The 72089-nt window shown below is 44.1% G+C and overlaps 1 protein-coding gene and 1 long non-coding RNA gene across 3 annotated transcripts; one reads left to right on the forward strand and one right to left on the reverse strand.

The window, feature by feature from the left end:
- Positions 1 to 45784: 45784 nt before the first annotated feature.
- Positions 45785 to 46902, forward strand: LOC138671988 (uncharacterized). The gene is made up of 3 exons (XR_011319516.1): positions 45785 to 46143; positions 46249 to 46399; positions 46480 to 46902. It is a non-coding gene; the product is annotated as an uncharacterized lncRNA (long non-coding RNA).
- A 372-nt stretch (positions 46903 to 47274) lies between these two features.
- LOC138673085 (uncharacterized) lies at positions 47275 to 50007 on the reverse strand. 2 transcript variants are annotated; one of them, XM_069761680.1, is made up of 3 exons: positions 49844 to 50007; positions 49038 to 49381; positions 47275 to 48566 (listed from the first exon to the last, which is right to left on the reverse strand). In XM_069761680.1, the coding sequence occupies exons 2-3, from the start codon at positions 49256 to 49258 to the stop codon at positions 47645 to 47647; spliced, it is 1143 nt and encodes a 380-aa protein (XP_069617781.1). In that variant the 5' UTR covers positions 49259 to 49381; positions 49844 to 50007; the 3' UTR covers positions 47275 to 47644. The 2 variants fall into 2 exon arrangements, with proteins under 2 accessions (XP_069617781.1, XP_069617783.1); XM_069761682.1 differs by lacking the exon at positions 49844 to 50007 and having other exon boundaries at positions 49038 to 49759.
- Between the last annotated feature and the right edge of the window lie 22082 nt (positions 50008 to 72089).

The raw sequence follows: 72089 nt of genomic DNA on the forward strand, positions 1-72089 counted from the left end.
GCACTGGCGCTCCGGGGGATCACGTGACATTATGTCATGTGATCCCTGTTGCCAATCAGTGCTGGCTTCAGTTTCCATTACAGGACGTAGTGCACATATTACAACGCCATGTGGCCCTTATCTCAAAAATGTTTTAAAAGAACAAAAAACTCCTTCCATAGTTCTTTTATCTGGGCCCTTTTTCCTCTTCAAATTAAGTCTGCATATGCTTGCCTGCCTGAATACCAAGCACACATCGCCATGATATCCTTTTGTACTTACCGTCTGGCCACATAAAATACTCTTAGGGCTCTTTCAGACAGAAGTGATATATATATCTATGTGATCTAAGCGCACTCCCCCATTATAGCTTATATGCCAGTGTATTTGGACATATTTCCACACGGATCTCTATAGGTTTGCGGATGCTGCAGCATGCATCCTTTGGTCCGATATACGGACCAGACTAGTGCATGTACATAGATGCAGCTCCCTCCACAGTTTGACTGGCCTTACTTTTAATACGACCATCTGACCCAGGCCTTAGGGTATGTGTCCACGTTCAGGATTGCATCAGGATTTGGTCAGGATTTTTCATCAGTATTTGGAAGCCAAAACCAGGAGTGGAACAATTAGAGGAAAAGTATAATAGAAACATATGCTCCACTTTTGCATTTATCACCCACTCCTGGTTTTGGCTTACAAATACTGATGTAAAATCCTGACCAAATCCTGATGCAATCCTGAACGTGGACACATACCCTTAGACCTCATTCAGACCTCAATTTTTCATGTATGTGTTTTCACAGAATGAACATATACACATTATAGTCCACAAGTCTGTGTTTTTTTGTGGACTCAGTGTCCACAATGTAAATATCACAGACTGACATGTTTGTTTTTGTATCACAATCACGGATGAATATCACCCTGTATCAGTAACACTGGAACTTCGAAAAATATCCCCTCATCCCTACCCCTTCTGTACATCTTGTGACATCTTGTGATTTTTCAAAGTAATTCATGCCAGAATTCTGGCTAATTGCTTTGATGAATCGGGGTCTATGGCTTTTTGGTGAGTGAAGGGGTTAAAATGCTGTATGTGTGGCTGCAAACCATACCGCCTCCTCTGGAATGCTACTAGAAAAAAAAAGGTAAGACAAATCTTTTTAAATGCGCAATCCTGTTTCTGAAAAAGATCGTATGTAAAGTAAATTTATATAATTTATCATGAAATCCAGATTCTTCATAATCTGCTGGACTGCAATGTTTCAAAATGTGCACTAGGTGGCAGGTGAAGGACAGGTTATTGATAGGAAAGCAGCCATAATAGCAATGCATAGAAAAAGATTTACAGGTCCTGAGATAATAAAAACAAATGATAGAACAGGCAAATAAATGATAAGAGATAAACGGAATAAAGAACCAGACGGCTAAGATAACGGGAACGAAAGAAAATGAAATGAATATAAAGTGTAAGCTGAAACTTCTGTTGTAAATAATGCATACACGATATTGCTTATCCCATTATACTTTGTGGATGAGTTCTGATAAGTCTTTAATGATTAAGTGGAGAAAGGTTTTCATGTATAAAATATCCAGTTCTGTGCAGTCTATGTACAATACATTTTTACTTCTTTCAGAACTAAGTCACAAGGTGAAAACAGTTGAGAGACAATAGGGGCTGAAGAGGTTAGGGTCGCCCATAACTGGCACTTTGGGGGCTCATCACCATTTCTCTGCCACATCAGGTGATGGTCAGTGTCAAAGTAAGGGTGCACAGAGAGCAGATTTGAGATGTTTAAAGCAGAGTCTAGATATACACTGCTCAAAAAAAATAAAGGGAACACTAAAATCCCACATCCTAGATATCACTGAATGAAATATTTCAGTTGCAAATCTTTATTCATTACATAGTGGAATGTGTTGAGAACAATAAAACAAAAAAATGATCAATGTAAATCAAAATGAATATCCCACGGAGGTCTGGATTTGGAATGATACTCAAAATCAAAGTGGAAAATCAAATTACAGGCTGATCCAGCTTCAGTGGAAATGGCTCAAGACAAGGAAATGATGTTCAGTTGTGTGTGTGTTGCCTCCATGTGCCTGTATGACCTCCCTACAATGCCTGGGCATGCTCCTGATGAGGCGGCGGATGGTCTCCTGAGGGATCTCCTCCCAGACCTGGACTAAAGCATCTGCCAACTCCTGGACAGTCTGTGGTGTAACGTTGGTGGATGGTGCGAGACATGATGTCCCAGATGTGTTCAATCGGATTCAGGTCTGGGAAATGGGCGGGCTAGTCCATAGCTTAAATGCTTTCATCTTGCAGGAACTACTCTGTTATGATCCGGAGACCTTGGAGCAGCATGAAAACTTACACTGGAGTAGGTGGTAACTATACTGACCGCAAATCCTGATCTTAACACCGCAACTAGAAGTAGCCGTGGGGTGTACCTAACAAACCCTAGACACCTCGTCACAGCCGGAGGACTAAATACCCCTATAGATGGAAATAGGAATACTACCTTGCCTCAGAGCAGAACCCCAAAGGATAGGCAGCCCCCCACAAATATTGGCTGTGAGTAGGAGAGGAAAGACAAACACAGGCAGAAAACAGGATTTAGCACAAGAGGCCACTCTAGCTAAAATAGGAAAGGATAGGACAGAGTTCTGTGCGGTCAGTATTAAAACCCTTCCAAAAAAATCCACAGCAGATTATACAAAAAATTCCTCCATTTAACTAAAGACGTGGAACGTATATCTGCAACTCCAGAGACTCCTAAACTCAGAGCAGGAATACGATCAAAAAACAAGCACACAGCTTGTGTGCCATAGAAAAAGAAACAGACACTTATCTTTGCTGAATTGGCAGCTAAGCAGGAGAAGCCAGACAGAGATCCAACACTTCCCAAGAAACATTGACAACTGGAAAGGACTAATGAGTCCTGCAAACCTAAATACCCCGGTCAGAATTGCAATCAGCAGATACACCTGTCCAGGACTGCAGCCCAGAGACAACTGCATTACCACCTACAACCACCGGAGGGAGCCCAAAAGCAGAATTCACAACAGTACCCTCCCCCCTTGAGGAGGGGTCACCGAACCCTCACCAGAGCCCCCAGGCCGATCAGGATGAGCCAGATGAAAGGCACGAACCAAATCAGCGGCATGGACATCAGAGGCAAAAACCCAAGAATTATCCTCCTGGCCATAACGCTTCCATTTGACAAGGTACTGAAGATTCCGCCTCGAAAAACGGGAATCCAAAATCTTCTCAACAACATATTCCAACTCCCCATCAACCAACACAGGGGCCGGAGGATCAACAGAGGGAACAACGGGCTCCACATATTTCCGCAATAAAGATCTATGGAAGACATTATGGATAGCAAAAGAGGCCGGAAGCGCCAGTCGAAAAGACACCGGATTAATAATCTCAGAAATCCTATAAGGACCAATAAACCGAGGCTTAAACTTAGGAGAAGAAACCTTCATAGGAACATGACGGGAAGACAACCAGACCAGATCCCCAACCCGAAGCCGGGAACCAACACACCGACGACGGTTAGCAAAACGTTGAGCCTCCTCCTGAGAAAACATCAAATTATCCACCACATGAGCCCAAATCTGCTGCAACCTGTCAACCACAGAATCCACACCAGGACAGTCAGAAGGCTCAACCTGCCCAGAAGAAAAACGAAGATGAAAACCAAAATTACAAAAGAAAGGCGAAACCAAAGTAGCCGAACTAGCCCGATTATTAAGGGCAAACTCGGCCAATGGCAAGAAAGCCACCCAATCATCCTGATCAGCAGACACAAAGCATCTCAAATAAGTCTCCAAAGTCTGATTAGTTCGCTCGGTCTGACCATTTGTCTGAGGATGAAACGCAGAAGAAAAAGACAAATCAATGCCCAGCCTAGCACAAAAGGCCCGCCAAAACCTAGAAACAAACTGGGAACCTCTGTCGGACACAATATTCTCCGGAATACCATGCAAATGGACCACATGCTGAAAAAAACAACGGAACCAAATCCGAAGAGGAAGGCAATTTAGGCAAAGGCACCAAATGAACCATCTTAGAAAACCGGTCACAAACAACCCAGATAACCGACATCCTCTGGGACACCGGAAGATCGGAAATAAAATCCATAGAAATATGCGTCCAGGGCCTCTCAGGGACCGGCAATGGCAAAAGCAACCCAGTAGCACGGGAACAACAAGGCTTGGCCCGCGCACAAGTCCCACAGGACTGCACAAAAGAACGCACATCACGCGACAAAGAAGGCCACCAAAAGGACCTACCAACCAAGTCTCTGGTACCAAAAATGCCAGGATGACCAGCCAACACGGAACAGTGAACCTCAGAAATCACTCTACTAGTCCATCTGTCAGGAGCAAACAGTTTCCCCACAGGACAGCGGTCAGGTTTGTCAGCCTGAAATTCCTGAAGAACCCATCGTAAATCAGGGGAAATGGCAGAAAGGACCACCCCTTCTTTCAGAATACCGACCGGTTCTAAGACCTCAGGAGAATCAGGCGAAAAACTCCTAGAGAGGGCATCAGCCTTAATGTTCTTAGAACCCGGAAGGTACGAGACCACAAAATCAAAACGGGAAAAAAACAAGGACCATCGAGCCTGTCTAGGATTCAGCCGTTTGGCAGACTCGAGGTAAATCAAATTCTTATGATCGGTCAAGATCACAATACGGTGCTTAGCTCCCTCAAGCCAATGTCGCCATTCCTCAAACGCCCACTTCATAGCCAACAACTCCCGATTGCCGACATCATAATTGCGTTCAGCAGGCGAAAACTTACAGGAAAAGAAGGCACACGGTTTCATTAAGGAACCAACAGGATCCCTCTGAGACAAAACGGCCCCTGCCCCAATCTCAGAAGCATCAACCTCAACCTGAAATGGAAGAGAAACATCCGGTTGGCGCAACATTGGAGCAGAAGTAAATCGACGTTTAAGCTCCTGAAAGGCAGAGACAGCCGCAGAGGACCAATTCGCCACATCAGCGCCTTTCTTCGTCAAATCGGTTAAGGGTTTAACCACGCTGGAAAAATTAGCAATGAAACGGCGATAAAAATTTGCAAAACCCAAAAATTTCTGAAGGCTCTTCACGGATGTGGGCTGAATCCAATCATGAATGGCCTGAACCTTAACCGGATCCATCTCTATAGACGAGGGAGAAAAAATAAAGCCCAAAAAAGAAACCTTCTGCACCCCAAAGAGACACTTAGACCCTTTCACAAACATGGCATTGTCACGAAGGATCTGAAATACCATCCTGACCTGTTCCACATGAGACTCCCAATCATCGGAAAAAATCAAAATATCGTCCAAATATACAATCAAGAACTTATCAATATAAGTCCGGAAAATATCATGCATGAAGGACTGAAAAACAGATGGAGCATTAGTGAGCCCGAACGGCATCACAAGGTATTCAAAATGGCCTTTGGGCGTGTTAAACGCAGTTTTCCATTCATCACCCTGCTTAATACGAACAAGATTATATGCCCCCCGAAGGTCAATCTTCGTAAACCAACTAGCTCCCTTAATCCTAGCAAACAAATCGGTAAGCAAAGGTAAAGGGTATTGAAACTTGACCGTGATTTTATTTAAGAGGCGATAATCAATACAGGGTCTCAAGGAACCATCTTTTTTAGCAACAAAAAAGAACCCCGCTCCCAACGGTGAAGAAGATGGCCGAATATGCCCTTTCTCCAAAGACTCCTTACTATAGCTCCGCAGGGCTGTATGTTCAGGCACAGACAGGTTGAAAAGTCGACCCTTAGGAAACTTACAGCCTGGAATCAAGTCAATAGCACAATCGCAGTCCCTGTGCGGTGGAAGGAAACTGGACTTGGGCTCATCGAATACATCCTGAAAATCAGACAAAAACTCTGGAATTTCAGAAGAGGAAGAAGAGGAGATTGCCATCAAAGGAACATTATTATGAACCCCCTGACAACCCCAACTAGTTACAGACATGGACTTCCAATCCAACACAGGATTATGTACCTGCAACCACGGAAAACCCAACACGATAGCATCATGCAAATTATGCAACACCAGAAATCGACAATCTTCCTGATGGGCTGGCGCCATGCGCATGGTCACCAGTGTCCAAAACTTGGGCTTATTTTTAGCCAAGGGTGTAGCATCAATGCCCCTTAAAGGAATAAGGTTCTGCAAAGGCTGCAAGAGAAAACCACAACGCCTGGCAAACTCAAAGTCCATTAAGTTCAAGGCGGCGCCTGAATCCACAAACGCCATGACAGAAAATGATGACAATGAGCAGATCAAGGACACAGATAACAGAAATTTAGGTTGTACAGTACTGATGGTAAATGAACTAGCGATCCTCTTTGTCCGCTTAGGGCAGACTGAAATGACATGAGAAGTGTCGCCACAATAATAACACAACCTATTCTGACGTCTGAATCCTTGTCGTTCCGTTTTAGACAGAATCCTATCACACTGCATTGACTCAGGAGTCTGCTCTGAGAACAACGCCACAGCGTGCACAGTTCTGCGCTCCTGTAAGCGCCAGTCAATCTGAATGGCCAGAGACATAGAATCACTCAGACCGGAACGCATGGGAAACCCCACCATAACATCTTTAACGGATTCAGAAAGACCCTTTCTGAAAATTGCCACCAAAGCATCATTATTCCATTTAGTCAACACAGACCATTTTCTGAATTTCTGACAATACAATTCTGCCGCCTCTTGACCCTGAGACAGGGCCAACAAGGTCTTCTCAGCTTGATCCACAGAATTAGGTTCATCATATAATAATCCTAAAGCCTGGAAAAAAGGAGTCTACATTAAGCAAAGCCGGATTCCCGGGAAAACACCCAATCCTGCGGGTCGCCACGCAGCAGGGAGATGACGATTTTGACCTGCTGAATGGAATCACTGGAGGATCGAGGTTTCAAAGCAAAAAACAGTTTACAGTTGTTTTTAAAATCAAAAATTTGGACCTGTCACCAAAAAACAAATCAGGAGTAGGAATCTTCGGTTCTAAAACAGGAGTCTGAACAATATAATCAGAAATCCCCTGTACCCTAGCAGCAAGCTGGTCTACACGAGAAGCTAATTCCTGAACATTCATGCTAGCACAAGGCTCCTCAGCCACCCAGAGATAAAGAGGGAAGAGAAGATAAAGCAGACTGAAGGAAAAAAATGGCTCAACACCTTTCTTCCCTTTTTCTGAGATGCATTTAACTCATTATGGGCCAGTTGTACTATTATTATCCGGTGACCTTGGAGCAGCATGAAAACTTACACTGGAGTAGGTGGTAACTATACTGACCGCAAATCCTGATCTTAACACCGCAACTAGAAGTAGCCATGGGGTGTACCTAACAAACCCTAGACACCTCGTCACAGCTGGAGGACTAAATACCCCTATAGATGGAAATAGGAATACTACCTTGCCTCAGAGCAGAACCCCAAAGGATAGGCAGCCCCCCACAAATATTGGCTGTGAGTAGGAGAGGAAAGACAAACACAGGCAGAAAACAGGATTTAGCACAAGAGGCCACTCTAGCTAAAATAGGAAAGGATAGGACAGAGTTCTGTGCGGTCAGTATTAAAACCCTTCCAAAAATATCCACAGCAGATTATACAAAAAATTCCTCCATCTAACTAAAGACGTGAAACGTATATCTGCAACTCCAGAGACTCCTAAACTCAGAGCAGGAATACAATCAAAAAACAAGCACACAACTTGTGTGCCATAGAAAAAGAAACAGACACTTATCTTTGCTGAATTGGCAGCTAAGCAGGAGAAGCCAGACAGAGATCCAATACTTCCCAAGAAACATTGACAACTGGCAAGGACTAATGAGTCCTGCAAACCTAAATACCCCGGTCAGAATTGCAATCAGCAGATACACCTGTCCAGGACTGCAGCCCAGAGACAACTGCATTACCACCTACAACCACCGGAGGGAGCCCAAAAGCAGAATTCACAACACTACTCACACATGCCAGCCACATGAGGTCTGGCATTGTCCTGCATTAGCAGGAACCCAGAGCCAACCACACCATCATATGGTCTCACAAGGGGTCTGAGGATCTCATCTCGGTACCTAAGGGCAGTCAGGCTACCTCTGGGGAGCACATGGAGGGCTGTGCGGCCCTCCAAAGAAATGCCAGCCCACACCATTACTGACCCACTGCCAAACTGGTCATGCTGAAGGATGTTGCAGGCAACAGATCGCTCTCCATGGCATCTCCAGACTCTGTCACATCTGTCACATGTGCTCAGTGTGAACCTGCTTTGTTTGTTTATGAAGAGCACAGGGTGCCAGTGGCGAATTTGCCAATTCTGGTGTTCTGTGGCAAATGCCAATCGTCCTGCACGGTGTTGGGCTGTGAGCACTACTCCCATCTGTGGACATTGGGCACTCAGACCGTCCACATGGAGTCTGTTTCTAACCATTTGTGCAGACACATGTATATTTGTGGCCCCAATCCACGTCTCCTGGTGTACTGGCCTGTCTCCTGGTACAGCGCCTCCAGCCTCTGGACACTACGCTGACAGACACAGCAAACCTTCTTGCCACAGCTCGCACTGATGTGCCATCCTGAATGAGCTGCACTACCTGAGCCACTTGTGTGGGTTGTAGAGTCCGTCTCATGCTATCACGAGTGTGAAAGCACAACCACCATTCAAAAATGACCAAAACATCAGCCAAAAAGCATTGGTACTGAGATGTGGTCTGTGGTCCCCACCTGCAGAACCACTCCTTTATTGAGTGTGTCTTGATAATTGCTAATCATTTCCATCTGTTGTCTATTCCATTTGCACAACAGCATGTGAAATTGATTGTCAAACAGTGTTGCTTCCTAAGTGCACAGTTTGATTTCACAGAAGTTTGACTGACTTGGAGTTATATTCTGTTGTTTAAGTGTTCCCTTTATTTTTTTAAGCAGTGTATATGTAGGTTTTCAATGTGGGGGGATGCAATATTTTTAACCCCTTAGTGACAGAGCCATTTTTAAAAATCGGACCAGTGTCACTTTATATGCTAATAACTCTAGAACGCTTTGACAAATTCCAGTGATCTTGAGATTATTTTTTCGTAACACATTACACTTTATGATAATGGTAAATTTAGGTTGCTATGTTTTGGGTTTATAAAAAAATATCAGAAATTTGACAAAAATAGTCATACCATAGAAAAACATTAATAAACAACATTTCTCTCACATCTGGTTTACATCAGCACCATTTTGTTAGCATTTTAGGAGGTTTAAAAATGTAGCAGTAATTTTTCATTTTTTCATCGAAACTTACAATATTATTTTTTTAGGGACATATCCAGGTTTGAAGTGACTTTAGGAGTTCTATATATATTGGAAAAATCCCAAAAGTGATACCAATGAAACCCCTTAGTGATGGAGCCAATTTGCAGCTTAATGACCAGGCCAATTTTTACAATTCTGACAACTGTCAATTTATGAGGTTATAACTCAGGAACGCTTTAACGGATCCTGTTTTTTTGTGACATATTGTACTTCATGGTAGGCTAGTTTCACACTAACGTTTTGCCGTGCTGCAGAGGGCTGCGGACTTCCTCCGTGAAGCTCCGCCCATGGCTGCACCTCCGCCGCTCAGCTGGGCTTACGTCCGCATGCTGCCTGCGTGCCTATCTTTAACATTAGGTATGCAGGTCGTGCGGATGTATGTGGATGCCTCCGCATGCATCATTTTGACGATGCGGCAACCTGCGTCGAACGCAGCTGGTTGGAATTTCTTTTTTTGTCTGCATCGTCAAAACGATGCATGCAGAGGCATCCGTATACATCCGCACGACCTGCATACCTAATGTTAAAGATAGGCACGCAGGCCACACGCGGACGTAGGTGTGGCAGGGGCTTCACGGAAGAAGTCTCTAGCCCTCCGCAACTCAGCAAAACTCTACTGTGAAACTAGCCTTAGTTGTAAAATTGATTCGATATTACTTGCGTTAATCTAATATACTGTATAAAGCTGAATGTGTGTGTGTGTTTATGTGTGTATGTCCGGGATTGGCATCTGTACCGTCGCAGCTACAGCCACAAAATTTTGCACAGTCACACGTCTAGACCCCGAGAGCATCATAGGCTATGTTGTGAGGCGAAATTTTAACACCGCGCGTTCCAATTCACCAAACAATTTTGCCCCTATCTACATAATGGGGAAAAAGTGAAAGGAAAACTGTTGGAGGCAAATTGACAGCTGCCAGATGTGAACAAGGGGGTTAAAGAACGAGAGCGATGGCGCCAAAGAGTATATACCGTACAGTTGCTAAGGTGGAGTCCAGACATGGGATACTCACCACATACGGGTATATGAACACACACACAAAATGCGCCACAAACTACCACGTGCTTGAACACATATACCACCCTCAGCACACATTTCACCACACATACACCAACCTCGCTACATAAAAGTCGAAACACAAAAGTCGCCAATCAAAACTCGTGACGTGCAAAATTCACCACATGAAAAACTAGGCTCATGCAAAACTCGCCACACGTGCAAAACTCACCTCATGGAAAACTCGCCACACGCAAAAATTGCACACGCGGAAAAATTGCCACGTGCACAAAAGTTGCAACACATGCAAAAGTTGCCTCACACAAAACTAGCGCATACTCAAAACGCACCACACATAAAACTCGCCACGCCCAAAACTCACCATGCGCAAAACTTGCTGCACACAACTTGCTACACTAACCTGTCACATGCAACTCGACACACAAAAAGTTGCTACACGGATGTCGCCACACAAAACTCATCTCACAAAAGTCGCTACATGCATATCGCCACACGCAACTCACACACAACTTGACACATGAAACTCACCCTAAAACACACACAAGTCTGGTATTATCCTTCAAAAATAAAAATCTGATTAATAAGCAGACAAACTACAAGAGCAATAAATGTACCATATAGGAAATACGGCAGCTGTCAGTCACATGACCTGTCTATTATGTGTATGTGTGAGCTAATATATACTGCCAGGGGGAGGACTTCCTGTTGGCTAGGGATTTATCAGGCTGCCAATTTGGCTTACAAATACTGAGGTAAAAATACTGACCAAATAACGTGTGAACGAGGTCTAATACAGGAGGAGATGACACACAGGTATATACTATATACAGGAGGAGATGACATACAGGTACATACTATATACAGGAGGAGATGACACACAGGTATATACTATATACAGGAGGAGATGACATACAGGTACATACTATATACAGGGGAGATGACACACAGGTATATAGTATATACAGGAGCAGATGACACAAAGGTATATACTATACACAGGAGGAGATGACATACAGGTACATACTATATACAGGGGAGATGACACACAAGTATATACTATATACAGGAGCAGATGACACACAGGTATATACAGGAGGAGATGACTTACAGGTATATACAGGAGGAGATGACATACAGGTATATACTATATACAAGAGGAGATGACATACAGGTATACACTATATACAGGAGGAGATGACTTACAGGTATATACTATATACAGGAGGAGATGACACACAGGTATATATTATATACAGGAGGAGATGACATACAGGTATATACTATATAAAAGATATGACACATAGGTATATACAAGAGGAGATGACATACAGCAGTTATATACTATATACAGGGGAGATGACATACAGGTATATACTATGTACAGGAGATGACAGAGGTATATACTATATATAGGAGGAGATGACATACAAATGAAGACAGAAAGAGAAATGATCCAGCTGGAGGTGGAGGCAGTTCAGACTTTGTGAGACTTTATTAGACAACTAAAGCGATAAAAAGTTCTTCAACAAGAAAAATCTTTACATAGCAAACACCTGGCACACCAGTGAGGAGGATCAACGCGTTTCAACTATGAAGTCTTACTCATGATCTACCTAATAGTGCAATAAGAGCATATATATATAGTGTGCACAAGGCATTGATTGGACAAACAATTAAAAATGCAAAAAAAAAAAAAAAAGAAGAGGAAGAAAGGGGAATCACCAGTTAAAATAATCATAGAAATAACAGATTGATATATGAAACACCCTTAAGAGACATTGCTAGAACATTACTTGAACATTAATCAATATTGCTTGATTAAATCATGTCTAGCATTAAGGCCATAGGGAATACGTGTGTCTAACATAAACATCCAATACGTTTCCCGATTAAAAAGTTTCTGCTGTAAATTCCCTCCTCTCGGAGGTTTGTAAACCTTTTCTATTCCACAGAATCTGAGACTAGTTAAGTTACCTTTGTGCATGTTGTAAAAGTGTCTGGACACAGCTGAGGCAGAGAGGGCTTTAGAATTCACTGCATCTGATAGATGCCGTCTCACTCGTACTTTAAGTGGACATGTGGTGCAGCCAATGTACTGAACTTTACATGTAATACATTCTACTAAATACACTACATTTTCGGTGTTACAATTAATGTAGTCATGTATATCAAATTGTTTATGGTTGTGAAAAGATGAGAATTTGTTAGTTTTATGCACATAGTTACATGTTTTGCAACGAGTGGCTCCACATCTAAAAAACCCTGTGGCGTTGAGCCATGTAACTTTGAATTTTTATGCCCTTAAATCAGAGAGATATGTCACACAAAATAGTTAATAAATAACAGTTCCCACATGTCTACAGTACTTTACATCAGCACAATTTTGGAAACAAATTTTATTTTTGTTAGGAAGTTAAAAGGGTTAAAACTTGACCAGCGATTTCTCATTTTTACAACAAAATTTACAAAACTATTTTTTTTAGGGACTATCTCACATTTAAAGTCATTTGAGAGGTGTACATGACAGAAAATACCCAAAAGTAACACCATTCTAAAAACTGCACCCCGCAAGGTGCTCAAAACCACATTCAAGAAGTTTATTAACTTTTTATATGCTTCACAGGAACTGAAGCAATGTGGAAGGAAAAAATTAACATTTAACTTTTTTTACAAACATTTTATTTCAGAACCAAGTTTCTTATTTTAACAAGTATAAAAAGAGAAAATTAAACACAAAATTTGTTGTGCCATTTCACCTGAATACGCTGATACCTCATATGTGGGGGTAATCCACTGTTTGGGCGCACGACAGAGCTTGGAAGAGAAGGAGCACCGTTTGACTTTTTCAATGCAGAATTGGCTGGAATTGAGATCGGACACCATGTTGCGTTTGGAGAGCCCCTGATGTGCCTAAACAGTGGAAATCCCCCACAAGTGACACCATTTTGGAAACTAGACCCCTTAAGGAACTTATTTAGGTGTATGGTGAGCGCTTTCAACCCCCAAGTGCTTCACAGAAGTTTATAACGTAAAGTCATAAAAATAAAAAAAAATTATTTTTTCCACAAAAATGATCTTTTCTCCCCCAAATTATTATTTTCACAAGGGTAACAGGAGAAATTAGACAACCAAAGTTTTTGTGCAATTTATCCTAAGTACGCCGATACCAAATATGTGGGTGTAAACCACTGTTTGGGTGCACGGCAGAGCTCGGAAGGGAAGGAGCACCGTTTGACTTTTTCAATGCAGAATTGGCTGGAATTGAGATCGGATGCCATGTCGCGTTTGGAGAGCCCCTGATGTGCCTAAACAGTGGAAACCCCCCACAAGTGACACCATTGTGTGCTAATAATTCTGGAGTGTTTCAACATATCCCACTGATTCTGAGATTCTTTTTTGTAACATATTGTTCTGGAAAAACAAAATCCAGCTCACCATACCGACATTCCCAGGAGCTCGGAGCACGGAACCGCTGTGTCAGGGCGTGGACGAACAGGAAAGAGAAGGAGATCCAGCTCAACGAAATAGTGAAAAATCCATAATTTATTTCACTCAAAATACAATGAAAGGACAAAACATCAGCATACAGAAAAAATTATAAAAACAAGGTCAACGCGTTTCCGGTGACTAAGCACCCTTAATCATGATTAAGGGTGCTTAGTCACCGGAAACGCGTTGACCTTGTTTTTATAATTTTTTCTGTATGCTGATGTTTTGTCCTTTCATTGTATTTTGAGTGAAATAAATTATGGATTTTTCACTATTTCGTTGAGCTGGATCTCCTTCTCTTAACATATTGTTCTACATGATAGTAGCAAAATTTCTTCAATATGACTTTTTATTTATGGAAAAAAACAGAAATTTGTCAAAAATTTAGAAATTTTCAAACTTTTCATTTTTGTGCCTTTAAAACAGAGAGGTACACTTGTGGTCAAAATTGTTGGTACCCCTCGTTTAATGACAGAAATACCCACAATGGTCACAGAAATAACTTGAATCTGACAAAAGTAATAATAAATAAAAAATCTATGAATATAAACAAATGAAAGTCAGACATTGTTTTTCAACCATGCTTCCACATGTCACATTGACAGATCCCCTGAGGTGCCAGGAAAACAGACGCCAACATAAGTGACCCCACTTTACAAACTACACCCACCTAGGAATGCAGTCAGCATATTGACACCAAATGTGCCTCACAGAATTTTATACCATTGGGTGGTGAAGAAAGAATAATTGCATTTTTATCACTAAAATGTTTTTAGCCCAAGTTTTTAAATTTTATAAGCGCCAATAAGATCTCAGTTTGTTGTGCAATTGTTTGTGCGCCAATACCCTACATGTAATCGGGAAATACTTTTCAGTCACAGTGGAAAGCTCCACAATTTAGTGCATATTTTGTTGAAATGGTTTGAGGGTGCCATGCCACATTGGCAGAGCCCCTGAGGTGCAAGAACAGCATCACCCCTATAAATGACTCCATTTTACAATCTACATGTCCCAATGAACTCATCTGGGGGTGCAGTGGTCATATTGACACTATAGGTGTGTCACAGAATTTTATACCATTAGGTAGTGAAAAAAAATAATTAAATTTTTACCAAAATTTGTCAAACAATTTCTGCTGAATGTGGAAATACCCCATATGTGGCTGTACAGTACTGCTAAACCACATGGCCAGACTCAGAAGTCTACCAGATTTATATAGTTTTTTATCTTTGGCTGCTTTCACACACTAAAAGACGCTTTTTTTTTTTTACAAATTATTCTGAGAGTCATAATTTTCCTATATTTCTGCTGATATCATGTGAGGGCTTGTTTTTTGTGGGACAAGGTGAAGTTTTTATTGGTACCATGCTTGAGCACACAAAATTTTTTGATCACTTTCTATTTCAATTTTTGGGAGGCAGAATGGACAAAAAACAGCTACTCAGGAACTTTTTGGGGGGGTTTTAATGCTGATCACGTGGTAAAATTGGTAAGGCAGCTTTATTCTTCCAATCATTACGATTACGGCAATACCACATTTTTTTATGTTTTGGCATTTTTACATAATAAAAATAATTTTTTCGAAAAAAGAATTGATTTTGCATTGCTATATTCTGAGAGCTATAACTTTTTTATTTCTCCGTTGATGGAGCTGCATGGTGGCTTGTTTTTTGCAGGACAATATTACGTTTTCAGGTATGTTATTTTTATTTACACTCAACTTTCTATTTATTCAACTTTTTGTTCAGCAATATGATGAAAAGCATGTTTTTTTCATTTATTTTTTTACTGTGATCACCAAAGGGACCAACTAATGTGACAGTTTCATAGCTCGGTTCATTACGGACACAACAATACCAATTACCTGTTTTTTTTTATTTTTACATAAATATATGTATTTATTGGTATTTTTTTTATTTTGTGATTTAAAATTTTTTTTTTGCAATTTTTGAAAACTTTCTTTTTACTTTTTTCTTAGTCTCTCTATGGGACTTTAAATTATATTACTTTGATCACTGGTACAGTTATATAAAAACGTTTGGGCACCCCTATTAATCTTAAGCTTAATGTTTTATAAAAAATTTTTTTTTTGCAACAGCTATTTCAGTTTCATATATCTAATAACTGTTGGACACCGTTATGTTTCTGCCTTGAAATGAGGTTTAGTGTACTAACAGAAAATGTGCAATCTGCATTCAAACAAATTTTGACAGGTGCATAAGTATGGGCACCCCACCAGAAAAGTGACATTAATATTTAGTAGATCCTCCTTTTGCAAAAATAACAGCCTCTAGTCACTTCCTGTAGCTTTTAACCCCTTTACCCCCAAGGGTGGTTTGCACGTCAATGACGAGGCCAATTTTTACAATTCTGACCACTGTCCCTTTATGAGGTTATAACTTCGAAACGCTTCAACGGATCCTGGTGATTCTGACATTGTTTTCTCGTGACATATTGTACTTCATGATAGTGGTAAAATTTCTTTGATAGTACCTGCGTTTATTTGTGAAAAAAACGGAAATTTGGCGAAAATTTTGAAAATTTCGCAATTTTCAAACTTTGAATTTTTATGCAATTAAATCACAGAGATATGTCACACAAAATACTTAATAAGTAACATTTCCCACATGTCTCCTTTACATCAGCATAATTTTGGAACCAATTTTTTTTTTTGTTAGGGAGTTATAAGGGTTAAAAGTTGACTAGCAATTTCTCATTTTTACAACACCATTTTTTTAGGGACCACGTCTCATTTGAAGTCATTTTGAGGGGTCTATATGATAGAAAATGCCCAAGTGTGACACCATTCTAAAAACTGCACCCCTCAAGGTGCTCAAAACCACATTCAAGAAGTTTATTAACCCTTCAGGTGTTTAATAGGAATTTTTGGAATGTTTAAATAAAAATGAACATTTAACTTTTTTACACAAAAAATTTACTTCAGCTCCAATTTGTTTTATTTTACCAAGGGTAACAGGAGAAATTGGACCCAAAAAGTTGTTGTCCAATTTGTCCTGAGTACGCTGATACCCCATATGTGGCAGTAAACCACTGTTTGGGCGCATGGGAGAGCTCGGAAGGGAAGGAGCGCTATTTGACTTTTCAATGCAAAATTGACAGGAATTGAGATGGGACGCCATGTTGCGTTTGGAGAGCCACTGATGTGCCTAAACATTGAAACCCCCCACAAGTGACACCATTTTGGAAAGTAGACCCCCTAAGGAACTTATCTGGATGTGTGGTGAGCACTTTGACCCACCAAGTGCTTCACAGAAGTTTATAATGCAGAACCGTAAAAATAAAAAATAATATTTTTTCACAAAAATTATATTTTTGCCCCCAATTTTTTATTTTTCCAAGGGTAAGAGAAGAAATTGGACCTCAAAAGTTGTTGTCCAATTTGTCCTGAGTACGCTGATACCCCATATGTGGCAGTAAACCACTGTTTGGGCGCATGGGAGAGCTCGGAAGGGAAGGAGCGCAGTTTGACTTTTCAATGCAAAATTGACAGAAATTGAGATGGGACGCCATGTTGCGTTTGGAGAGCCACTGATGTGCCTAAACATTGAAACCCCCCACAAGTGACACCATTTTGGAAAGTAGACCCCCTAAGGAACTTATCTAGAGGTGTGGTGAGCACTTTGACCCACCAAGTGCTTCACAGAAGTTTATAATGCAGAACCGTAAAAATAAAAAATCATATTTTTTCACAAAAATTATATTTTTGCCCCCAATTTTTTATTTTTCCAAGGGTAAGAGAAGAAATTGGACCTCAAAAGTTGTTGTCCAATTTGTCCTGAGTACGCTGATACCCCATATGTGGCAGTAAACAACTGTTTGGGCGCATGGGAGAGCTCGGAAGGGAAGGAGCGCAGTTTGACTTTTCAATGCAAAATTGACAGGAATTGAGATGGGACGCCATGTTGCGTTTGGAGAGCCACTGATGTGCCTAAACATTGAAACCCCCCACAAGTGACACCATTTTGGAAAGTAGACCCCCTAAGGAACTTATCTGGATGTGTGGTGAGCACTTTGACCCACCAAGGGCTTCACAGAAGTTTATAATGCAGAGCCATAAAAATAAAACAAAATTTTTTTCCCACAAAAATTATTTTTTAGCCCCCAGTTTTGTATTTTCCCTAGGGTAACAGGAGAAATTGGACCCCAAAAGTTGTTGTCCAATTTGTCCTGAGTACGCTGATACCCCATATGTGGGGGGGAACCACCGTTTGGGCGCATGGGAGGGCTCGGAAGGGAAGGAGCGCCATTTGGAATGCAGACTTAGATGGAATGGTCTGCAGGCGTCACATTGCGTTTGCAGAGCCCCTAATGTACCTAAACAGTAGAAACCCCCCACAAGTGACACCATTTTGGAAAGTAGACCCCCTAAGGAACTCATCTTGATGTGTTGTGAGAGCTTTGAACCCCCAAGTATTTCACTACAGTTTATAACGCAGAGCCATGCAAATAAAAAATATTTTTTTTTCCACAAAAATTATATTTTAGCCCCCAGTTTTGTATTTTTCCAAGGTTAGCAGGAGAAATTGGACCCTAAATGTTGTTGTCCAATTTGTCCTGAGTACGCTGATACCCGATATGTGGGGGGGAACCACCGTTTGGGCGCATGGGAGGGCTCGGAAGGGAAGGAGCATCATTTGGAATGCAGACTTAGATGGATTGGTCTGCAGGCGTCACATTGCGTTTGCAGAGCCCCTAATGTACCTAAACAGTAGAAACCCCCCACAAGTGACCCCATATTGGAAACTAGACCTCTCAATGAACTTATCTAGATGTGTTGTGAGAACTTTGAACCCCCAAGTGTTTCACTACAGTTTATAACGCAGAGCCGTGAAAATAAAAAATCTTTTTGTTTTCCCACAAAAATTATTTTTTAGCCCCCAGTTTTGTATTTTCCCAAGGGTAACAGGAGAAATTGGTCCACAAAAGTTGTTGTCCAATTTGTCCTGAGTACGCTGATACCCCATATGTTGGGGTAAACCCCTGTTTGGGCACACAGGAGAGCTCGGAAGGGAAGGAGCACTGTTTTACTTTTTCAACGCAGAATTGGCTGGAATTGAGATCGGACGCCATGTCGTGTTTGGAGAGCCCCTGATGTGCCTAAACAGTGGAAACCCCCCAATTATAACTGAAACCCTAATCTAAACACACCCCTAACCCTAATTCCAACGGTAACCCTAACTACACCTCTAACCCTGACACACCCCTAACCCTAATCCCAACCCTATTCCCAACTGTAAATGTAATCTAAACCCTAACCCTAACTTTAGCCCCAACCCTAACTGTAGCCCCAACCCTAACCCTAACCCTAACCCTAGCCCTAACCCTAGCCCTAACCCTAACCCTAGCCCTAACCCTAGCCCTAACCCTAGCCCTAACCCTAGCCCTAACCCTAGCCCTAGCCCTAACCCTAGCCCTAACCCTAGCCCTAACCCTAACCCTAGCCCTAGCCCTAACCCTAGCCCTAACCCTAGCCCTAGCCCTAACCCTAGCCCTAACCCTAGCCCTAACCCTAGCCCTAGCCCTGACCCTAGCCCTAACCCTAGCCCTAATGGGAAAATGGAAATAAATACATTTTTTTTTATTTTTCCCTAACTAAGGGGGTGATGAAGGGGGGTTTGATTTACTTTTATAGCGAGTTTTTTAGCGGATTTTTATGATTGGCAGCCGTCACACACTGAAAGACCCTTTTTATTGCAAAAAATATTTTTTGCAATACCACATTTTGAGAGCTATAATTTTTCCATATTTAGGTCCACAGAGTCATGTGAGGTCTTGTTTTTTGCGGGACGAGTTGACGTTTTTATTGAAAACATTTTTGGGCACGTGACATTTTTTGATCGCTTTTTATTCCGATTTTTGTGAGGCAGAATGACCAAAAGCCAGCTATTCATGAATTTCTATTGGGGGAGGCGTTTATACCGTTCCGCGTTTGGTAAAATTGATAAATTAGTTTTATTCTTCGGGTCAGTACGATTACAGCGATACCTCATTTATATCATTTTTTTATGGTTTGGCGCATTTATACGATAAAAACTATTTTACAGAAAAAATAATTATTTTTGCATCGCTTTATTCTCAGGACTATAACTTTTTTATTTTTTTGCTGATGATGCTGTATGGCGGCTCTTTTTTTGCGGGACAATATGACGCTTTCAGCGGTACCATGGTTATTTATATCTGTCCTTTTGATCGCGTGTTATTCCACTTTTTGTTCGGCGGTATGATAATAAAGCGTTGTTTTTTGCCTCGTTTTTTTTTTTTTTTTCTTACGGTGTTTACTGAAGGGGTTAACTAGTGGGACAGTTTTATAGGTCGGGTCGTTACGGACGCGGCGATACTAAATATGTGTACTTTTATTGGTTTTTTTTTTTATTTAGATGAAGAAATGTATTTATGGGAATAATATTTTTTTTTTTTTTTCATTATTTTGGAATATTTTTTTTTATTTTTTTTACACATTTGGAAAAATTTTTTTTTACTTTTTTACTTTGTCCCAGGGGGGGACATCACAGATCAGTGATCTGACAGTTTGCACAGCACTCTGTCAGATCACTGATCTGACATGCAGCGCTGCAGGCTTCACAGTGCCTGCTCTGAGCAGGCTCTGTGAAGCCACCTCCCTCCCTGCAGGACCCGGATCCGCGGCCATCTTGGATCCGGGGCTGGAGGGAGCAGGGAGGGAGGTGAGACCCTCGCAGCAACGCGATCACATCGCGTTGCTCCGGGGGTCTCAGGGAAGCCCGCAGGGAGCCCCCTCCCTGCGCGGTGCTTCCCTGCACCGCCGGCACATCGCGATCATCTTTGATCGCGGTGTGCCAGGGGTTAATGTGCCAGGGGCGGTCCGTGACCGCTCCTGGCACATAGTGCCGGATGTCAGCTGCGATAAGCAGCTGACACCCGGCCGCGATCGGCCGCGCTCCCCCCGTGAGCGCGGCCGATCGGCTATGACGTACTATCCCGTCCAGGGTCAGATAAGCCCAGGGCACCTCGACGGGATAGTACGTCTAAGGTCACAGAGGGGTTAATGAGTTCCTGAATCCTGGATGAAGGTATTTTTGACCATTCCTCTTTACAAAACAATTCCAGTTCAGTTAAGTTTGATGGTCGCCGAGCATGGACAGCCCTCTTCAAATGATCCCACAGATGTTCAATGATATTCAGGTCTGGGGACTGGGATGGCCATTCCAGAACAGTGCAAATGTTCCTCTGCATGAATGCCTGAGTAGATTTGGAGCGGTGTTTTGGATCATTGTCTTGCTAAAAGATCCATCCCCTGCGTAACTTCAACTTTGTCACTGATTCATGAACATTATTGTCAAGAATCTGCTGATACTGAGAGGAATCCATGCGTCCCTCAACTTTAACAAGATTCCCGGTGCCGGCATTGGCCACACAGCCCCAAAGCATGATGGAACCTCCACCAAATTTTACTGTGGGTAGCAAGTGTTTTTCTTGGAATGCTGTGTTTTTTGGCCGCCATGCATAACGCCTTTTTGTATGACCAAACAACTCAATCTTGCTTTCATCAGTCCACAGGATCTTCTTCCAAAAAGAAATTGGCTTCTCCAAATGTGCTTTTGCATACCTCAGCCAACTTTGTTTGTGGCGTGCTTGCAGAAACGGCTTCTTTCGCATCACTCTCCCATACAGCTTCTCCTTGTGCAAAGTGCGTTGTATAGTTGACCGATGCACAGTGACACCATCTGCAGCAAGTTGATGCTGCAGCTCTCTGGAGGTGGTCTGAGGATTGTCCTTGACTGATCTCACCATTCTTCTTCTCTGCCTTTCTGATGTTTTTCTTGGCCTGCCACTTCTGGCCTTAACAAGAACTGTACCTGTGTTCTTCCATTTCCTTACTATGTTCCTCACTGTGGAAATTGACAGGTTAAATCTCTGAGACAGCTTTTTGTATCCTTCCCCTGAACAACTATGTTGAATAATCTTTGTTTTCAGATCATTAGACAGTTGTTTTGAGGAGCCCATGATGCCACTCTTCAGAGGAGATTCAAACAGGAGAACAACTTACAAGTGGCCACTTTAAGTAGCTTTTCTCATGATTGCATACACCTGGCTATGAAGTTCAAAGCTCAATGAGGTTAGAAAACCAAAAAAAGTGCTTTAGTAAGTCAGTAAAAAGTAGGTAGGAGTATTTAAAACAAGAAAATGATAAGGGTGCCCATACTTATGCAGCTGTCAAATTTTGTTTGAATGCAGATTGCACGTTTTCTGTTAGTACAATAAACCTCATTTCAAGGCAGAAACATTACTGTGTCCAACAGTTATTAGATATATGAAACTGAAATAGCTGTTGCAAAAAAAAACAACAATTTTTATAAAACATTAAGCTTAAGATTAATAGGGGTGCTCAAACTTTTTTATATAACTGTATAATGCACCAACATTGCAATGCATTATACCTATCAGTGCTGCACTAACAGAAGCTTCTTAGACCATGTCCTGAGCATCCTATGGCATGGTCTAACAACGCTACCTTAGCTGGCAGACCCAGCATGATGACTTCGGGTTGCCATGGCAAAGATTGGGCCCTCGTCGGGGTGCCAATCGGAAGGGAGAGGGAGCCCCGTCCTTTTCCCAGGCTCCTAAATGTTGCAATAGATATTGATCTCTGTAATTAAAGGGTTAAATGGCCAAAGGTGATGAAGGCATCACTCCCAGCAGTTTGAGCTATTAATTATGCCAAGTTACCAGTGGCGATTGCACAGGCACTGCTCTTGTGCCTACACTATTCATATACTTACATCAAAGGTTGTGAAGGGGTTAAGTCAAGAAGGCTGTCACTGATGTGTCAGGTTACACCTCTCATTATACTGTATGGAGAGAGAAGGAGAAGTGAGGACAGAGGAAGCCGCAGAAAGATCATGGTGAGCTTTCTAACAAGTCTTTTACCTCACTCCAGGATTGTAATCATATCTACACTACTCAGTACTCTAGCATAATTTCCTCCATGCTACTTTTGCCTGTGTTTTATATAAGTAATAAAGGAATCTCTATCTCTGTGATGTGAGTTATATACGGTATATGTACTTTATGTACGGATAAAGGACAGCTTATTTTGAAAAATTACTTCATAGCATAGTTAGTTACCCTTTTAAAGCCCCCTTCATTTGTCCACTTAAAAAAAACATACATGTGAGACGGTCTGTTTTGCCCATCCGTGTGACACATATCAGAATAAAATGCATTCTAGAAATTACTGATTTTTCTGTGTTAAAGATGTGCAAAGGCAATAGATAGATATCTGTCAGATATAATTTCACAACCCCAAAACATATTACAAAATTGCACCCTTTAGTGGCTTGGATGTGGAGTTTATTGTTCAACATTGTAGTAACCGAATGAATGAATGAATGAATGAATGAATGAATGAATGAATGAATAAAAGGATGTGGGGTCCCCCCATTTTTTTGTAATCAGCAAAGGTAAAGCAGAGAGGAAATATGATCAGGCTGGGAAAAATGCAAACTACACTTCTAACCAAATAATGGGTTGAATACCAAAGAGATCCACAATAAAAAAAAATGGCTTTATTTATAATCAATTAAAACATGATAATAAAATAAGCAGAGATGTCACACTAGGGGATGCTTAGAGGTGGCTTCATGATGCCATGAGAAGCCAAGGATAGCTAGAATGAATAAGGTGATATGCACTTACATACACCGTACCACTCACTAAGCAAACAATAGATTACTATTAAGGTGCAATAATTTCGACCACGAAAATACAGCTATACAAATGCTAAGAAAAAGGTATGTAAATTTGGTGCTGTCCTCATGAATTACTATTTGCCACTGTGTGTATACATTGGCTGAGACTGCAGCTCCTAACGCTACGTGAAATTACCACTGACACCAAAGAAGCTGGCGGTGAAACGCGCGTCGGGGTGAGGGGACGCCGAGGTGACCTCACCTTTGCACATCTTTAACACATAAATATCAGTAATTTCTTGGATGCATTTTTATTCTGCTACATGTCAGTCGGACGGCACACGGAAGTCATGTGTGTGCTGTATGTGTGTATACGGACCCATATACTTTCCTTGGCTTTTGTCATCCATAGCTGCTGGATAAAAGGGATATTCCTATCTAAGCTAAGATGTGTACATTTGTAAAGTACGATCCTTTAAATGTAAAAACAACTATGTAAATTGTATATTATTAAATTTGCCTCCATTCTACCAAAATCTTTCATTTTTTATTTTATTCTTTACTGCTGTCAGCCAAAGGAACTGGCCACCACTGAAGTCTATCATGGTTTGACTATGACTAAGACCTAGCTGTCGAAACGTGTCGGTTTTGCCTCCAGGGTATCCATGGTATGCCATTGTCCTTGCTTTTATAATGACAATACAATAAATGTTAAGATTTATAAATAAAGTCCATCCCTGGAGATAACTTCCTTTTTCTGTTATAGTATATAGGTCTTTTTTATAGGACATTTTCATCCAATTTGAAGTTCAAACTCATGCATTCAAGTAAATAAGTCAACAACAAAAATGGACAGTACATTTATGCCATCTGTACTTCTTCCGTGTGCTGTCCGTTTTTCACATATTAATACTAAGAGAAGATTAGGAAACCTCCATCAGTTTGTTTTTGTCATATGAGAAAAACAAATGACTCAGGGATGGTAAAATGGACAGATGGAGTAAAAAATCAGATCCAGTATACTGATGAAAATCGCTTCTTTTTATAGAAGGGAGGGGAAAGTGTACAAGAAAAAAAAACATATTTTTATAAATTTGGCCTACGAGAATCCAGCAGAAAGAAGGAAAACAACACAATAAGTCAGTGTGACCCAACATTTACCGTGATTTATAGCTGTACTCAAGCGCAATCCAAGTGATGGTCAGTTTCCAGATTTTAATGTCATTTTTACTGCTTGTCATGTTCTGCGGTGGGTGGGTTTGCAGTAAAATCCATGATCTGTTCTAACAATTATTAGGCAGATGCAGACAGGACTGGGATTGCCAGTAATCGTGTTATAAAAACAGGCACTTCTGTTGCTCATCAAATGTTTAATTTATTGACATGAATTGTTACGACGCTGTTTACTAAGCTTTCATTAGAATGGGACCTACTAGGTGAGACAAGCCTCGTCTTGTTGTGCCAGCTCAGTAGAATACTTGCGTTATCTCTTGGTGGACAATCCTTGTATACATTTGTATTAGTAATAGACAGTTCATACGGATATTTATGATACAGCAAGGATTTCAACATCCATTAAACATAGTCGTGTTTTCAGATTTGCTGTCACAGTGCTTGAATGATTTGTGTTGCCATTGTCTGAATGTTTGCCGAAACTATAGACTTACTAAGGAAACCATATTAGTAAAATTTAAATTTACAGACTGAATTTTGATACGTGCGCTTGTCCCGACTTCAAGGGGCAATGTTAAAAGCTGCAAAAGGCAATATACACCCCTGGTGGTGCAATTAGTCCATATAGAGCACAGCTTGATAGATAATATGCCTCTGCGCTAATTGGATATACACTTAGGCCGGTGTCACACTCAGCGTATGAAAATACGGTCCGTTTATTATGGCTGTAATACGCAGAAATGTTCCCAAAATAGTGATCCGTATGTCACCCGTAGGCAAGGTGTGTCAGCGTATTTTGCGCATGTCATCCTCCGTATGTAATCCATATGGCATCCGTACTGCGAGATTTTCTCGCAGGTTTGCAAAACGGACATACAATGGATCCATGGTCTCACATATTCGTTAAAACATATATACTGTCTATATATATATATATATATATGTGAGTGAGACACATACAGTGGGGCAAAAAAGTATTTAGTCAGTCAGCAATAGTGCAAGTTCCACCACTTAAAAAGATGAGAGGCGTCTGTAATTTACATCATAGGTAGACCTCAACTATGGGAGACAAACTGAGAAAAAAAAATCCAGAAAATCACATTGTCTGTTTTTTTAACAATGTATTTGCATATTATGGTGGAAAATAAGTATTTGGTCAGAAACAAAATTTCATCTCAATACTTTGTAATATATCCTTTATTGGCAATGACAGAGGTCAAACGTTTTCTGTAAGTCTTCACAAGGTTGCCACACACTGTTGTTGGTATGTTGGCCCATTCCTCCATGCAGATCTCCTCTAGAGCAGTGATGTTTTTGGCTTTTCGCTTGGCAACACGGACTTTCAACTCCCTCCAAAGGTTTTCTATAGGGTTGAGATCTGGAGACTGGCTAGGCCACTCCAGGACCTTGAAATGCTTCTTACGAAGCCACTCCTTCGTTGCCCTGGCAGTGTGCTTTGGATCATTGTCATGTTGAAAGACCCAGCCACGTTTCATCTTCAATGCCCTTGCTGATGGAAGGAGGTTTGCACTCAAAATCTCACGATACATGGCCCCATTCATTCTTTCATGTACCCGGATCAGTCGTCCTGGCCCCTTTGCAGAGAAACAGCCCCAAAGCATGATGTTTCCACCACCATGCTTTACAGTAGGTATGGTGTTTGATGGATGCAACTCAGTATTCTTTTTCCTCCAAACACGACAAGTTGTGTTTCTACCAAACAGTTCCAGTTTGGTTTCATCAGACCATAGGACATTCTCCCAAAACTCCTCTGGATCATCCAAATGCTCTCTAGCAAACTTCAGACGGGCCCGGACATGTACTGGCTTAAGCAGTGGGACACGTCTGGCACTGCAGGATCTGAGTCCATGGTGGCGTAGTGTGTTACTTATGGTAGGCCTTGTTACATTGGTCCCAGATCTCTGCAGTTCATTCACTAGGTCCCCCCGCGTGGTTCTGGGATTTTTGCTCACCGTTCTTGTGATCATTCTGACCCCACGGGGTGGGCTTTTGCGTGGAGCCCCAGATCGAGGGAAATTATCAGTGGTCTTGTATGTCTTCCATTTTCTAATTATTGCTCCCACTGTTGATTTCTTCACTCCAAGCTGGTTGGCTATTGCAGATTCAGTCTTCCCAGCCTGGTGCAGGGCTACAATTTTGTTTCTGGTGTCCTTTGACAGCTCTTTGGTCTTCACCATAGTGGAGTTTGGAGTCACACTGTTTGAGGGTGTGCACAGGTGTCTTTTTATACTGATAACAAGTTTAAACAGGTGCCATTACTACAGGTAATGAGTGGAGGAAAGAGGAGACTCTTAAAGAAGAAGTTACAGGTCTGTGAGAGCCAGAGATCTTGATTGTTTGTTTCTGACCAAATACTTATTTTCCACCATAATATGCAAATAAATTGTTAAAAAAACAGACAATGTGATTTTCTGGATTTTTTTTTCTCAGTTTGTCTCCCATAGTTGAGGTCTACCTATGATGTAAATTACAGACGCCTCTCATCTTTTTAAGTGGTGGAACTTGCACTATTGCTGACTGACTAAATACTTTTTTGCCCCACTGTATATGTATATATATTAATATTTCATACAGCGCTAGATAGCATAAAAGTAGGTAATTCAATTGCCGGCTTTTCCTATCTCCTTCTCAAACCCGACATGATATGAGACATGGTTTACATACAGTAAACCATCTCATATCCCTTCTTTTATTACATATTCCTCTTTAGTAATGTAAGAAGTGTCTTGGTGTAAAATTTGGGGGCTCTAGCTATTAAATTAAAGGGTTAAATCCCAGAAAACATTGGCGTGGGCTCCCGCGCTATTTTCTCCGCCAGAGTGGGAAAGCCAGTGACTGAGGGCAGATAATAATAGCCTGCAGAGGGTCCATGGTTATTGCCCCCCCCCCCCGACTAAAAACATCTGCCCCCAGCCACCCCAGAAAAGGCACATCTGGAAGATGCGCCTATTCTGGCACTTGGCCACTCTCTTCCCATTCCCGTGTAGTGGTGGGATATGGGTTAATGTCACCTTGCTATTGTAAGGTGACATTAAGCCATGTTAATAATGGAGAGGCGTCAATTATGACACCTATCCATTATTAATCCAATAGTAGGAAATCATTAATAAAACCACACACATTATTACAAAGCAGAGCTCCTGGGTGTAAAATGATTTAACCCCTTCAGATGGATTTACAGCGTGGGACAAGGCTGTAACGACGGAAGGTATGGAATATTGTTGTTTGTTTTTTTACCTTTGTTTCAGGTGACAAGGGTCTTCAGGTGGATTAAGAGTATAATAAAATATTAAAACACCCTGTGTCTTTATTTCATTAAAATACTTTGTAATAATGTGTGTTTGTGTTATTAACCATTTCATACTATTGGATTAATAATGGATAGGTGTCATAATTGACGCCTCTCCATTATTAATCTGGCTTAATGTCACCTTACAATAGCAAGGTGACATTAACCCTTCATCACCCCATATCCCACAGCTACAAGGGAGTGGGAAGAGAGAGGCTAAGTGCCAGAATAGGCGCATCTTCCAGATGTGCCTTTTCTGGGGTGGCTGGGGGCAGATGTTTTTAGCCGGGGGGGGGGGCAATAACCATGGACCCTCTCCAGGCTATTAATATCTGCCCTAAGTCACTGGCTTTCCCACTCTGGCGGAGAAACATTGGGTATGCAGGCCATGTGAATGTATGCGAATTCCTCCACATGCGCCATTTTGATGCTGCGCCAAACGCAACATGTTGCATTTTATTGCGGTCGGCGCAGCGTCAAAATGGCGCATGCAGAGGCATCCACATACATTTGCATGGCCTGCGTAGGCAGAGCTGAATGTAAGAGGTGCAGCAGTGGGTGGGGCTTAACGGAGGAACTACGCAGCCCTCCGCAGCTGCCCTATGCAAATGTGAAACCAGCCTTACTCAGCTACGTAACTAAGCTGTCTATCCCAGATAGCTGCCAATTGTAGCTTTCAGCTCTGTGTGGCTTATCCTCTGTGACTTGTCCTCTAAATTCTGACTTTCTGATATTTTGTTGCCAAAAACCTGGATTTTCCTATTTACTACCCATTTGTATTACCTCTTTTGTCTTGACATACTCTAACCTTGTAATTCTCACTCTGGACTGTGACCTGACTACCCCTTTTGCCTTACTACTTTGCATATGACACGCCCTCTTGGTATGTAACCCCGAACCGCTTGACTACCCAAGCCACACGGCTTGTCCATGAGTAGTAACTAGTGTTACAATTACCTTATTTTGTTTCCTTCTCTCCCAAATACAATGCTGAGTGATACCTGAATGTCCAGATCTTGCTCCTTTAAGAGTTCCTTTTAACCACTGCTGAATAAGCTTCATACAGTATGTTGAAACCATCAAAGTATGGGAATTCACCTGTCTGAACAGTTGGGTAGGGAGTGGAGAGGCACAGAACGGTGAATTCCTCTACTTTGTCTGAACATAGTATACAAATCTTTGGTGAGTAGCAGTTAAAACAAGCTTCTAAAGGAGTACGAACTGGGAATTGAAATATCCCTGCAGCATAGTGTTGGGAAGAGATGGAAGCAAAATAAGGTAATAAAGTACCATATATACTCGAGTATAAGCTGACCCGAGTATAAGCCGAGGCACCTACTTTTGCCATGGAAAACTGGGTAAGCTTATTGACTCAAGTATAAGCCAGGTATGCATTGTCCCTTCATCCCTGTCCTGCTGTGCGTGGCTCCCCTGTCCTGGTATGTGGCTCCCCCTGCCATGTCCTGCTATGCGTGGCTCCCCCTGTCCTGTCCTGGTATGTGGCTCCCCCGTCCTGTCCTGGTATGTGTGGCTTCCCCTGTTCTGTCCTGGCATGTGTGACTCCCACTGTTGTATGCATGGCTCCCCCAGTCCCGCATTTCTCAGCTCCCCCGTTCCTGCATTGCTCAGCTCCCCCGGTCCCACATTGCTCAGCTCCTCCGGTCCCGCATTGCTCAGCTCCTCCGGTCCCGCATTGCTCAGCTCCTCCAGTCCCGCATTGCTCAGCTCCCCTAGTCCCGCATTCCTCAGCTCCCCCGATCCCGCATTGCTCAGCTCCTCCGGTCCCGCATTGCTCCGCTCCCCCGGTCCCGCATTGCTCTGCTCCCCCGCTCCCGCATTGCTCAGCTCCCCCGGTCCCGCATTGCTCAGCTCCCCGGTCCCGCATTGCTCAGCTCCCCCGGTCCCGCATTGCTTAGTTCCCCCGGTCCCGCATTGCTCAGCTCCCCCGGTCCCGCATTGCTCAGCTCCCCCGGTCCCGCATTGCTCAGCTCCCCCGGTCCCGCTTTGCTCAGCTCCCCCAGTCCCGCATTGCTCAGCTCCCTCAGTCCCGCATTGCTCAGATCCCCCCGATCCCCCATTGCTCAGCTCCCCCAGTCCCGCATTGCTCAGCTCCCCCAGTCCCGCATTGCTCAGCTCCCCCAGTCCCGCATTGCTTAGCTCCCCCAGTCCCGCATTGCTCAGCTCCCCCAGTCCCGCATTGCTCAGCTCCCCCAGTCCCGCATTGCTCAGCTCCCCCATTCCCGCATTCCTCAGCTCCCCGGTCCCGCATTGCTCAGCTCCCCCGGTCCTGCATTGCTCAGCTCCCCCAGTCCCGCATTGCTCAGCTCCCCCTGTCCCGCATTGCTCAGCTCCTCCGGTCTTCATGGCTCAGCTTCCCCCCTTCCCCTGGTTGTATGCATGGCTCACATTGCCCCCCTCCCCATCATACTCACCCTCCTCACGCCTGCATCTCCGTCCCTGCATCTCCATTGTCTGGCGCCGGTGGCTCTCCTCTCCTGTGCTGAGCGGTCACGTGGTACTGCTCATTAAGGTAATAAATATGTGCTCCACGCCTATGGGAGTGGAGACACGTCCATATTCATTACCTTAATGAGCGGTACCACGTGACCGCTCAGCACAGGATAGGAGAGCCGCCAGCGCTGGACAACGGAGGTGCCGGGAAGGAGATGCAGCTACGGTATATTACAAAAAAATCATAGCACATACTTGGGAATAACTAAATTAAAAAAAAGCTTCGTTTTTCATTAAAAATGTAAGTGAACAAATTATAATAACAGGCCTCATTCAAAACTCCATTTTTTTTTGCATATGAGAAAAAAGACCGATTTTCATCCAATCATCATCCAATGTTGTTCTGTGTGTTTTTTATACCATCAATGTGGCATCTATTTATTTCACGTGCAAAAAAAAAATCTTCTAAAGTACAAAAATTCATAACTCTGCAATGTCTAAATAATTAAATAACTTGGTGTAACTTGAAGTTATTCTTTTTCCTTTGTCATACGTCCCTCAGGTCTGTTTTTACGAGATTGTCACTAAAACAGATCTGAAAAGAATGGAATATATGCAAATGTGCCAAAAATTACCTGGGAGGTTTTGTGGACATTCCTACTGTAAGTACAACGTGGCTGGGTATAATAATAATAGTAATAAAATGGGGATATAAAAGTTAGGAGATGTGCTTATAAGAATACTGAAAACAGATTGTACTCTGTTCAGGGAGTATGGTGGCTCAGTAGTTAGCACTGATCATTTCCAGCGCTGGGGTTCTGGGTTCAAAAGCAACATCTGAAAGTAGTTTATATGTTCTCCCCGTGTTTGTGTGAGTTTCCTCCCACACTTATTAGTCATACTGACAGGGAATTTAGATTGTGAGTCCCAATGGGGACAGTGAGAATACATGATGGCATCATATAAATAAACAGAATTGTGATTTTTTTTTTTTACTTTTGCTCAAATAGTGTTTTTGATCCTCCTGACTTTCATAAGCAACCAGTTTCTTTCTTCACTAGCTGAAACCTTACTGATTCCATATGCCAGGTAACTTCATATTAACTGCACAGCAACAATAAACATAATTGGACTAAGCCCTTAAAGGGAATCTGTCACCAAGTTTTTGCTATCCCATCTGAAAGCAGCATTATAAAAACACAGAGACCCTGATTCCAGCGATGGGTCACTTACTGAGCTGCTTGCTGTCATTTTGATACAATTGTTGTTTTCTCTGCAGCAGATCTAGCCGTTTTCAGAATGCTAATCTCTGTATAACCCCGCCCACACCACTGATTGGCAGCTTTCTGCAGATGTAGTCCTCTAATGATAATATCCTGCTGATAAAACAGTGATTTTATCAAAACTACTCTGAGCAGCCCAGTAAGTGACACATCACTGGAATCAGGGTCTCTGTCTCTACATGTTGCTGCTCTCAGATTAGGTGGCAAAAACCTGGTGACAGATTCCTTTTAAGCTAACCCCACTCAGAAATAGGTAAGCCTCTTGGAATTAAGGGCAGCTAAAAGTACAGTGAATAGCAGAGAATTGTAATGTTATTTACCATGACTACAATAACAGGATATTTAGAAATGCGTTGGTATTCAATATGCAGCAATACACAATATGCATATTTTAATATTGAAAGAAATATGTATTCACAAAAGGTCTGTGAGTCCGCAAAATGCATAAATGTATCAGGAATAGTTTCTTAAAATGTCGCCAATCCTGCTTAGCAGTCACACATGATTACTGTTCCTTTTGTTGATCCAAGTGAAATTCATACAATGCCAGACTACTGTTTAATGATCACATTTTATGCCAGCCAATCATTTGGGTCCTGCTGCTATATATTTGCCAGGAACAATTGGTTGCCTAGTAACACAAATACATGGAACGGGAGTTTTTCTTTGTTTAACATTAATGCCATTGAAATCTAACAACTGTTCTCCCAATGTTAGGAGGAAGAAATAGATTCTGGTGAAGAACATTGTGTCTCACGTATTTATGGCAAACTGTGCTGAAAGGTTTAACAAGTGTTGGAGGTACAGTCAGGACCTACAGCTATTTAATGTCATTAGTTGAAGGGTTTATCCATGACTATATATATTTTTTTAGCTATGGGCTAAGAACTTACCAGCCAGTAGTTTCTACCTGCTTGTTCTGCCCTGGGACAATTTGTTCAGAGAAGTGACAGACTGCTCCTGCCAGTGATTCCCCTGTTTATGAGCACTTCATATCAACAGATCAGTTCCTTCACTTCCGCACTGCTCTGTTCAGGGCGTGCAACTGCCAATGTCATGCTGATAGGAAGCGGGCAGCCGGCTGCCAATCAGCATGACATTGACAGTGATGCCTCATCGACAGAGCAAACCGGAAGGGGATTAACTGTTCTGTAGACTTGAGGTCAAATGAAGTTGGAAAATTGCTGCTTGATCATTCCACTGGGAGAATAACAGACAATTACAGCTGTACTTACTACCTGCCGGTAAGTTGTTGCCCTAAAGTTCCGCAGAGTAGAAGAGATGATGCGGCCAGTAGTAAGCGCTCCATGAAGGAGCCTTATTATTGTGGATGGAGGGGAACGGGTTAAATGTTAATGTTACAGTAAATGCACATAATGGGAGTGAAAATTTTGAAAAGGGCCACAGTTTTTGCGAGAGTCAGTGGTGGTGGTGGGGTACTTTATTCAGACAGGCAGTGTGTGTGTGTGTGTGTGTGTGTGTGGAGGGGGTATTTTGGAAAGAGACAGTGTGTGGGGGTAATTTTGGAAAGGGACAGTGTGTGAGGAATATTTTGCAGGGGAGCAGTGTGCGGGGGGGGGGGAATATTTTTGAGAGACAGAGTGTGTGTAAGATACAGCAGGAACGCGGAGTGCAGTGACGGGCAGGAGGCAGAGAAAGGGTTAACAGATTTATTAACAGGGGAATACACCACACAGGGAGGCAATGGGTTAAACAAGGGATTAACAGTATAAATGGCAAAAGGATAAGATGAGGCAAAGAACAATGATTCAGATAACGGCAGTTCGGTTACACGTGTATCAGGAAGTCCTTTAACTGCCGGCAACGGCTGGCGCGGTGTATCTTCCAAGGAGGTCCTGTATGCAACATAACCCTGTCTTCTGGTGACAGCGGTCGGTCTCCGCCACCTTCCGCTGCCCCTAGTCCATATACTACCATGGCCAGAAGAGCGTGGGTCACGGTACTGTCTGAATCCAACGTGGCTCCACAACTATTCTTCACTGATGAAGTCAGGTCAAAAGTGTCAGGGCAACTACTCACCGCCATCATCAGGGCGTAAGTGTCAGTCTCATATGAGGTCCCTCTTGGGCAGCGCGTGTGCGGTACTCACAGTCACGTAGTGTACGGCACCCGCTACTCTGGCAGTCACTGGACACACACCGCACGTCCCGCTCTCCCTGGTCCCCGCTGTAGAAGGCGGGCGGTGCTGGTCTGCGTGGCACTGGTGCTCCCGAGCGGAGCGCTCCCCTCTGTGGCTGCTGCAACACCCGGGTCGGCTCTGTAATGTGTGCACAGCTCTAACGGTTTTGCTCTGCAGCGATCTCTCTCTCCAGATTGCTGCTGGGCACACTACTCCCCTCTGAGCAGCAGTCCCCGTCCTTCAGGCCTGCTGCAGCTCCGGCACTCTCTGATGGGGGAAGCAGAGCGCGCTGCTCACTGCTCTGCGCAGGCGCCACACTGACTTGCTTCGTTCACTTTTTCCTTTTATTCCTCCTGGAAGAAGAATGGCGGCCGCCATATACTGCCGCCACAGGGCTACCGCTCGCCGCCGTACCACCACCGCAGGACCACCGCTCACCGCCGTACCACTACTGCACACTGCAGAACCACCGCAACACCCCCAGCTCTGGGCCCGCAGCATCAGTAAGAACAGTTTTTGGTTTATAAAACTCACCCCCATTTTCCCCCTAATTTTGGGGATCATAAAAGTGCATCTTATAATCTGAAAAATACGGTAAGTACCCCTTTTTTTGCAGCCCTTTCGGATTGGCTTACAGTAAGGCTAGGTTCACATTGCGTTAGGGCAGTCCGTTTAGCAGCTAACGCAATGTCCCAAAAGGGATCGCGTTTGCCGATCCTGCTAGCGCAGATGCCCGATCTGCGCTAGCGAGGCACGGACCGCAAACGCTGCAAGCAGCGTTCGAGGTCCGTCACTCAAATGATGGCACATTGCTAGCGCACGCCCAATGTGGGCGTGCGCTAGCGATGCGTTCGCCATTACAAGCAATGGCGGTGTTAACGGACTACGTTACACCTCGTTAAGCCGCGGTGTAACGTAGTCCGTTAAACGGGTTCACATAACACAATGTCAACCTAGCCTAATACAGTTACTAAAGCCATGTGATGTAACTGTGAAAGTAACATAATCTCTGAAACACTCGCTCCCGATAGACCACCCAACACTGTAAAGGTACGTAGCACGTTGCCTAATAGAGAGCAGCAAGTTGCCTACTTCTATTCAAAATCATAGCGGTCACAAAGTAGCCCATATTTTCAAATAGGAATATTTGCATATCTATATGTTTATACTCATATAAAGCATGAATAATGATGTCCAGACGAGTACTGAAAAAAGTAACGGATATGTCCCAGACCTTCACAGGAATGTCAGATCAGGAAAAATACAATGGAAAAATCTTGCTGCCAGTGACTAATGGGTTTGGAAGTGCAATCCTAATATACAGTATTTTTGGAAGTGAGCAGACTCCACTTAGAGTAAAAGCTGTACAGATAAATTCTTTTTAACAAAACAGTCCAACAGCAATAGGAACATGGAATGGAATTTAAATTCAATTTTTCATTTCTTTAAACTTTGGCCCCAATACATACTGTGTACTGATTAATCAGATATCAACAGCACACTGTGGACTGTTATGGTTATTTCTCTGATGACAGATACTAATAAGACAGTATTCGGCAGATTTACATTGGGCTCTAGGACAGAGGGGCCCCATGCAACTATATCAAGATTGCAACTTTTTTATAGGTAAAAACACATTGGTAGCTCCTCAGGCAGAGCCAATCGTATCACTATCTTTAGGCACCTTGGTGATGTACAGTATGTCTGTGACTATGCATCTAGAACTGCAGGTGTTTGGTATAGATAGGATGTACTTTTATAAAGCCACTTTTTTAAAAATTCATACAGCTATTTTAACCCCATGGTGGATTAAAAAAAATTAAATACTCGAGAGATGCAGGAAAAAATTAAGAGCAAAAGTTGTCAACTTGAGACCTGGTGACATGCTTTCTTTAAAGTGATTGTGCTTTCAGAAAATGATTTCATGTTTAAAGGGAATCTGTCACCCCCTGGACCCTCTTAAGCTATTACTATGGGCATGCAGGCAGGGGTGGATTAAGGGTAGCCATGGCCCTGGACTGTTCAGACACTGTGGGCCCCCCGGTCATGTGACGGGGTCATGTGACGGGGTCATGCGAGGGGGTCATCATATACCTGAACCAGATTATTCCAGAAAAATAGTTGCTGTGTGAAACTATAACCTGTCAAACATTCATTGATCTAGTCAATTTACCCTTCAGTTCAGTATATAGTATACAGTGTATAGTGTCAGTGTATAGGTAACACTGACTCACCAGTGACGTCTCTAGGTGACGTCCTTCATCTTTCATCCAGCACAGACCGCCATCACTTCATCTAGCCAGGACTCATCTGCAGGAAATAACACAGTTATCTTGAGCTCCGCTTGTAGAACACATTACATAATTTTTCCCAACTTCTACATTACACCACATGAAGAAAAGGAGGCGACATAGTGTCACTCTACACAGTAACAGGACCGCCCCCATTTAAAACAGTGCGTTCAAAAAATAAAATGAATACATCACTGCAGTAATAATATCCCTTAATTAGCCCCTATGGTAATAATAATATCCCCCATCCTGGCCCCATGTATCTCATTCCTGGCTCCAGCCATATGTTCTCCCATCCTGCCCTCATGAGTATCCATCCTGCCCCATATGATCTCCCCACTCCCCATCCTGCCCCATCAATCTCCATCGTATCCGTCCTGCCCCATGATCCTGCACGATCTGTCTCCAATCCTGCCCCATGTCTTTCATTCTGCCCCGTGTCTCCAATCATGCCCCGTATCTACAGTCTGCCCATGTCTCCAGTCCTGCCCCCAGTGTGTCCAGCATCTCTGCCCCCAGTGTCCAGCATCTCTGCCCCAGTGTGTCCAGCATCTCTGCCCCAGTGTGCCCAGCATCTCTGCCCCAGTGTGTCCAGCATCTCTGCCCCAGTGTGTTCAGCATCTCTGCCCCCAGTGTTCCGCATCTCTGCCCCCAATGTGTCCAGCATCTCTGCCCCCAATGTGTCCAGCATCTCTGCCCCCAAAGTGTCCAGCATACTGCCCCAATGTGTCCAGCATTCTGCCCCCAATGTGTCCAGCATCCTGCCCCAATGTGTCCAGCATCCTGCCCCCAATGTGTCCAGCATCCTGCCCCAGTGTGTCCAGCATTTTGCCCCCAAAATGTCCAGCATGTTGCCCCCAGTGTCTCGAGCATATTGCCCCAGTGTCTCCAGCTTATTTGTTATGAACAGGTAATTCAGAACCACAATGGACCTTGAAGTTCAGAGCACACAAAGTGACCTGACAATTACCAAAAACATAGGACGAGCTCTGAGACGTGGGAACTCTGCTGACCGCAATCCCTAATCCTATCCAACCACACTAAAGGTAGCCGTGGAGCGCTCCTGACCAGACCTATGCGCCTCGAGCACAGCCTGAGAAACTAGCTAGCCCTAAGAAGGAAAAACAAGCCTACCTTGCCTCAGAGAAATACCCCAAAGGAAAAGGCAGCCCCCCACATATAATGACTGTGAGTAGAGATGAAAATACAAAAGCAGAGATGAAATAGATTAAGCAAAGTGAGGCCCAACTTACTGAACAGACCGAAGATAGGAAAGATTGCTTTGCGGTCAACACAAAACCCTACAAACAACCACGCAGAGGGGGCAAAAAGACCCTCCGCACCGACTAACGGTACGGAGGTGCTCCCTCTGCGTCCCAGAGCTTCCAGCAAGCAAGAAAAACCAATATAGCAAGCTGGACAGAAAAAATAGCAAACCAAAATAACACAAGCAAAACTTAGCTTATGCAGGATAGACAGGCCACAGGAACGATCCAGGAGGAAGCAAGACCAATACTAGAACATTGACTGGAGGCCAGGATCAAAGCACTAGGTGGAGTTAAATAGAGCAGCACCTAACGACTTAACCTCATCACCTGAGGAAGGAAACTCAGAAGCCGCAGTACCACTCTCATCCACCAAAAGAAGCTCATAGACAGAACCAGCTGAAGTACCACTCACGACCACAGGAGGGAGCTTGGCCACAGAATTCACAACAGTACCCCCCCCCCTTGAGGAGGGGTCACCGATTCCTCACCAGAGCCCCCAGGCCGACCAGGATGAGCCACATGAAAGGCACGAACCAGATCGGCAGCATGGACATCAGAGGCAAAGACCCAGGAATTATCTTCCTGACCATAACCTTTCCACTTAACCAGATACTGGAGTTTCCGTCTCGAAACATGAGAATCCAAAATCTTCTCCACTATATACTCCAACTCCCCTTCAACCAAAACCGGAGCAGGAGGATCAATAGATGGAACCACAGGTGCCACGTATCTCCGCAACAATGACCTATGGAACACATTATGGATAGAAAAAGAAGCTGGAAGAGTCAAACGAAAAGACACAGGATTAAGAACCTCAGAAATCCTATATGGACCAATGAAATGAGGCTTAAACTTAGGAGAGGAAACCTTCATAGGAATATAACGAGATGACAACCAAACCAAATCCCCAACACGAAGTCGGGGACCCACACAGCGCCTGCGGTTAGCGAAACGTTGAGCCTTCTCCTGGGACAAAGTCAAATTGTCCACTACATGAGTCCAAATCTGCTGCAACCTATCCACCTCAGTATCCACACCAGGACAGTCCGAAGACTCAACCTGCCCTGAAGAGAAACGAGGGTGGAACCCAGAATTGCAGAAAAACGGCGAAACCAAAGTAGCCGAGCTGGCCCGATTATTAAGGGCGAACTCAGCCAAAGGCAAAAAGGACACCCAATCATCCTGATCAGCAGAAACAAAACATCTCAGATATGTTTCCAAGGTCTGATTGGTTCGTTCAGTCTGGCCATTTGTCTGAGGATGGAAAGCCGAGGAAAAAGACAAATCAATGCCCATCCTAGCACAAAAGGCTCGCCAAAACCTCGAAACAAACTGGGAACCTCTGTCAGAAACGATGTTCTCTGGAATGCCATGTAAACGAACCACATGCTGGAAAAACAATGGCACCAAATCAGAGGAGGAAGGCAATTTAGACAAGGGCACCAAATGGACCATCTTAGAGAAGCGATCACAAACCACCCAAATGACCGACATTCTTTGAGAGACGGGGAGATCCGAAATAAAATCCATAGAGATATGTGTCCAAGGCCTCTTCGGGACCGGCAAGGGCAAAAGAAACCCACTGGCACGAGAACAGCAGGGCTTAGCCCGAGCACAAATCCCACAGGACTGCACAAAAGAACGCACATCCCGCGACAGAGATGGCCACCAAAAGGATCTAGCCACCAAATCTCTGGTACCAAAGATTCCAGGATGACCAGCCAACACCGAACAATGAACCTCAGAGATAACTTTATTCGTCCACCTATCAGGGACAAACAGTTTCTCCGCTGGGCAACGGTCAGGTCTATTAGCCTGAAATTTTTGCAGCACCCGCCGCAAATCAGGGGAGATGGCAGACAAAACCACCCCCTCTTTGAGGATACCCACCGGCTCAGGCAAACCCGGAGAATCGGGCACAAAACTCCTAGACAGGGCATCCGCCTTCACATTTTTAGAGCCCGGAAGGTACGAAACCACAAAGTCAAAACGGGAGAAAAACAGCGACCAACGAGCCTGTCTAGGATTCAACCGTTTGGCAGACTCGAGATAAGTCAAGTTCTTGTGATCAGTCAAGACCACCACGCGATGCTTAGCTCCTTCAAGCCAATGACGCCACTCCTCGAATGCCCACTTCATGGCTAGCAACTTTCGATTGCCAACATCATAATTTCGCTCAGCAGGCCATCTTAGAGAAGCGATCACAAACCACCCAAATGACCGACATTCTTTGAGAGACGGGGAGATCCGAAATAAAATCCATAGAGATATGTGTCCAAGGCCTCTTCGGGACCGGCAAGGGCAAAAGAAACCCACTGGCACGAGAACAGCAGGGCTTAGCCCGAGCACAAATCCCACAGGACTGCACAAAAGAACGCACATCCCGCGACAGAGATGGCCACCAAAAGGATCTAGCCAGCAGGCGAAAACTTCCTGGAAAAGAAGGCGCACGGTTTCATCACCGAGCAATCAGAACTTCTCTGTGACAAAACAGCCCCTGCTCCAATTTCAGAAGCATCAACCTCGACCTGGAACGGAAGCGAAACATCTGGTTGGCACAACACAGGGGCAGAAGAAAAACGACGCTTCAACTCCTGAAAAGCTTCCACAGCAGCAGAAGACCAATTGACCACATCAGCACCCTTCTTGGTTAAATCAGTCAACGGTTTAGCAATACTAGAAAAATTATTGATGAAGCGACGATAAAAATTAGCAAAGCCCAGGAACTTCTGCAGACTCTTCAGAGATGTTGGCTGAGTCCAATCATAAATGGCCTGAACTTTAACAGGGTCCATCTCGATAGTAGAAGGAGAAAAAATGAACCCCAAAAATGAAACCTTCTGAACACCAAAGAGACACTTTGACCCCTTCACAAACAAAGAATTAGCACGCAGGACCTGGAACACCATTCTGACCTGCTTCACATGAGACTCCCAATCATCCGAGAAGACCAAAATATCATCCAAGTATACAATCAGGAATTTATCCAGGTACTCTCGTACGGTGTTCATTTTAGGACATGGTCACAAATCAAAGTCGAACATCAGAAATACTCTGTCTGATACCTCATTCTGATACTTGACTCTTATACCTGACTTTCACACATGGTCACAAATCAAACTCAAACATCAGAAATAACATCAGAAATGCTCTGTCTGATACCTCATTCTGATACTTGATTCTGATACCTGACTTTCACATATCAAAGTCACAAATCAAAGTCAAACATCAGAAATACTCTGTCTGATACCTCATTCTGATACTTGACTCTGATACTTGACTCTGATACTTGACTTTGATACCTGACTCTGATACTTGACTCTGATACTTGACTTTGATACCTGACTCTGATACTTGACTCTGATACCTGACTCTGATACTTGACTCTGATACTTGACTTTGATACCTGACTCTGATACTTGACTCTGATACTTGACTCTGATACTTGACTTTGATACCTGAGTCTGATACTTGATTCTGATACATGAAATTAGTAAAATTAGCTAAAATTAGTACCTGGGATCACTTGAGCTTGTGGTGCAATGGTAATGCCGACGGCTGTAGCCTCTAGACGCAGGATCCGTTTTTTTTCCGCCGATCCTTTTTTTTTTCCGCCGATCCTTTTTTTTTTCCGCCGAATCGGTTTTATTTTTCTGTCGGATCCGTTTTTGTCGGCCGGATCCATTTTTTTTTCGCCAGATCCGTTTTTTTCTGCAGGATCCGTTTTTTTTCCTCAGGATCCGTTTTTTTTTCCGGATCCGTTTTTGTCCGCCGGATCCGTTTTTGTCTGCCGGCTCCGTTTTTTTTCTGCCTGATCCTTTTTTTACGCCGGATCCGTTTTTTTTTACACCGGATCCGGTTTTTTTACACCGGATCCGTTTTTTTTTCGCCAGATCCGTTGTTTTTCCTGCCAGATCCGTTTTTTTTTTTTGCCGGATCCGTTTTTTTTACGCCAGATCCGTTTTTTTCTGCCGGATCCATTTTTTTTTCGCCGGATCCATTTTTTTTTTACGCCGGATCCGTTTTTCTTGCCGGATCCGTTTTTTTTTTTACGCCGGATCGTTTTTTCTTCCACCGGATCCGTTTTTTTCACCGGATCCGTTTTTTTACGCCGAATCCGTTTTTTTTGCCGGATCCGTTTTTTTCTGCCGGATCTGTTTTTTTTAACGCCATATCCATTTTTTTACGCCAGATCCATTTTTTTTAACGCCGGATCCGTTGTTTTTACACCGGATCCGTTTTTTCCCCCAGATCCTGTTTTTTACGCCAAATTCGTTTTTTTTTACGCCGGATCCGTTTTTTTTACGCCGGATCCGTTTTTTTCCGCTGGATCCGTTTTTTTTCTGCCGGCGGAAAAAACGGATCCGGCGTAAAAAAACGTTTTATACGCCGGATCCGATTTTTTTACGCCTGATCCCTTTTTTTTTTATGCCGGCAGAAGAAAAATGAATCCGGTGTAAAAAAACGGATACGGCGCAAAAATAAACTGATCAGGCGTAAAAAAAAAATGGATCCGGAAGAAAAAATTGATCAGGCGAAAAAAAACGGATTCAGCATAAAAAAAAATGGATCAGGCGAAAAAAAACGGATCCGGCAAAAAAAAAAATCCAGTGTAAAAAAAGGATCCTGCGTCTAGACACTACAGCCGTCGGCCTTACCATTGCACCACAAGCTCAAGTGATCCCAGGTACCAATTTTAGCTAATTTTACTAATTTCATGTATCAGACTCAAGTATCAGAGTCAAGTATCAGACTCAGGTATCAGACTCAGGTATCAGAGTCAGGTATCAGAGTCAGGTATCAGAGTCAAGTATCAGAGTCAGGTATCGAAGTCAGGTATCAGAGTCAGGTATCAGAGTCAGGTATCAGAGTCAGGTATCAGAGTCAGGTATCCGAGTCAGGTATCCGAGTCAGGTATCCGAGTCAGGTATCAGAGTCAAGTATCAGGCCATGTTCACACAGTGCGTTTTTTACTGCGGAACCGCAGCGGTATTGCCGCTGCGGTTCCGCAGCTGTTTTCCATGCAGGGTACATAACAATGTAACCCTATGGAAAACAGTCACTGCTGTGCACATGATCCGGAATTTCGTGTAAAAAGCCGCGCAGAATAGCTGCGGCAAAAAAGAAGGAGCATGTCAATTCTTTTTCCTGAACCGCAGCGGTTCTGCACCCATAGACCTCCATTGTGAGGTCAAAATCGCAGTAAAACCCGCAGATCAAAAATATATCTGCGTGTTTTACTGCGGTTTGATGTGCAGAACCGCTGCTGCAGGAAGTGCGGGGAAGCGGGAGGAAGTGCGTGGGCGGAAGTCCGTGGGCGGCGTGTGTGGTCCTGACTGTATCCCGAAGAGACTGTCATCATGGAGGCATACCGTCGCATGGGGATCGATGTCGGGCGTCTGATTGATCTGGTAAGTCTGTGTGTCCGTCCCCATGCGACGATATGCCTCCATTGTGCTAAGTCGCCGTATCGGACTACTACTCCCATCCGGTATTTAGGATGGGAGAGTTGTCCCTGTGTCCGGCGACTTAGCACAATTGTAAAGTTTACACCAAACACAAACACACAATACACATACATGACACACAGTACAGTACATACAACACATAACATAGAGTATATACTCACCATACACCACACTTGTAGGCGAAGCCCTCGATCCTCAAGGAAAAAATCCAAAAATAATAAACCAAATTCATACTCCCTGTCCGCAGAATCCATAAAACGAGTGTCCCACGCCGATCGGCTGCTCTCCGGCGATACACTGCCAGGAGCAAAGCTCCTAGCAGTGTATCGCGTACTGTCCCGGAGTTCAATGGCGCCGGCGTCTCGGTTAACGGCAGTACAGCTGCGTTGAACTTTCCCACGCAGCACTGCCGTTAAGCGAGAGTACCGGGGTCAATGACCGCCGGTAAACTCGCTCGCGCATGCGCAGTAACACACCGACAGGAACTATGGCTCCTGTCAGTGTGTTTCTGCAGCCATGGAGAGCAGACACATCTCTGGATGTGTCTGTTCTCCATGGAAGATCTTCGTGGGACCCTCGATGGATTTCTGCGGACAGGGCCAGGGAGTATGAATTTGTTTTTTTGTTTTGCCTTTTTTTCAGGTCGAGGGTCTTCAGGACGGATTAGGCGTTTAATAAAATATGGTCAAAAAGTGTGTCTTTATTTCATTAAAATATTTTTTCTAGTCTTTGTGGTTTTTTTTTTAACCCTTTCATTGGCTTAATAATGGATAGGCGTCTCATTGACGCCTCTCCATTATTAACCGGGCTTAATGCCACCTTACAATAGCAAGGTGGCATTAACCCCTCATTACCCCATATCCCACCGCTACACGGGAGTGGGAAGAGAGGGGCTAAGTGCCGGAATTGGCGCATCTTTTTGATGCGCCTTTTCCGGGGCGGCTGCGGGCTTATATTTGTAGCCAGGGGGGGGCAAATATCCATGGCCCCTTTCCTAGGCTATGAATATAAGCCCACGGCTGTCTGCGTAGCCTTTCTGGCCTAAAAATATAGGGGGACCCCAACACGTTTTTTTTTTCGGGGCCCCCTATATTTTAGTGCCAGAAAGGCTACGCAGACAGCTGTGGGTTAATATTCATAGCCTGGGAACAGCCATGGGTATTTTAACCCCTTCCCGGGCCTCAAATATTGGCCCACAGCTGTCTGCTTAGCCTTTCTGGCCTAAAAATATAGGGGGACCCCAACACGTTTTTTTTTTCGGGGCCCCCTATATTTTAGTGCCAGAAAGGCTACGCAGACAGCTGTGGGTTAATATTCATAGCCTGGGAACAGCCATGGGTATTTTAACCCCTTCCCGGGCCTCAAATATTGGCCCACAGCTGTCTGCTTAGCCTTTCTGGCCTAAAAATATAGGGGGACCCCAACACGTTTTTTTTTTTAGGGGGTCCACATATATTATAGTAAACCTTAATAGGATTAATAATGGATCGGCGTCTTATTGACGCCTCGCCATTATTAACCGTGCTTAATGCCACCTTACAATAGCTACCCTATCATTAACACTAGTATCCCAATATAGTTATGGGTAGGGTTAGAGTTAGGATCCCTTTAGGGTTAGGGTTAGGATCCCTTTAGGGGTAGGGTTAGGGTTAGGATCCCTTTAGGGGTAGGGTTAGGGTTAGGATCCCTTTAGGGGTAGGGTTAGGGTTAGGATCCCTTTAGGGGTAGGGTTAGGGTTAGGATCCCTTTAGGGGTAGGGTTAGGGTTAGGATCCCTTTAGGGTTAGGGTTAGGATCCCTTTAGGGGTAGGGTTAGGGTTAGGATCCCTTTAGGGGTAGTGTTAGGGTTAGGATCCCTTTAGGGTTAGGGTTAGGATCCCTTTAGGGGTAGGGTTAGGGTTAGGATCCCTTTAGGGGTAGGGTTAGGGTTAGGATCCCTTTAGGGGTAGGGTTAGGGTTAGGATCCCTTTAGGGGTAGGGTTAGGGTTAGGATCCCTTTAGGGGTAGGGTTAGGGTTAGGATCCCTTTAGGGGTAGGGTTAGGGTTAGGATCCCTTTAGGGTTAGGGTTAGGATCCCTTTAGGGTTAGGGTTAGGATCCCTTTAGGGGTAGGGTTAGGGTTAGGATCCCTTTAGGGTTAGGGTTAGGATCCCTTTAGGGGTAGGGTTAGGGTTAGGATCCCTTTAGGGGTAGGGTTAGGGTTAGGATCCCTTTAGGGGTAGGGTTAGGGTTAGGATCCCTTTAGGGGTAGGGTTAGGGTTAGGATCCCTTTAGGGGTAGGGTTAGGGTTAGGATCCCTTTAGGGGTAGGGTTAGGATCCCTTTAGGGGTAGGGTTAGGGTTAGGATCCCTTTAGGGGTAGTGTTAGGGTTAGGATCCCTTTAGGGTTAGGGTTAGGATCCCTTTAGGGTTAGGGTTAGGATCCCTTTAGGGGTAGGGTTAGGGTTAGGATCCCTTTAGGGGTAGGGTTAGGGTTAGGATCCCTTTAGGGGTAGGGTTAGGGTTAGGATCCCTTTAGGGGTAGGGTTAGGGTTAGGATCCCTTTAGGGGTAGGGTTAGGGTTAGGATCCCTTTAGGGGTAGGGTTAGGGTTAGGATCCCTTTAGGGGTAGTGTTAGGGTTAGGATCCCTTTAGGGTTAGGGTTAGGATCCCTTTAGGGGTAGGGTTAGGGTTAGGATCCCTTTAAGGGTATGGTTAGGGTTAGGATCCCTTTAGGGTTAGGGTTAGGATCCCTTTAGGGGTAGGGTTAGGGTTAGGATCCCTTTAGGGGTAGGGTTAGGGTTAGGATCCCTTTTGTGGTTGGGTTATGTTTAGGATCCCTTTTGGGGTAGGGTGCTTAGGGTTATGAGCCCTAACCCTACCCTAACTATTTCAGTTTATAGTGTGTTTTTTAATGAATGTTGTTGATTGTCGCACGAACCACTCAGGATTGACGGCGACAGAGCTAGTGGTAAAACAACTGCACACAAACGTTTTTATTGGTGTTTGTGTTTTCAGTTTGTGCTTGTGTTCAATTATTAGGGGTTACTTTGAAATATTTCCAGCAATTGTGTAACATTACTTGGTCGTGCTATAGATTATGAGATGACACTATTGTATTTATTGTAGGTTCGTGATTATCCGGCCTTGTGGGACCCAGCCGATGAATCATACAAGGATAAATACTTCCGGGAACTAGCCTGGACAAAAATAGTGCGCGACCTTATCCCAGATTGGGACAAGTATCCAGGGAGTACACAGCAGCAAATTGGTAATTTTAATTAAATTTATTTAGTAAACCTTGAGTATATTAAAAATATAATTTGTTTAGATCTCACAAAAAATGTTGTTGTATTTTGTAACCTTTTTTTGGTAGATAACGATGTGAGGAAACGTTGGCGCTCCATCAGAGACCGTTTCACAAAGTTCCTCAATGAATGTTCAAAGAGTGGCTCTTCGCCAAGCAAAAGTAAATTTCCCTTTAGTGAAGAGCTGCAGTTTCTTGTGACCAGTAGGACATTGAGAAAGTAAGTTAAAATCCACTCCACATGATTATTTATATATAATATGTTGTGCGAAAAATTGATGTTTTTTTTTTCTCCAACAGGACGGAAGGAAACATGTCGGTAGCTGATTTGGAGGACAGCGACAAAGAGGATGGAGCAGGCAGTTCCTCTGGAGTGGGAGGGACCATCTCTACCTCCACTCCCACAGCTTCTGCTGAATCAGCATCCACTTCAGCAGCTGCTGCATCAACATCTAGTTCAGCAGCTGCTGAAGCATCTGATTCCGCAGAAGCTGTGAGAGTGGAGAAGAGAGCTGTCTATCCGGTGGCAGCAGAGAAAAAAAAAACAAAACAAAGAAGAACCAAGATGAGCAAACTGTCCAAATAGCTTGCGACACGTTAGATTTATTAAAAAAATCTAGTTCTGATGACCATTGCGACTCCTTCGCACTAACTGTCGCAAGAAAAACACGCTCCCTGCCACCGGATAGACAATCTCTTTTCATGTCTATGGTCCAGATGTCCCTCACTGCTCTGGAGGACCCTGCTCCGATTTCTCCCTACAATGAAGTTCTGATGGGGGTGTTGGGACTTTTCAGGCCCCGACACCGAACACCGGAAACAACAGCTACCAGACCCCAGTATTTGGCCCACAGCCAAGGAAGTTCTGGAGACAGAGGCAGTTCACAGCATATGGGGGGAGCACCATATCAATCAGAGGGATCAAATTTCCTCTATTCTCCCGAATATACATTTCTGAATTGAACGTGGGCAAAAGTTTTCAGTGGCACAGAGTTTTTTTTTGTTTTTTTTTTAGCTCCAGTTGCCGTTTGGATTTGAAAGGGGCTTTTTTTTTTTTTCTAATTGAAAAATCTTTTGTAAATATTACAAAGAATTTGTGTTCTTTTAAATATATTATATTTCACACATAATATTCTCTTCTTTATTACAATGCGGACAAGGCCGCTATCCTGGGTTTATGGGCTATCAATTAGTGGTTTATGTGTTGATGTGTTAACAATTGTATACGTCATACTGCTATTATTTTCGTAAAACACCAACAATTTTTTAGACATAAAAAAAAAAAAAACAAATTACACCCAAATAGATTTTTTATTTATATTACAACCAATTATTTAAAACTGTTTTTGGTAACATGAAACAAAAAATTTTTTTTTCAAACTTTTGTGTTGGTTGCTGGCGTTTCTCATTCTTCGGGATGTTGTCAAAACTGTTATCAGCGATGTCGGCAACATTTTTTGGGGGGTCAGTGTAGATGCATCCTTCTCTGCTGGTCAGGCTGCTCAACACCAGCACAGGAGTATTGCCAGTGCACGGCACCTTCAGGACTCATAAAGTAGTCAGTGAAGGATTCTCTCACACGCACACCAGAGTTGGACGGCCTACCCAGACCCCCGTTGACCACTGGATTAAATACTGGCTGCTGGTACTCCACATCAACGTCAGTGTTGTACTCACGAGCATAGTTGTGGAGTACACAGCAAGCCTTTATCACAGCATCAACGGTGTCTGTGTCCAACTGAATGGCAGTGTGAAAGATCCTCCACTGACTAGTCATGATCCCAAAGGTGCATTCCACATATCTGCGTGCACGACTCAGCCGATAATTAAAAATCCTACGTCGGGCATCCAGTCCCCTTCGTGGGTATGGGCGCAGCAGGGTTGTCGTTAAGGGAAACGCCTCATCCGATACCATCACGAAGGGCACTGGATGTGTGGAACCCGGCAAAGGTCGTGGGGCTGGGAGCGTGCCGCCATCTCGAAGAATTTGCATCCCAATCTGTGACGTTCGCAACACCCGAGAATCCCCAGTACTACCATAGGCACCAACGTCAATGGCAACAAATTTGTAATGGGCATCAGCCACCGCCATCAGGACCACTAAAAAATACTTCTTATAATTAAAGAAGCGTGATCCTGATCGTGGTGGCTGCTGAACCCGAACATGTTTACCATCGACTGCACCTATGCAGTTTGGGAAATTGGCCACAGACTGAAAGCCTGCTGCAACCTGCAGCCAAGTCTCCTCGGTTGGGGAAGGCATCACCATGGGCTGCAACTTCTGCCAGATGACGGTACATGTACACCTCACAATGTTAGAGATGGTAGATTTACCAACTCTAAATTGGAGGTGCAGGGATGTATAGCTCTCTCCTGTGGCCAAAAATCTGGAAAGAAACAAAAAAGAAAATTAGAAATGTCACACAAAAAGGTAATTACAACATGTCACAAGTTAAGGCCGCTATTATATGCGTCCAGCACCATTCAATAATGCTGGCATTAACACCCAGCACAACACGAAGGGTGTAAAAAACATTAATAAAAGGCCTGATGGGACTTGTGCACACACGCATGCGAGATATGACCGAGTGTTGCATGGTAATCCCCGGACCTGCTGCATGCACTCCGTTGTGGAGCGTGCGGCTCCATGTATTGGTATGTGGGTGCACACTCCGCTCCAGAGTGCAGGCGGCAGAGCCGGGGTTTACCATGCAACACTCAGCCGTATCTCACGTGTGTGTGTGTATGTGTGCCCCCTGTCCAACAAGAGGACTGGGTGGGTTTAATCACACATACTGGACACACACACAAGTAAAATACAGACCTAACAACATTCCCCCAAAAAAATTGTTACTTACCGCAAGGTGATGAGCAGCCTTTCTTCAGCAGAGATGGACTTCCTCATCACCGTGTCTTGCAGTGTCAAATGGGGTGCCAGGATGGTAAGCAGTCTGTCAAAGGCAATAATTGGTAACCGACAAAACGATATACATTTTTCAGGATATCTGTAAATTGCAAAAGAACAACAAAAAAGGGTTACTTCACAAGTATTGCTAGCCAAAAAAGGTAAATTAGTCATTCTATATATTTCTACTTACCTCCTCAAATCATTGTACAGCACATGAAAGTGCCCCTTCTCAGTTCGGTCTTCTACAAGCGGGTGCACCCACATTCGTTTCTGCACACGTCTTCTCTGCCGCCGCTAAATAGAAAAATAAAAAAATATTTTGTAAACACAACAATTAGAAAAATATATCAAACATGCAAGGAAAACAATGCCGATTATGTAAGGGTACGTGTCCACATTCAGGAAGGCCCACCCCATTCTGGGACGCAATGATGCCAGATGTGTTCATTGTACAAATCCAGCATCATCACACCCGACGCATAGGGCCCTGTTTTATTCATTGCGGAGCCGCAGTTTCACAACAAGGAACAGGGACATGCTGTGATCATAAAAAACGCGCAGCATGTCCGGAGTCGCAGGGCTGACGGATGACACACAGTGGACACGTGATTTCATGACATCACCTCCAGTATGCTGTTACATGTGGACGCTGCATGTTTGGCGCTGCGGCCACACGCAGCGCCAAACATACAGCGTTTACAGAACGTGGACATGTACCCATAACCCAATATATAAAACAAACAGACATCTGCTTACCTGACATGCATGTCGATTCAGAATTAGAAGCATCAACCCCAGGATCGCAATCCGGTGTGGCGTGCGGAGCTGGATCCGTGGGCTGTCATCTGGACGACGCTCAGCACGTCCACTCATTTTGATGTGTAAGTTCCAAAATGGAGGATGGAAGAAGAAAAGGGTTGGACAAGGAAATGACATCATTTTTTTTTTTTTCCCCCCCCCACTGCAGTAAACTTTATTTCTGTCAAACACAGACAATCTGCAGACATAACTGCATCAAAAAACGCACTAAAAAACGCACCAAAAACGCACCAAAAAACGCACCTGCGTTTTCTGCAGAGACCTGCGGTTTCAGTCAGGAAAAAAAAAGGATGGAAATCCTGAACGTGTGAACATAGCCTCAGACTCAGGTATCAGACTCAAGTATCAGAATGAGGTATCAGACAGGTAACATCATTTCTGATGTTTGACTTTGATTTGTGACCATGTCCTAAAATGAACACCGTACTCTCGGAAGATGTCATGCATAAAGGACTGAAACACTGATGGAGCATTAGAAAGCCCGAATGGCATAACCAGGTACTCAAAATGGCCTTCGGGCGTATTAAATGCTGTTTTCCATTCATCGCCCCGTTTAATACGCACAAGATTATATGCACCACGAAGATCTATCTTGGTGAACCAACTAGCCCCCTTAATCCGAGCAAACAAATCAGACAGCAGCGGCAAGGGGTACTGAAATTTGACCGTAATTTTATTTAGAAGGTGGTAATCAATACAAGGTCTCAGCGAACCATCCTTCTTGGCCACAAAAAAGAACCCCGCTCCCAATGGCGACGATGACGGGCGAATATGACCCTTCTCCAAAGACTCCTTCACGTAACTCCGCATAGCAGCGTGCTCAGGTACAGATAAATTAAACAGTCGGCACTTAGGAAACTTACTACCAGGAATCAAATTGATAGCACAATCACAATCCCTATGCGGAGGTAGGGCATTGGACTTGGGCTCATCGAATACATCCCGGTAATCAGACAAGAACTCTGGGACCTCAGAAGGGGTGGATGATGAGATAGACAGAAATGGAACATCACCATGTACCCCCTGACAACCCCAGCTGGACACAGACATTGATTTCCAATCTAATTCTGGGTTATGGAGTTGTTGCCATGGCAACCCCAACACGACCACATCATGCAGATTATGCAACACCAGAAAGCGAATATCCTCCTGGTGCGCAGGAGCCATGCACATGGTCAGCTGGGTCCAATACTGAGGCTTATTCTTGGCCAAAGGCGTAGCATCAATTCCTCTCAATGGAATAGGACACTGCAAGGGCTCCAAGACAAACCCACAGCGCCTAGCAAACTCCAAGTCCATCAAATTCAGGGCAGCGCCTGAATCCACAAATGCCATGACAGAATAGGAAGACAAAGAGCAGATCAAAGTAACGGACAAAAGAAATTTCGACTGTACCGTACCAATGGTGGCAGACCTAGCGAACCGCTTAGTGCGCTTAGGATTCAAGCTTCAAACCAGGGATTCAAGCTTCAGGAGGCTAATTTGCATATTCCAGGTGCCTTCTGGGAGAAGCGAAGTCTCCCTAAGCTAGAAGATCGTTGGGTACAGCCGGGACCAGCTGCTTCGAAAGCATCACCAAACCAGGGATTCAAGCTCCAGGAGGCTAATTTGCATATTCCAGGTGCCTTCTGGGAGAAGCGAAGTCTCCCTAAGCTAGAAGATCGTTGGGTACAGCCGGGACCAGCTGCTTCGAAAGCATCACCAAACCAGGGATTCAAGCTTCAGGAGGCTAATTTGCATATTCCAGGTGCCTTCTGGGAGAAGCGAAGTCTCCCTAAGCTAGAAGATCGTTGGGTACAGCCGGGACCAGCTGCTTCGAAAGCATCACCAAACCAGGGATTCAAGCTTCAGGAGGCTAATTTGCATATTCCAGGTGCCTTCTGGGAGAAGCGAAGTCTCCCTAAGCTAGAAGATCGTTGGGTACAGCCGGGACCAGCTGCTTCGAAAGCATCACCAAACCGCGCGCCGTACGGCGCGCGAATTTTTGCCTGTAGGACATTATTGCAAGAGAGCTTGGCTGAGTAGATTACACAAGAAGGAAAACACACAGCAAGTCAGCAGGATCTAGGAGCAACATGGCAGATGTGACAACCTACATGGTGAGCTGCAGCATGTGCTACATGTTCACAGATCGACCAGAAGAAGAATTAGATTTCACCTGTCAGAAGTGTAGACTAGTGGCCCTTTTAGAAGAAAAGGTGCGGGGTCTGGAAGAAAGAATAGCAACTTTGAAACTCATCAAAGAGAATGAAGACTTTCTAGACAGAACAGAAGCATCTCTACTGGTCACAGAAGATGCAAAAAGTGTCAGAGAACCTCCAAAAGCAGATGAGTGGAAGCATGTGACCAAAAGAAGCAAGAAGACCATGGAGAAATCACCAACCACACAACTGAAGAACCGATATCAAATCTTTGTAGAGGATGAAGATGGCACACCTAAGAATGAAGCAATACCAGCAAGCAAAAAAGAAAAGGGCACACAGCAACAAGTGACAGCAAAAAGTACAGCCAAGAAGCAACGAAGAGTGGTGGTGGTGGGAGACTCACTACTGAGAGGCACCGAAGCAGCCATCTGCAGACCGGACATAACTGCAAGAGAAGTATGCTGCCTTCCAGGTGCGATGATCAAGGATGTGACCGATAGGATACCAAAGCTCTTCAGCTCCAAGGACGTCCACCCATTTCTTCTGATACATGTTGGCACCAATGACACGGCAAGGAAGGACCTACCGACAATCTGCAAGGACTTTGAAGAGTTGGGGAAGAAAGTAAAGGAACTGGATGCACAGGTAGTTTTTTCTTCTATCCTTCCAGTAGACGGGCATGGCACCAGGAGATGGAACAGGATCCTTGATGCAAACAACTGGCTAAGACGATGGTGCAGACAACAAGGATTTGGATTCCTGGACCACGGTGTGAATTACTGGTATGATGGACTCCTCGCCAGAGACGGACTACACCTCAACAAACCTGGGAAACACACATTCGCCAGAAGACTCGCTACACTCATCAGGAGGGCGTTAAACTAGAAGAAGAGGGGACGGGAAGAAAAACATTAGACTCGAACAAAGACGACCCAGGAAAACATACTCAGAAGGGAGGTAAGAACATTTCTAAAACAATCCACAGTGAGGAGATTGGAACAAAACAAAATCCTCTAAACTGCATGCTCGCAAACGCCAGAAGCCTGACAAACAAGATGGAAGAACTAGAAGCAGAAATATCTACAGGTAACTTTGACATAGTGGGAATAACCGAGACGTGGTTAGATGAAAGCTATGACTGGGCAGTTAACTTACAGGGTTACAGTCTGTTTAGAAAGGATCGTAAAAATCGGAGAGGAGGAGGGGTTTGTCTCTATGTAAAGTCTTGTCTAAAGTCCACTTTATGGGAGGATATTAGCGAAGGGAATGAGGATGTCGAGTCCATATGGGTTGAAATTCATGGAGGGAAAAATGGTAACAAAATTCTCATTGGGGTCTGTTACAAACCCCCAAATATAACAGAAAGCATGGAAAGTCTACTTCTAAAGCAGATAGATGAAGCTGCAACCCATAATGAGGTCCTGGTTATGGGGGACTTTAACTACCCGGATATTAACTGGGAAACAGAAACCTGTGAAACCCATAAAGGCAACAGGTTTCTGCTAATAACCAAGAAAAATTATCTTTCACAATTGGTGCAGAATCCAACCAGAGGAGCAGCACTTTTAGACCTAATACTATCTAATAGACCTGACAGAATAACAAATCTGCAGGTGGTTGGGCATTTAGGAAATAGCGACCACAATATTGTGCAGTTTCACCTGTCTTTCACTAGGGGGACTTGTCAGGGAGTCACAAAAACATTGAACTTTAGGAAGGCAAAGTTTGAACAGCTTAGAGATGCCCTTAATCTGGTAGACTGGGACAATATCCTCAGAAATGAGAATACAGATAATAAATGGGAAATGTTTAAGAACATCCTAAATAGGCAGTGTAAGCGGTTTATACCTTGTGGGAATAAAAGGACTAGAAATAGGAAAAACCCAATGTGGCTAAACAAAGAAGTAAGACAGGCAATTAACAGTAAAAAGAAAGCATTTGCACTATTAAAGCAGGATGGCACCATTGAAGCTCTAAAAAACTATAGGGAGAAAAATACTTTATCTAAAAAACTAATTAAAGCTGCCAAAAAGGAAACAGAGAAGCACATTGCTAAGGAGAGTAAAACTAATCCCAAACTGTTCTTCAACTATATCAATAGTAAAAGAATAAAAACTGAAAATGTAGGCCCCTTAAAAAATAGTGAGGAAAGAATGGTTGTAGATGACGAGGAAAAAGCTAACATATTAAACACCTTCTTCTCCACGGTATTCACGGTGGAAAATGAAATGCTAGGTGAAATCCCAAGAAACAATGAAAACCCTATATTAAGGGTCACCAATCTAACCCAAGAAGAGGTGCGAAACCGGCTAAATAAGATTAAAATAGATAAATCTCCGGGTCCGGATGGCATACACCCACGAGTACTAAGAGAACTAAGTAATGTAATAGATAAACCATTATTTCTTATTTTTAGGGACTCTATAGAGACAGGGTCTGTTCCGCAGGATTGGCGCATAGCAAATGTGGTGCCAATATTCAAAAAGGGCTCTAAAAGTGAACCTGGAAATTATAGGCCAGTAAGTCTAACCTCTATTGTTGGTAAAATATTTGAAGGGTTTCTGAGGGATGTTATTCTGGATTATCTCAATGAGAATAACTGTTTAACTCCATATCAGCATGGGTTTATGAGAAATCGCTCCTGTCAAACCAATCTAATCAGTTTTTATGAAGAGGTAAGCTATAGACTGGACCACGGTGAGTCATTGGACGTGGTATATCTCGATTTTTCCAAAGCGTTTGATACCGTGCCGCACAAGAGGTTGGTACACAAAATGAGAATGCTTGGTCTGGGGGAAAATGTGTGTAAATGGGTTAGTAACTGGCTTAGTGATAGAAAGCAGAGGGTGGTTATAAATGGTATAGTCTCTAACTGGGTCGCTGTGACCAGTGGGGTACCGCAGGGGTCAGTATTGGGACCTGTTCTCTTCAACATATTCATTAATGATCTGGTAGAAGGTTTACACAGTAAAATATCGATATTTGCAGATGATACAAAACTATGTAAAGCAGTTAATACAAGAGAAGATAGTATTCTGCTACAGATGGATCTGGATAAGTTGGAAACTTGGGCTGAAAGGTGGCAGATGAGGTTTAACAATGATAAATGTAAGGTTATACACATGGGAAGAGGGAATCAATATCACCATTACACACTGAACGGGAAACCACTGGGTAAATCTGACAGGGAGAAGGACTTGGGGATCCTAGTTAATGATAAACTTACCTGGAGCAGCCAGTGCCAGGCAGCAGCTGCCAAGGCAAACAGGATCATGGGGTGCATTAAAAGAGGTCTGGATACACATGATGAGAGCATTATACTGCCTCTGTACAAATCCCTAGTTAGACCGCACATGGAGTACTGTGTCCAGTTTTGGGCACCGGTGCTCAGGAAGGATATAATGGAACTAGAGAGAGTACAAAGGAGGGCAACAAAATTAATAAAGGGGATGGGAGAACTACAATACCCAGATAGATTAGCGAAATTAGGATTATTTAGTCTAGAAAAAAGACGACTGAGGGGCGATCTAATAACCATGTATAAGTATATAAGGGGACAATACAAATATCTCGCTGAGGATCTGTTTATACCAAGGAAGGTGACGGGCACAAGGGGGCATTCTTTGCGTCTGGAGGAGAGAAGGTTTTTCCACCAACATAGAAGAGGATTCTTTACTGTTAGGGCAGTGAGAATCTGGAATTGCTTGCCTGAGGAGGTTGTGATGGCGAACTCAGTCGAGGGGTTCAAGAGAGGCCTGGATGTCTTCCTGGAGCAGAACAATATTGTATCATACAATTATTAGGTTCTGTAGAAGGACGTAGATCTGGGTATTTATTATGATGGAATATAGGCTGAACTGGATGGACAAATGTCTTTTTTCGGCCTTACTAACTATGTTACTATGTTACTATGTTACTATGACAATCGGAGATAGCATGAGTGGAATCCCCACAGTAGAAACACAGCCCATTCTGACGTCTGTGTTCTTGCCTTTCAGCTCTGGTCAAAGTCCTATCGCACTGCATAGGCTCAGGTTTATGCTCAGATAATACCGCCAAATGGTGCACAGATTTACGCTCACGCAAGCGTCGACCGATCTGAATGGCCAAAGACATAGACTCATTCAGACCAGCAGGCATAGGAAATCCCACCATGACATCCTTAAGGGCTTCAGAGAGACCCTTTCTGAAAATAGCTGCCAGCGCACATTCATTCCATTGAGTGAGCACGGACCACTTTCTAAACTTCTGACAATAAATCTCTATCTCATCCTGACCCTGACACAGAGCCAGCAAATTTTTCTCTGCCTGATCCACTGAATTAGGTTCATCGTACAGCAATCCGAGCGCCAGAAAAAACGCATCAATATTACATAATGCAGGATCTCCTAGCGCAAGGGAAAATGCCCAGTCTTGAGGGTCGCCACATAATAAGGAAATAATGATCTTAACTTGTTGAACTGGGTCACCAGAGGAGCGGGGTTTCAAAGCCAGTAATAGTTTACAATTATTTTTAAAATTCAAAAACTTAGCTCTATCTCCAGAAAATAACTCAGGAATAGGAATTTTAGGTTCTAACATAGGATTCTGAACCACTAAATCTTGAATATTCTGTACATTTATAGCGAGATTATCCATCAAAGAGAACAGACCCTGAATGTCCATGTCCACACCTGTGTTCTGAACCACCCTGATGTAAAGGGGAAAAGAAAGACAGAACACAGTGCAAAGAAAAAAAAATGGTCTCAGAACTTCTCTTTTCCCTCTATTGAGAAGCATTAGTACTTTGGGCCTCCAGTACTGTTATGAACAGGTAATTCAGAACCACAATGGACCTTGAAGTTCAGAGCACGCAAAGTGACCTGACAATTACCAAAAACATAGGACGAGCTCTGAGACGTGGGAACTCTGCTGACCGCAATCCCTAATCCTGTCCAACCACACTAAAGGTAGCCTTGGAGCGCTCCTGACCAGACCTATGCGCCTCGAGCACAGCCTGAGAAACTAGCTAGCCCTAAGAAGGAAAAACAAGCCTACCTTGCCTCAGAGAAATACCCCAAAGGAAAAGGCAGCCCCCCACATATAATGACTGTGAGTAGAGATGAAAATACAAACGCAGAGATGAAATAGATTAAGCAAAGTGAGGCCCAACTTACTGAACAGACCGAAGATAGGAAAGATTGCTTTGCGGTCAACACAAAACCCTACAAACAACCACGCAGAGGGGGCAAAAAGACCCTCCGCACCGACTAACGGTACGGAGGTGCTCCCTCTGCGTCCCAGAGCTTCCAGCAAGCAAGAAAAACCAATATAGCAAGCTGGACAGAAAAAATAGCAAACCAAAATAACACAAGCAAAACTTAGCTTATGCAGGATAGACAGGCCACAGGAACGATCCAGGAGGAAGCAAGACCAATACTAGAACATTGACTGGAGGCCAGGATCAAAGCACTAGGTGGAGTTAAATAGAGCAGCACCTAACGACTTAACCTCATCACCTGAGGAAGGAAACTCAGAAGCCGCAGTACCACTCTCATCCACCAAAAGAAGCTCATAGACAGAACCAGCCGAAGTACCATTCACGACCACAGGAGGGAGCTTGGCCACAGAATTCACAACACTTATTGCCCCCAGTGTTTCCAGCATTCTGCCCCAGTGTGTCCAGCATATTGCCCCCAGTGTGTCCAGCAATCTGTCCCAGTGTGTCCAGCATATTGCCCCAGTGTGTCCAGCATATTACCCCCAGTGTGTCCAGCATTTTGCCCCCAAAATGTCCAGCATGTTGCCCCCAGTGTCTCCAGCATATTGCCCCAGTGTCTCCAGCTTATTGCCCCCAGTGTGTCCAGCATTCTGCCCCAGTGTGTCCAGCATATTGCCCCCAGAGTGTCCATCAATCTGGCCCAGTGTGTCCAGCAATCTGCCCCACTGTGTCCAGCATATTGCCCCAATGTGTCCAGCAATTTGCCCCAGTGTGTCCAGCAATCTGCCCCAGTGTGTCCAGCATATTACCCCCAGTGTGTCCAGCATTTTGCCCCCAAAATGTCCAGCATGTTGCCCCCAGTGTCTCCAGCATATTGCCCCAGTGTCTCCAGCTTATTGCCCCCAGTGTGTCCAGCATTCTGCCCCAGTGTGTCCAGCATATTGCCCCCAGTGTGTCCAGTAATCTGCCCCAGTGTGTCCAGCATATTACCCCCAGTGTGTCCAGCAATCTGCCCCAGTATGCCCAGCATATTTCCCCAGTGTGTCCAGCAATCTGCCCCAGTGTCTGACTCCAGCATATTGCCCCCAGTGTGTCCAGTATTCTGCCCCAGTGTGTCCAGCATATTGCCCCAAGTGTGTCGAGCAATCTGCCCCAGTGTGTCCAGCATATTGCCCCAGTGTGTCCAGCATTTTGCCCCCAAAATGTCCAGCATGTTGCCCCCAGTGTCTCGAGCATATTGCCCCAGTGTCTCCAGCAATCTGCCCGTGTCTCCAATATTGCCCCAGTGTGCCCAGCAATCTGTCCCAGTGTGTCCAGCAATCTGCCCCACTGTCTCCAGCATTTCCCCCAGTGTGCCCAGCAATCTGCCCCAGTGTGTCCAGCATTGCTCCCAGTGTGTCCAGCAATCTTTCCCACTGTCTCCAGCATTTCCCTGTTGTGAATTCTGTTGTCGAACTCCCTCCTGTGGTCGTGAATGGTACTTCGGCGAGCTCTGTCTATGGACTCCCTCTGGTGGCTGTGAGTGGAGCTGCTGCTTCTGAGGTTCCTTACACAGGTGACGTGGTTTATCCTGTGGTTGGCTGCTCTATTTAACTCCACTCAGATCGTTACTCCATGCCAGCTGTCAATGTTCCTGCATTGGTTCAGTTCGCTCCTGGATCTTTCTGGTTACCTGTCTGCTCCTGCAGAAGCTAAGTCCCTGATAGTTATAATTTGTTCATTGTTTTCTTGTCCAGCTGGATATCATGATTCTGCCTTGCTAGCTGGAAGCTCTGGGATGCAGAGTGGCATCTCCGTACCGTTAGTCGGTGCGGAGGTCTTTTTGCACACTCTGCGTGGTCTTTTGTAGTTTTTGTGCTGACCGCAAAGTTACCTTTCCTATCTTCTGTCTGTTTAGTAAGTCTGGCCTCCCTTTGCTGAAATCTGTTTCATTTCTGTGTTTGTGACTTCATCTTAACTCACAGTCAATATATGTGGGGGGCTTCCTTTACCTTTGGGGAATTTCTCTGAGGCAAGGTAGGCTTTATTTTCTATCTCTAGGGCTAGCTAGCTCTTAGGCTGTGAAGAGACATCTAGGGAGTGTCAGGAACGTTCCACGGCTATTTCTAGTGTGTGTGATAGGATTAGGGGTTGCGGTCAGCAGAGCTCCCACATCCCAGAGCTTGTCCTGTGTCAGGTTAACTATCAGGTCGTGCCGGGTGCTCCTAACCACCAGGTCCATAACAGTACAGCTGGCCCAAAGTATTAATGCATCTCAATAGAGGGATAAGAGAAGTTCTGAGACCATTTTTTTTTCTTTGCACTGTGTTTTGTCTTTCTTTTCCTCTAAACCTTTGGGTGGTTCAGGACACAGGTGTAGATATGGACATTCAAGGTCTGTCCTCTTGTGTGGATCATCTCACTGCAAGGGTACAAAACATTCAAGATTTTGTGGTTCAGAATCCGATGTTAGAGCCTAGAATTCCTATTCCTGATTTGTTTTCTGGGGATAGATCTAAGTTCTTGAATTTCAAAAATAATTGTAAACTGTTTCTAGCTTTGAAACCCCGCTCCTCTGGTGACCCCGTCCAACAAGTAAAAATCATTATTTCTTTGTTGCGTGGTGACCCTCAAGACTGGGCATTTTCCTTGCGCCAGGAGATCCTGCATTGCGTGATGTTGATGCGTTTTTTCTGGCGCTTGGATTGCTTTATGATGAACCAAATTCAGTGGATCAGGCAGAGAAAATCTTTGCTGGCTTTGTGTCAGGGTCAGGATGAAGCGGAGGTGTACTGTCAGAAGTTTAGAAAGTGGTCTGTGCTTACTCAGTGGAATGACTGTCTAAATTGCCTTCCTCCTCTGATTTGGTGCCATTGTTTTTCTAGCATGTGGTTCGTTTGCATGGCATTCCGGAGAACATCGTCTCGGACAGAGGTTCCCAGTTTGTTTCGAGGTTTTGGCAGTCCTTTTGTGCTAAGATGGGCATTGATTTGTCTTTTTCTTCGGCTTTCCATCCTCAGACTAATGGCCAAACCGAACGAACTAATCAGACTTTGGAAACATGTCTGAGATGCTTTGTTTCTGCTGATCAGGATGATTGGGTGTCCATCTTGCCTTTGGCTGAGTTCGCCCTTAATAATCGGGCCAGCTCGGCTACTTTGGTTTCTCCTTTTTTCTATAATTCTGGTTTCCATCCTCATTTCTCTTCAGGGCAGGATGAGCCTTCGGACTGTCCTGGTGTAGATACTGTGGTGGACAGGTTGCAGCAGATTTGGACTCATGTGGTGGACAATTTGACATTGTCCCAGGAGAAGGCTCAACGTTTCGCTAACTGCCGGCGCTGTGTTGATCCCCGACTTCGTGTTGGGGATTTGGTTTGGTTGTCATCTCGTCATGTTCCTATGAAGGTTTCCTCTCCTAAGTTTAAGCCTCGTTTCATTGGGCCATATAAGATTTCTGAAGTTCTTAATCCTGTGTCATTTCGTTTGGACCTTCCAGCTACTTTTGCCATCCATAATGTGTTCCATAGGTCGTTGTTGCGGAGATACGTGGCGCCTATGGTTCCCTCCGTTGATCCTCCTGCCCCGGTGTTGGTCGAGGGGGAGTTGGAGTATGGGGTGGAGAAGATTTTGGATTCTCGTGTTTCGAGGCTGAGACTCCAGTACCTGGTCAAGTGGAAGGGTTATGGTCAGGAAGATAATTCCTGGGTTTTTGCCTCTGATGTTCATGCTGCTGATCTAGTTCGTGCCTTTCATTTGGCTCATCCTGATCGGCCTAGGGGCTCTGGTGAGGGTTCGGTGACCCCTCCTCAAGGGGGGAATACTGTTGTGAATTCTGTTGTCGAACTCCCTCCTGTGGTCGTGAATGGTACTTCGGCGAGCTCTGTCTATGGACTCCCTCTGGTGGCTGTGAGTGGAGCTGCTGCTTCTGAGGTTCCTTACACATGTGACGTGGTTTATCCTGTGGTTGGCTGCTCTATTTAACTCCACTCAGATCGTTACTCCATGCCAGCTGTCAATGTTCCTGCATTGGTTCAGTTCGCTCCTGGATCTTTCTGGTTACCTTTCTGCTCCTGCAGAAGCTAAGTCCCTGATAGTTATAATTTGTTCATTGTTTTCTTGTCCAGCTGGATATCATGATTCTGCCTTGCTAGCTGGAAGCTCTGGGATGCAGAGTGGCATCTCCGTACCGTTAGTCGGTGCGGAGGTCTTTTTGCACACTCTGCGTGGTTTTTTGTAGTTTTTGTGCTGACCGCAAAGTTACCTTTCCTATCTTCTGTCTGTTTAGTAAGTCTGGCCTCCCTTTGCTGAAATCTGTTTCATTTCTGTGTTTGTGACTTCTTCTTAACTCACAGTCAATATATGTGGGGGGCTTTTTTACCTTTGGGGAATTTCTCTGAGGCAAGGTAGGCTTTATTTTCTATCTCTAGGGCTAGCTAGCTCTTAGGCTGTGAAGAGACGTCTAGGGAGTGTCAGGAACGTTCCACGGCTATTTCTAGTGTGTGTGACAGGATTAGGGGTTGCGGTCAGCAGAGCTCCCACATCCCAGAGCTTGTCCTGTGTCAGGTTAACTATCAGGTCGTGCCGGGTGCTCCTAACCACCAGGTCCATAACATTTCCCCCAGTGTGTCCAGCAATCTGCCCCAGTGTGTCCAGCATATTGCCCCGGGTCCCCAGATTGCGGTTCGCAAAAGCCAAAAAAAAATGAGTTCTCCTCACCTGACCGGCGCTCCAGCGGCTGGCTCCCTCCAGCAGCGCGGACTCGCTGGCGACTGACAATGACGTCAGATGCCGGCGACGTGTGCGCTGCGCCTGTGGCCGACTTCAGCTGCCAGTCACCAATTGGCTGGCGGCTGTTGTTAACTATTGACGTGCGGGCACGCGCCCACACGTCAATAGGTGAAACTGCTGCAGCGCCGGTAGGGGCCGGGTGAGCAGATGAGCCCGATGTGGGCACCCTCTGCCCACCAGGCCAATACGCCAGTCAGGGCAGTAATGCCCAGGGCCCCCCCACACCACTGGGCCCTGGGCTACCGCCCAGATTGACCCTATTATAATCCGCCCCTGCATACAGGTAAATAGAATGGTAAAAATATTCTTACTTGTATGCCTCATAGTTGTGGCCTAGTTGTTGAGAAATTGAGTTTTAATCTTTTATTGTAATGATTTCTCCCAGGCTCCGAGGCGTGCAGTGCCCAGAAGAAATCTGGGCTTTCTGTCTTTATTATCATAGCACCCCCCATCCCATGCACGACGCACTGCCCTGTGACATGCAGCTGTGGCGCCATAATCCTGCGCCCTGCACTCGCGCAATTATCCGAACCTTATCCGCTCTTCTATGGGCAGTGTCCTCATCCTTCTGCGTCGGAGCCAGCGAGTCTCTGCCTGCGTAGAAGAATAACTATAAAAATATAGTTAAATTAAATTCTGATTTAAACAATAGATAATTTTCTTATGAAACATTCCCATTAAGACCTGCGTTATTGTGTGGTTTGTTTTGTCTGGGACGTGGATTCTAGCACCAACCATATTTCATGTTTGTAGAATGGAATATGGTAATATTAGAATAGCATTGAAGCAGTTAAAATGGATATTTTTAGCTTCAAAGTAATGTCAACTAACATGCCTAATTGACCTAATAGGAAAGTCATCGCTGTGCAGAAAATCAATCTGAGTCCCAGAGTGGAACACGTAATAGAAGAGAACAGGAACACGATGCAGAGGGTACGGCATGGCAACAGTAATGTTCCATTTCACAACTCAACGCCTCGCATCAACCGGGCTCTTAGAAAAACTAACATTTAGAAATGGACATTTATCTGCTGCATGCTCCACTATATAACATTTAAATTTTGTCCCATACTAACGGTAGTCTAAAGACATAGCATGAATAATACATTATGTACATGAAATGGATACATGATAATGGTACAATTATTTTATTATAAGAGCAAACACAATTTGTATAATGTTACAGATCGGGGATATAACCGGGACACCTTTTCTTACAATGAGTAACAAGATCTGACTATACGGCACCTACAATAACTTACTGAGCTCATCCGGCTTAAAACACTTCCTATTCCGCCAATGCCCTGAACCTCACTGATCCTATAGTTAAATATTTTTCCCACAGATGCTGACGACTATGGTGCTCTTCCCTCTTGCCACCAAATATGACATTTTAAAGGAAACATCATAAAAAATGGCCTATTGTTTAAATCAGATTTTTTATTTCAAATGTATTTTGAAAACATTTTTTATGTATATATTCTCAAAACTGGCCACTATGCCCAATATTGGTCTCATATTTCCTGATGGGGATGTGGACATTAGTAATAATAGATAGACAGACCATATTTGGTTGTATTGTATAGAAGCTTTATCTCAGCCAGCTCTATTCTGGACAAAGGTCATTTTCAAGGGATGGGGGAGAAAGTGAGATATGACTTTTTCTCTTTTGTAAAATATGGATCCTGTGTTACAGAGATGTTATCTGTCAACCTGTCTGTGATGATATTGGAACAGCTGAAAAGTCTTCTCTAAAGAACAGCAAATATGAGTCCAATATTAGGCTTGGTGACCAATGTATTTTTAATATACTTATTGATATTAAAAACTGAAAAAAAAAATTCAAATTGAAAAATCCATATAACATTAAAACCCTGGGCCATTCACCTGTTTCAGCTCTAGGGTCCTGCCCTGTTCCTTTCCCCTATAGCTGACACTATGTGCTGTGGACTGCACCAAGCTTTGTGTTCAGTTCTGTTGTGCCTTGCAGTTTGCCTCAGCAATTCTCTCAGCTGACAATCATCTGAGCAAACTCCTTTGTTTCAACAATGTGGATTCACTTCCTGGCTCAGACCTGCAATTAACCGTTCGTCTGCAGTAAGCTCATCTTTGACAAATGCTGCTGCAAATCCAAAACTTACTATATATCTTCAGCTCCTGAGAGTGTCACCCCTAGCTCTGTGTATTCTGGTGTCCCCTGCTCCACTTGTCTGCTTACTGTCCTGGTCCTCTCTGTTTAACATGACACCCAACAAATCCTGCCTGCCTTGCCATCGTATTTGATCTTTGTTGTCCACCCTGACCTGCAGCTTAGAGAATCTACTTCACCATGTGGGCCCTTAACAGAAAATTGAGTCCATAGATTCCAAAAATGCAGAGGTATCACCAGCATTGCCTCTGGGTATGGAAGACTTATCTGAACTGGTTATGCAACGTCCTGTGAGCCAAACGAAAGTTGACTAAGCTATGCATGACCTCTCAGAAAGCCTGAATGCACTGCCTCAAACTAAGTTACACCTTCGCTTCTCAGCACCTGTTAATTCTTACTCGGGACATTCTGCTTGGGGAATATCTATACATTTGCTTACTCCTGCATTGACAGAGACCCCAAGGCCTGCTGTGGCTTAGTGAACGAATACACTTTGAACTTTGTCCCCAACAATTTTTTTAAGAGCAGTCGAACGAACATAATACATATTATTTTTTAGTTACCTGAAGATGCGTTGGCTTGGACTACACTATTAAGGGAGCAGGACGATCCCATGATGGATCCTCTACCATCCTTTCTGTCTGCCTTCCATAGAGTACTTGACAAACCAGATTGTATCCAGTCAGTTTCAGTTGATGATTGCATACCCCGGCTTATCAGGGGACTAACTCTCTTGGACATTATGCCATTCAGTTCTGTACCCTGTCTGATGAAATTGCCTGGAACAATGACCCTCTCCTGACTATCTTCTATGCCGGACAGTATTGGATCAAATACTAACTTGCTAGTAGGCAGGGCCAGCTCCAGGTCTTCATGGGTCATTGGTGAGTCTCAGTGGGCTCCTTTAACACATACCATGATTTATGATGCACAGATACAGCAGATAAATATAGGTATACAGCACTGGGCCCATCCTGCCCCTTCATTCTTCACATATGCAGACTGTTGGCAGATATGCAACAGATACAGACTTATTTGTGTGTAGGAGGAGTTTACACTTTTCTGACAGTAGATGGCAATGTTGTTACTGTTATATGCATAGATGAATGTAATGCATGTACTTGTTGTACTTTGGTTTCATTTTCTCTCTGGTAAAAGGTCCTTCAGACTTCCTGTTGCTGTATTAAGAAGCTGATGCATGTACCTCATGTTCTGTGAAGATGAAAGTTGAATTACCCCATATAATCACAAGTTTCCTCTGCGACCAAATTGCAACAGGTTATGGGCCCAGCACAGAGGACAAAAAGGACTTGGTGAATGCAAATAAATACTTCAGAGCAATTCTCTCCAAACAAGTAAGACAAATAAGACAAATATGAGCAGCAGTTCAGATCTGAGACTCACAGTAGCTAAGCTGAACAATGAGAACTATCAGTTATGGAAGTTCAAAGTGGAGATGTTATTGTCTAAACATGATTTATGGGGGGTAATCAGTCACTACAAACAGACCCAATGCTAATAATTAGACATGGGATAAGAAAAACAGACGAGCAAGAGCTACTATCAGTTTATTAGTGGAGGATGATCAGTTAATCCACATAAGGAATGAGAATTTAGCAAAGAGAATGTGGGAAGCATTGAGAAAGCTACATGAAAGATCCAGCTTAAATCACAAACTATTCCTGCTAAGAAAACTTTGCAAGATGAGATTAAGTTCAAGAAATGACATGCAAGAGCATATAAACTCCATGATGGAGGTTGTTCTGTCTTCATACACGTTGATACGGTGTGTGTGATCCGACATACGGCATAAACCACTTCTGTCTCCCAAATAAGCAGACTGTTCTCTGTAGTCTAACTTGTTTATTGGTAAACATGAGCGCGGTAAAACTATAAGAATACAAATGATTTGTATAAGTATTGGGCAAATAATAACATGACTGCAACTAACAGGGAAAGCATACAGGATGATGCAACTTCTATAATAACTACATACAGCAGGTAACCAAAAATCACATTTCCTGTGTACTAGCTGCTATACAGTTAATCACACTCTGTACAACATTGCATAGCAAGAACAGGGATAATGGTCTTACCGGATAATCTTAACCGGAATGGCAAGTAAGTGAGGTAGTTCAACACAGCAGATTAACACGTGTGTCCAGGGAAATACACAGAGAGAAAATGGAGTTTCCCCTTCCCATGATACCTTGGTGAATCCCAGAATGCAACACTCTAATAGTTACTGAAAAACACAGGTAATAAATTTAACCACCACTGGGTGGTGCTATAACACAGCAAAACCAAAACTATGGTATTAAACCTTTTTAAAGCTAGATACGAAACCTGACCTTCGCTAGAATGGGCAGAACACTCCCCGCTTGGCATCAACCGATGCCACCCACAGGTTCTTTTGGCGAAAACAGTAAGACAAGTTCCGCAACTGGTCTGAGGAATAGTTTACTCTCCCCGGACTTGCCTACTTTGACCTCGACCTTACGCACCTTCCCATCTTTGCTTGGGAGTATCTTAGTGATGAGGCCTAGTGGCCACTCATTACGGTGAGACTGGCTGTCTTTCATGAGAACGACATCACCGGTTTTGATGTTTGGTTTGTCGGTCTGCCACTTCTTCCTGGGTTGTAAGGTAGAGAGGTACTGCTTCCTCCATCTGTCCCAGAAGGTATTGGAGAGACTTTGAACTTGTCTCCATTGTCGTCTGTAGAGGTCCTTGTTGCTAAATTCTCCAGGTGGAGCGCTGAGAACGCTGGCTTTCTGAGTAAGTAACATGGCAGGAGTGAGAATGGTCGGATCCTCAGAGTCACTAGAAAGTGAAGTCAATGGTCTAGCATTAATAATGGACGAAACTTCTGCCAGGAATGTGGTCAAACTTTCATGTGTGAGTCTTGCGCTACCTGCTTGCAAGAAGATGGAGTCAAGGATTCTGCGTGCCATTCCTATCATCCTCTCCCAAGCACCTCCCATGTGAGAAGAGTGTGGAAGATTGAAAGTCCAGGTGCATCCCTGCTCATTCAAGTATCTTTCCACACTGGTGGTGTCTAGGTTAGAAGGAATTTGAAGTTCTTTCACTGCTCCTACAAAGTTGGTACCTCTATCGGAGCGTATGTGCTTCACGGGGCCTCTGATGGCGATGAAACGTCGAAGTGCATTTATAAACCCTGAAGTGTCCATGGACTCAATTACTTCGATGTGGACTGCTCTGATGGACATACAGGTGAACATAACCGCCCAGCGTTTGGCGTTGGCTTGGACTCTTCTAGTGTGCCGTGCAACCACAGACCATGGCCCGAATACGTCCAGTCCGACGTTGGTAAAAGGAGGTTCTGTACTAAGTCTGTCTGGTGGGAGATTGGCCATCTTTGGCTTTTGAGTCCCGCCACGGAGTTTGCGACAAATCACGCAGTTGTAAATGAGTTTACTCACGCACCGCTTTGCTCCAACTATCCATAGTCCAGCAGTTCGTAGATTTCCTTCGGTAAACAGTCGGCCCTGATGTTTCACCAAGACGTGGTGGTGTTGCACAAGCAGGGTCGTGACATGATGATGTCCAGGAATTATTATAGGGTGTTTCTCCCCAAATTCCACTTCAGCTTCTTGAAGACGACCTCCAATTCTTAACAGCCCATCTTGGTCGATGATTGGATCAAGCTTCTTCAAGACACTGTCTCTAGAGACAGGTTGGTTTTTATTGAGGTTATCTATTTCTTTGGCGTAACATTCACGTTGTATGGTACGAATTATAACGTTCTTGGCATTTTCCATGTTTGGAACGGTAAAGGCAAGCTTGCAGTGGTGCCAACCTTTGCAAGGCTCCTGGATGGCGGGTGACGTTGACTTGTAGGATCGAGCCGCATGAATTAAACAAGCGAGGGCACGAACAAGCGAGTTCCAAGTTGAGAACCTATTGAAACGGTGGGATTTGAGGTGATTGTCTTTAGTCACCGTACGTAGGACGGATACCTGAGGGCGGATTTCTTCATCTGCCTCCGGATCTACCAGCTCAAAGATGTTTGACTCGTCCGTGTATGGCGTCGAACGGTATAAGAATGTTGGGCCAGTAAACCAGGTTGTGTCCTTAAGGTGTCTTGCTTCAATGGATCTGGTTGCGTGGTCTGCAGGGTTGTGGTTTGTGGACACATAATGCCACTGTTTAGGGTCGGTGGATCTCCTGATCCTTAGCACCCGATTGCTGACGTAGACATAGAAACGACGAGTTTCATTGCAAATGTACCCCAACACTACCTTGCTGTCAGTGTAGAACTCGATTTCTTTGACCTCCAGGTCCATTTCTGTTGAGATAAGCTTAGCTAACTCTACTGCTAACACAGCTGCACAGAGTTCCAGTCTAGGTACTGTGTGTTCACGGAGCGGGGCCAGTTTTGTCCGGCTCATAACAAGCTTCACGTGGCATTGTTTGTTGATGTCAATAGTTTTCAAATACGCCACTGCTGTAATTGCTTTGGTTGAGGCATCACAGAAGATACAAAGCCTTTGCATCTTGATTTCTGTTGATGGCACAGAAGGATATGGTCGTGCAACGTAGAGACTTGACAGGGCTTCTAACGAGTTCTTCCATTTTACCCACAAGTCTCTTTTCTCACTGGGAAGCGGATCATCCCAATCGGACGTCTCTTGGGTGAAGTCTCTCAACATCATTTTACCTTGGATAGTTACAGGAGTTACAAATCCCAGAGGATCGTACAAGCTGTTCACAACGGACAGGACGCCTCTACGCGTGAAAGGTTTCTCTTCGCTGATCTGGACGGTGAATGCATCCCTTTTCAAATCCCAAAGTAAACCCAGGCTCCGCTGCATAGGGAGGGAGTCCGTGCTTAAATCCAAGTCTTTTAAATCGGTTGAGTAATCTTGAGAGGGAAAGGCTGCCATTAGTTTTTGGCTGCTGGAAGCAATTTTGTGCAACCTCAAATTGGATGAAGCGAGCATTTCTTGCGCCCTTTTCAGGAGACTGACTGCCGACTCATCTGTGGGTGTATATTTCAGGCAGTCATCTACGTAGAAATCCTTTTCCACAAAAGATCTTACATCCGATCCGTACTTTGCTTCACCCTCTCTGGCTGAATGTCTAAGCCCATAGATAGCGACAGCAGGGGAAGGGCTGTTCCCGAAGATGTGTACCTTCATACGATATTCCACGATGTCCTTGTAGGGGTCATTATCGCGGTACCAGAAAAACCTCAAGTAGTTTCTGTGTTCTTCTTTAACAAGGAAGCAGTGAAACATCTGTTGTATGTCGGCCATAAATGCTACTGCATCTTTGCGGAAACGAAGAAGTACTCCCAGAAGTCTGTTGTTGAGGTCTTGACAAGATAGAAAGACGTCGTTTAAAGAAATACCTTCGTATCTGGCACTTGAGTCAAATACCACTTTTATCTGACCAGGTTTCTTCGGATGATACACGCCGAAAATAGGTAAGTACCAACATTCCTCGGAATCTTGAAGTACAGGTGCAATTTCCGCGTGGCCACTCTGGAATATTCTCTCCATGAAGGTAAAGAAGTGTTCTTTTGTCTCTGGTGACTTCTGCAGTTTGCGTGTAAGGGAGACAAATCGACTGTACACAAGTTCTCTGTTGTTGGGTAAGCGTTGCCTCTGTGGTTTGAATGGTAAAGGTGCGACCCAACTCTTTGATTCATCTCTTACTATCTCCCGCTCCATGATGTCCAAGAACAGTCTGTCCTCTATGGACGTTGCTACCTGGTTGTCTTCTCTTGTCCTGTGGAAAACTTTGCACCCTATATGATCTTCCTCACCATCGCATGCATGGTCTTCACAGGAAGGATCAGCTAACGGACAAGGTGGAAGGGCGTTGTGTGGCAATTCTTTAATCAGGAAACTGCTCTCGCATGGCTGGAAGAGAGACGGGCGTCCATTCTCGAGGGTATTGGTGAGCATGCTGTTGACTGATGTCTGCCTGTGTGCTCCACCCAAACAGACGTCTCCCACAATGACCCATCCTAGGTCAAGTCTCTGAGCATATGGGGCGTTTTGTGGGCCGTTGATCTGTCCTCTAGCCTTGTGGACCTGTAAAATGTCTCTTCCGAGGAGTAAGACGATAGGAGCTCCTTGGTCAAGCTCCGGTATCAGGTGAGCTATACATTTCAAGTGGGTATGATGAGCTGCTACCTCTGGTGTAGGTATCTCCGACCTGTTGTCGGGAATTTGATTGCACTCCAGTATCGATGGCAAGGATAAGCAGGTTTGACCGTCTATAGACTCTACTTTGAATCCGGTCGCCTTTCTCCCTGCCGTCTCGACAGTACCTGCACATGTCTTCAAGGAGTACGGAGAGCCGGGACCAGCAATGTTGAAGGTGTTGAATAAAAAGGACTTAGCTAGAGACCTGTTGCTCTGATCGTCCAATATTGCATATACCTTGATTGCCTTATCCCGTTGGCTCACTGGGAATACTCTGACAAGACAGATCTTCGAGCAGGATCTCCCTGCTACAAATTCCTTGCAGATCTCTGTACACTGAGAAGTGACCACTGGGGTGTCAATGTCAGTGTCCGTCTGTTTTTCGGCAGACTCTTCTACTCGTGACGATACCCCTGAGGGTGGTCCAGGGTGTAAAGCCGTGTTGTGCTCCACACTACTGCATTCTGCGCATTTCACACTGGTTTCACAGTTCTTGGCGAAGTGTGAGGTAGTCGCGCAGCATCTGAAGCATATCTTGTTTTCCCTTAGGAAGCTCTTACGGTCTTCTAGAGGCTTCTCCCTGAAGGCTCTACATTTTAGTAGAGGATGAGGTTTCTTGTGTAGGGGGCAGTGTTTGCTGAGATCCTGAGGTTTGTCCTCCTCTGGAGAGGTGAAGACACAAAAGAGAATAGTAAAACCAAAAACACTCAGTTTGAAAAAATGTTGCAGTAATCCGCAAGTGCTAGTAAAAGATGTAAAAAACAGGGTATTTGGTTGATACGTTTTTTGCAAAAAATGTATACTAAGCTGCTCTACCAATCTTCACGGTATACCCTTATCAGAGCAGTCCTAACTAATGTATGCAATCCCTATCTGATGTATTTAAAAACCTGATCATCTGTATATAACCTGTGTGAACAGGGTTCAGAGAGGAAAAATCCATGTGTGCATACAGGGTAGAACAGCTATTGTGCAGATAGCCCAAGAGGAGTGGTGGAACTCCCCAGTCTTGTAGACACAAGAGAACAATATGGAAACAGGAACACATGGGCTACTTGCACAGTGAACAAGTCTGTATGATCATGTTCACACACCACCAAGAAACCTGAAGACACAAAAGAGAATAGTAAAACCAAAAACACTCAGTTTGAAAAAATGTTGCAGTAATCCGCAAGTGCTAGTAAAAGATGTAAAAAACAGGGTATTTGGTTGATACGTTTTTTGCAAAAAATGTATACTAAGCTGCTCTACCAATCTTCACGGTATACCCTTATCAGAGCAGTCCTAACTAATGTATGCAATCCCTATCTGATGTATTTAAAAACCTGATCATCTGTATATAACCTGTGTGAACAGGGTTCAGAGAGGAAAAATCCATGTGTGCATACAGGGTAGAACAGCTATTGTGCAGATAGCCCAAGAGGAGTGGTGGAACTCCCCAGTCTTGTAGACACAAGAGAACAATATGGAAACAGGAACACATGGGCTACTTGCACAGTGAACAAGTCTGTATGATCATGTTCACACACCACCAAGAAACCTGAAGACACAAAAGAGAATAGTAAAACCAAAAACACTCAGTTTGAAAAAATGTTGCAGTAATCCGCAAGTGCTAGTAAAAGATGTAAAAAACAGGGTATTTGGTTGATACGTTTTTTGCAAAAAATGTATACTAAGCTGCTCTACCAATCTTCACGGTATACCCTTATCAGAGCAGTCCTAACTAATGTATGCAATCCCTATCT

Source organism: Ranitomeya imitator, chromosome 3 (assembly GCF_032444005.1).
Source record: "Ranitomeya imitator isolate aRanImi1 chromosome 3, aRanImi1.pri, whole genome shotgun sequence".
NCBI lineage: Eukaryota > Metazoa > Chordata > Amphibia > Anura > Dendrobatidae > Ranitomeya > Ranitomeya imitator.

What these genes read in the sequence shown, in the direction of transcription:
- LOC138673085 (XM_069761680.1), bottom strand. Translation starts at nt 49,258, where the DNA reads ATGACTAATTTACCTTTTTTGGCTAGCAATACTTGTGAAGTAACCCTT. An exon ending in AGGCTGCTCATCACCTTGCG is followed by an intron (nt 48,567 to 49,037) that starts GTAAGTAACAAT and finishes GTTTCTTTCCAG; the next exon opens with ATTTTTGGCCACAGGAGAGA.